General features: G+C 41.0%; 6 protein-coding genes and 1 non-coding gene across 7 annotated transcripts; 1 reads left to right on the forward strand and 6 right to left on the reverse strand.

Annotated features, from left to right (window-relative positions):
• Positions 1-1,345: 1,345 nt before the first annotated feature.
• sf3b4 (splicing factor 3b, subunit 4) lies at positions 1,346-5,547 on the reverse strand. The gene is made up of 6 exons (XM_085346540.1): positions 5,488-5,547; positions 4,516-4,644; positions 3,888-4,430; positions 2,600-2,767; positions 2,183-2,341; positions 1,346-1,616 (listed from the first exon to the last, which is right to left on the reverse strand). The coding sequence occupies exons 1-6, from the start codon at positions 5,519-5,521 to the stop codon at positions 1,444-1,446; spliced, it is 1,206 nt and encodes a 401-aa protein (XP_085202666.1). The 5' UTR covers positions 5,522-5,547; the 3' UTR covers positions 1,346-1,443.
• A 1,849-nt stretch (positions 5,548-7,396) lies between these two features.
• lix1l (limb and CNS expressed 1 like) lies at positions 7,397-17,079 on the reverse strand. Its single transcript, XM_085346837.1, has 6 exons — positions 16,550-17,079; positions 14,208-14,371; positions 12,502-12,642; positions 12,034-12,129; positions 11,730-11,807; positions 7,397-10,265 (listed from the first exon to the last, which is right to left on the reverse strand). Exons 1-6 carry the CDS (start codon positions 16,887-16,889, stop codon positions 10,014-10,016), a joined length of 1,071 nt encoding a protein of 356 aa, XP_085202963.1. The 5' UTR covers positions 16,890-17,079; the 3' UTR covers positions 7,397-10,013.
• A 7,890-nt stretch (positions 17,080-24,969) lies between these two features.
• LOC146609681 (type-4 ice-structuring protein-like) lies at positions 24,970-27,247 on the forward strand. Its single transcript, XM_085346838.1, has 4 exons — positions 24,970-25,047; positions 25,797-25,865; positions 25,968-26,091; positions 26,857-27,247. Exons 2-4 carry the CDS (start codon positions 25,817-25,819, stop codon positions 27,056-27,058), a joined length of 375 nt encoding a protein of 124 aa, XP_085202964.1. The 5' UTR covers positions 24,970-25,047; positions 25,797-25,816; the 3' UTR covers positions 27,059-27,247.
• Positions 27,248-27,272: 25 nt separating this feature from the next.
• On the reverse strand, positions 27,273-34,195 carry LOC146609682 (polyadenylate-binding protein 1). Its single transcript, XM_085346835.1, has 14 exons — positions 33,452-34,195; positions 31,870-32,063; positions 30,960-31,075; positions 30,576-30,715; positions 30,365-30,459; positions 30,133-30,270; positions 29,795-29,890; positions 29,309-29,675; positions 28,763-28,873; positions 28,501-28,646; positions 28,298-28,382; positions 28,039-28,169; positions 27,824-27,916; positions 27,273-27,695 (listed from the first exon to the last, which is right to left on the reverse strand). The coding sequence occupies exons 1-13, from the start codon at positions 33,642-33,644 to the stop codon at positions 27,824-27,826; spliced, it is 1,905 nt and encodes a 634-aa protein (XP_085202961.1). The 5' UTR covers positions 33,645-34,195; the 3' UTR covers positions 27,273-27,695.
• LOC146609683 (small nucleolar RNA SNORA5) lies at positions 29,963-30,099 on the reverse strand. The gene has a single exon (XR_014905098.1). It is a non-coding gene; the product is annotated as a small nucleolar RNA SNORA5 (small nucleolar RNA).
• Positions 34,196-37,460: 3,265 nt separating the features above from the next.
• On the reverse strand, positions 37,461-44,780 carry LOC146609684 (14-3-3 protein beta/alpha-A-like). The gene is made up of 6 exons (XM_085346590.1): positions 44,714-44,780; positions 42,534-42,865; positions 40,849-40,972; positions 40,045-40,208; positions 37,670-37,765; positions 37,461-37,571 (listed from the first exon to the last, which is right to left on the reverse strand). The coding sequence occupies exons 2-6, from the start codon at positions 42,861-42,863 to the stop codon at positions 37,494-37,496; spliced, it is 792 nt and encodes a 263-aa protein (XP_085202716.1). The 5' UTR covers positions 42,864-42,865; positions 44,714-44,780; the 3' UTR covers positions 37,461-37,493.
• A 4,624-nt stretch (positions 44,781-49,404) lies between these two features.
• Positions 49,405-52,017, reverse strand: znf706 (zinc finger protein 706). Its single transcript, XM_085346226.1, has 3 exons — positions 51,944-52,017; positions 50,247-50,382; positions 49,405-50,121 (listed from the first exon to the last, which is right to left on the reverse strand). The coding sequence occupies exons 2-3, from the start codon at positions 50,379-50,381 to the stop codon at positions 50,026-50,028; spliced, it is 231 nt and encodes a 76-aa protein (XP_085202352.1). The 5' UTR covers position 50,382; positions 51,944-52,017; the 3' UTR covers positions 49,405-50,025.
• Positions 52,018-52,803: the final 786 nt, after the last annotated feature.

A 52,803-nucleotide genomic window follows, 5' to 3' on the forward strand; every position in this document is an offset into this window, starting at 1 on the left:
TCTCAGGCTGAACTCAGGACACACACCCCGACACGCACGCACACATGCACACTGATACCACACTCCCTTCCCCGGATCCAGCGCCTTCTCCCATGCTTGCTCCCCCCTAACCAACCTTGTCACAAACTCGCAAGCTTTAATGTTACTTACAGGCGTTACCTTTCAGATAAACAAAAAAATCCCCATTTTATCCTAAATGAAATCATTATTAAGCACTTTACTCACTTACCTGGCTTACCGCTGACAGTTGTCTCTGTTCCACTGCGGGACAGCAGCAGAAAGGAAACTTAGGAAACTTAGGAATTTCCTCCGTTTTTTTTTTCTCTGTTCAACTCCAGTGGCCAATCGAAATGATTACAATCCAAAATGAGTAAAAATTATTCTTAGATGAAAATGTTAACTCTGGAAAAATCATTCTCGCCATTTTCCTGTGTACATAATCCCCACTAATGCTTAGTTAAGTGAGCCTTTTCAAATTGCACAGTGTTTTTGGTAGCAATCAGCAAACTTCTGGCATAATTCTAGCTCGATATTTGCTCATGCTTCTTGGCAGAATTGGTAGTTCATTTAAACTGGTAAGTTTCCTGGTACCGACCCAGCTTTAAATTGTAGCCCACAGATTTTCAGCAGGCTTGAGGTTGGGCTTTCCAGAAGGTTAGCCTGCTTTATCCATTCAAATCCAGTTTTGATGTGCGTGGAATCATTGTCCTGTTGGAACACGCAACTGTGTACAAGTTAAAAACATCTAGGACTTGGTTTGAAGTAATACGCCTTCTTCATTTTTCTATACACTTTGTGCAGTGTACCAGTACCACTGCTAGCAAAACAGCCACACAGCATGATGCTACCACCACCATGCTTGACAGCTGGTGCTGTTGTTAGGTGTGAAATCCTCACCTTTACTCAATTTTTGTCTCCTCTGATCATAAAACCTTCATCCAGGAGGAGTTTGGTTTATCCATGTGGGCAGCTGTAAATTTCATTCAAGCTTAAAGGACCCTCTCAGTGTATGTCTTCACTAGGCACAGTGACACTGTCATTCCAGCAGTTTCCAGTTCCTCCAGCTGTCCTGGGTACACCCCCCGGACCTCCTCCCATGCCCCCACAACAGCTCACCTAGGAGCAATAGTTTCAACAATTCTTCTATAAGATTTCTGAGCACACAGATGCTCCGGGAGGAATAAAACTATACTTTGAAAGCAACATCTGATCTGTGTCCCTTTTAGAGCCACAAGTCTGTTATTTGATGCTGTGTTTTGTTGTCAGAGTAAATAAAAACAGTAAAGAATTGTACTAAAATTTTTATTTGTTGTTCATCTGTACAATGACCAAAAAAACCCCAAAATACAAACAGGTGGTTAAATTACTCTCACGCTTACAAACTAAGCCTAAGGATGCGTTTTTTAAAAAAAAGCAAAATGACAGACAGTTATCTAACAGGAATTACGATGGCATCGGTGCTCTCAGAGGAGCCCGTGGGGGGACACCTGGGGGCCTCGGTGGCATCGGAGGTCCTCTCTGGAAGCCAAAGGGAGGTGGTCGAGGAGGACCGGCACCATAGCCAGGTGGAGGCATGGGAGGAGGAGGCCCTCTCATGCCTGGAGGGACAGGAGGGCCTGAGAGAGAGAGAACAAGTGGTCACAGTCTGATAAAACCGCTGTAAAACGCTACCAGGAGCCGGGGTTCACACCAGAAACCTTCTTGCCATGACGCAACAGTGCTAACTGCTGTCTTGCCATGCCGCCCAACATGATGTTACATCTTATTCAGCTTCCTTCCCATATCCTTTCTTCTGGGTATCAGAGCCCAGATTTTGTGCCACAGCTGGCTGGTGTAACAGCAATAATACATTTTTTAAGGCTTGGCTCACAAATTTTAGTAGGGTACCTTCACAGGCATCAGCATGAGTCAATGAACATTTGACTGCTTTCCAAATCATCTCACAGCTCAAATGTTTATTTTATATGCTAAATTATCAATGTGTTTCATCAACAACAGCGCAACCTGAGCGCAAGACAGCAAAACCATTTTCAATGCATAATATCAGTTGTGTTACGGAGAGAACCCTTCAATGATTCTTTTTACAGGGAAATGTTTCTTTGAAGGACTTTTCCTCTTATTTTGGTGCTCAGAGAAACTTTTATTAGACAACAAAGACTGAAGGAGATGCCACAGCGCTTACCTGTGGGAGGCCCATATGGCGCTCTGGGAGGCATGCCCATAGGTGGGGGTGGAGGCATGCTGGGGGGCGGCGGTGCCCGGGGGTTTGATCCTGGTGGAGCAGGAGGCGGAGGCACCATACCAGGAGGAGCAGGAGGAGGCATGGGCATCTGAGGCATACCTGCATGGCAGCAACAAAGCAAGCTCAAGCTTAACATTTGTCCACATGGACCAAACTGGTAAGAGTGAAACTCCAGGTATATTTAAATACGCCAAACACAGGTAATCTATAACTGATAACGTCATGCAGGCTCATATGTACAAGAACTACATAAAAAGCATGTAAATATACATATCTAAACTTTTATAACGTACTACTGCATTACTTTCCACAAGGAATGAATATGGAAACACATTGAAAGCATAAATGTAGCTTTACCTGGATGCATGCTGCCAGGAGGGAACGGTGGTGGTCCGGGTGGAGGTCCGCCACCACCCTGCGGGCCTGGTGTCACAGCTACTGGTGGTATAGCCATAGCAGGGGGCATTGATGGAGGTATCGATCCAGGTGGAGGAACAGGAGGGAAAGCACCAGGAGGTGGCATGCCTGCACGCAAACAGGTTGCATTTGCAAAGTGAGTCTCATATTTCACATTTGAGCAGAGCAATGTGACTTATAATGATCTACCCATGGTAGCTAATGTAATATCTATGAAGAACTTCATTAAAGGACCAATCTGTCAGCTGTCATGTTCACTTTACTCCACACACTGATCAAGATTAGTTAGATTAAAAATAATCTCTTTATCACCTACTGATAAAAGAGGCATCATCCAGAGCAGCACAGACACACTTCCTACATCATCTTAATGCTCATGATGGAAACTCATCTACTCCCATGACAGCCTGTAATCTATAACAATTAATCACATACTGCTGCTGTTTAGAGATTATCCCGAGAAGAACAAAAGGAAGCACAACAACATGACCGCATATCACCGGCATATCACCTGCTAATTACTCAGAATTTATTACTTCTTAGAATAAAATGATCACAATAACTGAGCGTACAGGAAGCATGAGCAGCAGGTATAACGTCCTGTCTATTTCCAAACAGGATCTGGTCAACAATTGGATTGTGTGTGTGCAAAAGAAGGCAAACTCACGCTTTCGTAAATTAAGTTTAACTGACGCCGTTTGTACTTTAATCGATAGTTTAACAGAGTAATATAATTAACTGCCATGAATAACGAGCCCAAGATGGGGCTGGCTGTTGAACAGCAATTCTAAGATAATCATTCAAGTACTGCATCGTTCTCTTAGACAGACAAAACTATTTAAAATATATCATCACAGCCCACTGGACAAACTCTGTGTAATAGATACTGCTCTTTTTATTTAATGTCCAACCATTCAGATGTAAAGTAAACTACAGGAAGTTCCATGTGAGCATAATGTAAAAAGAGATTAAAACGTATGAGGAACAACTTTTATTCTTAGACCACTCCAGTTTGATTACTTCTTTTTCCTGGAAGTAGGTCAAGTTGTACCAGAAACCCAAATTCATCTTGTAAGCTAATCACTTAAAATCGACACCTATTAACTTCTTATTAACGGAAACAAGATTTTTCCACATTACCTGATGAACGGTGCCTGAAATGTTGTGTAACACCCCACAGCAATGTTCAAATGCCCAAAATGCAATAAAACAACTTCCATTTGCTTACCTGGAATGGCCATCGCAGCTCCCAGCGTGGTCAGGACTGGCGTTGGAGCCGTTGGCGGTGGAGGAGCATCTGCAAACAGCTGGTGAGGCCTGTCTGCCTGGGAGAGAGGATTCTGAGCGGCCAGGAGTCGCTCTGCGGCCGAGCCGTGACGCTCTCCTTTGGAATCTTTCTTGAAGGCATACGACACTGTGATGGGCCTGTTGCAGAGGTACTGGCCGTTCATGGCCTCAATGGCGGCATCGGATGCATCGAAGCTGGCAAAATTGATGAAAGCATAACCCTTAGAGTTGCCGGTGTCTGGGTCTCTCATGATCTTTGGCGTCTGGAGGATCACACCAAAGGCACTGAACGTGTCGTAGAGCAGTTTCTCATCAATCTCTGGGTCCAGGTTACCGATGAAGATGTTAGCACCGACATCCAGGTTTTTGTTGTGTGCAGAAGCTTTATTAACCCTGATCGGTTTGCCATAGAGCTTTATCATATTCATGATTTTGATGGCATAGTCGGCATCCTCTTCACTGAGGAACTCCACAAAGCCATAGCCTGAGAAAGTAGCAAAAACTGTTAGATGAGCTTGTTTTTAGTGATCCTTCAAAACACGTACCAAAAAGGTGATCTGATTACTTACCTTGATGTTGGCCTGTGACTCTGTCTTTGGGCATGTGTGTGTTGACCACAGGACCAGCCTGCAGGAAAAGCTCCCATAGTAACGGCTCAGACACTTTCTCATCCAAACCACCAACATATACAGTAGCGTCTAAAACATGAAGAGAAAATAAACCTCATAATGATCAGTGCGTCATCACAGGTCGTCAATCTCTTTTTCAGTGGACACACGTGACATTAAAGTAAAAGTCGATGGAGAAACTTCAAGAATAGAAAAATAGCTAATATTTGGAAATAAATTAGTTAATCAGTGAGATCCAGTCGCTTGTGTCCTTTGGAAGGCCTGTTAATATAATTCAGCCAGAAGATGTGTACAGATAACTATGCGTTGTGACCGGATAAAAGATTTATAAATTATTTACTTGCTTCTTCTTAAAGTTGCTTTATTGCCTCTCACACTCTCCTCACATTTATTATACGTGTACAATATTTAATCAGGAAACTCACGTTTAGTGTTTACATCTAAAATACCTATATCTGTATACCCACATCAAGAAATAAAATAGCCCCGTATAAAATCAGCACGATACGAAACAAAGACGTTTAATATGTTTAACATGACCGCCGAGTCAAGCTATAAGCTATGTTGTTAGCTTCTTCGGCTACTTGTAGTTGTTGGACAACTAGACGTTAAGTCTGCTGCTAATTTGTTTGGAAGAGTCGCACTTTAAAACAACCAAAAACCATCGCTGAACTGGCTTCTATATAAGTAACAAGTAAAAGGATTAAAAAGTCTGTTTGCAAAGGAAAATCAGCGACATGCTAAGCTAGCGACAACTCAATGTTTCCATGTGATCTGCCATTTGTTTATCACAAACTGCTGTCTAAAGGAGGCAGTCGGTACGTAAAAATGAGCCGGTTCCGGTGAAATGTACCAGCACTTTTATGAATGAGAAGTGCAAAGAAACAAAACAGAGTTTAATGATGAGTTTACCTTGGTTTCTTTCTGAAATTGGTCCCGCTGCCATGTTGAATGACCAACGCAGGGGGAGCGCAGCACAATAAAACCCCGCCTCTTCCGATGTTGTGTACCGGAAGTATAAAACAAAAAAATAATTTAATTTAATTTAATTTAATTTAATTTAATTTAATTTAATTTAATTTAATTTAATTTAATTTTTTCTGGTATGATATTAAATGTCGGATTTTAAAGAACATTATGTGAAAAACGAGTTCATTTCAGCTAGAATTGAATTTAATTATTTTTTAATGCTTCTGGACACAATTTTCCAAAAAAAAAAAAGAAAAATTCCAAACAACTTATTATTAATTTATTTTAATTTAATAATAACAAACATAATTAATTAGTTTCACAAACACAGTCCAGGTACTGAGTAGCTTAGTTGTAGTTAGGTAGTCAGTGGGGTTGTAGTCTCATTTAGGATTCTAAAGGATTCAGGTTAAAAGCTCTCCCTCTTTCTTTCTGTCCTGCACACGGTAGGGTAGCATTTCGTTGATGGCAGTATGGACAACAGTCTGGATCCCATGCGATCATCTTGGCTGAATCATTTGATTTATATGTCACCCAGATTTAGGAGATTGAACTTAATGGTTCAATCTCCTAAATCTCCTAAAACGACCCCCATGAGAATCAAGTGATCCCGGTCAGGCGCAGCTCCCTATCCAGTTGGTGATGCTGCCATTCAAGATCCTGAGCAACCTGGACAGGGGTATCAAGTCCTTTGATTATCTGAGGTAATAGAGGAAATTAGTCTATTAAAGTTGTTTTTACTTTGATAACTCTTGTGGGCTCTGAAAGAGGAAAGATAAATGCACCAGTATTGCTCTGTAATGTTAATCGTGTTTGGTTTTGATGCCTACGATGCCTAACTAAGATTGTGGGTGGAAGGCTGTTATGCCTTCTGGTGGCATTTGCAAGTTATTGCATAATTTAAAAAAAATAAAGTGAATGAAATCAGTGCTTTTATACTCTAAAAATCTGGAATATGCATTTTTATTAATTTGGAATATTAAATTATTACCACTGTGTGTGTGTGTGTGTGGCCTTGATTTTCAGTCACTGAAAACAAGTGGCTCGACACAGTGCCATTTGTAACAGCAAATTTATTACATATACATATAAATCTACTAAAAGTATAAACATGGAATACAAAATGTTCATAGAAAATACAAACAGTAAGGACCTCGAGAAACACTCTTATAAAACAATACTGTATAGAATATGAAACATATAAAACCAGAACTTAATCAACACATCATGCATCAAAGCAAAAAAAACAAAAAAACAAAAACATGTAGAGCCAAAACTGTTTTTTTAGCAAACAAATGGCAAAAAACAAACATACGGTTCAAAAAAACTTCAATTATATTGATAACAAAGAAAGATCAAAGGCATTTTTACAGAAGGAGCCTTGAGATTAATGGCTTGTGGCTATAAAAACAAACAAACTATAAAAACCAAACAAACCAGAAGTTGAGCATCTAAATTGAAACAAACAGCCTCAGCCTCCTTCCCGTTAAGCAGTTCATTAAAACACTGCTTGAGATTTCCTCATTAATCACATTTACTTTTCTTAATTGAGTCAAAGAAGGATAAAATCCCTGAAAGTGTTTCTGCATATGAAATCCTGGCAATCTGTTTAGTACCAAGTTTAAAATTTACTGATTTGAAATTTACACATTTGAAAAAGTTGAAGATATTAACCAGGATATATAAAGATGACTTTTTCTGTCAATTATAAATTTGCATTATTAATTAAAGAGAACTGCAAAGTCAACATTTTTATATTTGCACCACACACATATGCTGCAAAGTGGGCACAAAAAAAGAAAACAGAAACAGAATCAGTATATAATGTTTATAAATTTATACCAAAGGTAATAATATTAAATACATCCTTCACAATCGCCATGTAGCATATTAAGGAAATTATTTGAATAAAACACTCTGCAGGTACTGGAAGTATTACCCAGCACAGATGCCACTTCAGACTGTAATTAAAAGACGGACGTAGCCACCATGTCATCACCCACTGGTTTGGAAGCCCTGCATTTGGCATTTTGGACTGTTTTGATACCAGACATAACAAACAAGTGGTGAGAAACTGGGACTGTTGTGGACGGCTGGATCAATAAGCTTATGAAGAGATAAAAATGAATACTGAGCAGAAAGTAGTTCAGCTTATTGATCCGGCCCTCCACAACAGTCCTGGTCTAGCACACACCGTATTTTATCATAGTCAACACCAGCTCATAATTTACCAACAGACATCATGCTGTGTGTTAAAAGGGACCACAATGACATAAGGAAAGTAGTGACTGGGGTCAGTCATTCCAGAGGAGTTGACAATTATAAAGAATGCAGGTTGAAGGCACTTCTGCACTGGCTTCACTTTTCAGACTACAGGGGCTTGTTTGCTGGAAAAAAAATTTTAAAAATCGCCATTCCTAACTTGAAATTTCAAGTTAAGTTGAAATTTAGCTAGCTCTGCCAATCAGAAAGCTCTGTGAAGGCAGATCATTTCCTTGTCATCAGCTGTCTAACACTTTGACATGAACACACCTTTATCCATTTCTGCAAAGAGCCATTCAACGTTTGCTATACATTGGTAGCTCACAAGCTTCTATATTAGCAGAGAAGCTATGTCCATCTTTTTTATACAGTCTGTGATTCAGACCAATGAAGTAACATTGGTCAGATTTTGTTACCTTTGGGGCCGAGTGTGGGAACTTGTTTACATCCGTTTTCAGTCTTTATGCTAATCTATGGCGAAGCGGCTTTATTTAGCTTCATATTAACCAGACCGCCCTTCGTGTAACGTCAATCAAATTCTTAGAGTAAATTTCCCCCAAATGTTTGAACTATTCTTTTAAAATTCTGTAACAGTAAGAAATTAACCGCATGTGTAAAGAGGACTGTTCAAACATTGCTAGCTACCATTTTCATAAAGGCACAAAGACTCCAGAGATGAGTTATAGAAACTTCCTGCACTTTTTCTTTGTTTGTTCTTTCTTTATATTTCGTATAATCGGGTTCTGCTCCTGCTAATAATCCAGCATTCAGCAGCAAGAACGAGCCCTCCTGTTGTCTGACTTTCATTACATCCAAAAGAACCATATCACATCAATTAAAACTTGTGTGGGGTCTTTTTAATGCTGCTTGTTAAAACGCCTTTATCCCTACAACATATAAAAATGCATTTTATAAAGACGAACAAATATAAAGTTATGACATTTACGGGAAAAAATGGTAATAAATGCCTGTTATATTACATTTTTTTGGCATGCAGACATTATAACACTGCCAAAACCCAATTCCTTCTTCCAGTATCTCAAAAAAAACTTAGACCACAGAAGCTGGCACTGTTCTGACTACAATGACTCAAAACTGATGGTTCAGCTTTTAAAAAAAAAAAAAAGAGAAAAAAAGCCCAACTCATTCTCTGGCCTCCATTTTTTAACTGCTGAGACCCTGACCTACATTTAAGTCCTAACAAACACTCACTTTGTTTGAACTCCACTAGCTGACCAACACAATCTGCATCACAAGAGCAGATTTTGCAGTTTTTGTAAGTCGTGTTGCTTTGCAGGTCCTTTTTGCTGATAACGCATTAAAAATGATACATTCGGCTAGTGTCATCGTCGCCAAGCAAGAGACGAAGCTTTAAAAAATGCCTTTGCAAGAAAAGCTGAAGTACAACGGCATAGTGGTGGTTTAATATTTGATCTTTTTTTTTAACCTGAGCTGCTGTCAGAGCATCAATTACCTGCTGACATGTTTCTTCTTTTGCAAATTACCCACAAATTATTATTACATGAGTCAATAAGCGTATTTCTGTGCTTACTGGAAGTCTAGTATTATTAGAGGCTGCTTCCCATAAAAAACCTGTAGGAGCAGGTTGCACATCCATTACAGAAAACCGGTGATATTAGCTGGGATCTTTTATTCCCTTCATTCATATCTTGCTGAGTGGGTGACCTCTGTTCCTGTGCTTTATTCATGAACAAACACAGGCTTCTTGCATCATCAATTTTGGCATCTTCCCATCCCAAATACTACAACCAACCAAAACAAACCAAAGCCGAGAAGAAACACAGGAGCTATACCTCATTAGGTTTTGGTCTGATGGGTCATTTTATGCCCCGTACATTCACTGATCCATAAAGGTTTTGTCTCCATAGGTCTACTTTGAGTAAGTACAGTATGAAATAATGAAAACAAAACATGTAAATCCCAGTCACATTGAATGCCGAGCACTTTTACAGGCATCTAGAAAAAAAGCACTGTCATCCTGTAATTACTAGGCACAAAGAGGTAACGGGCTATAGCGGCTAGTATTTGTTTTATGGACAAGATGTGCATACTGTAAGTCAAGGCTTGATTACCTGGTACACGAAACAAAACAAAACCTAAAACGTTCTGAGAAGTCACCTATGAAGTGATCAGTACTGTTACCAGGAATCCTACGGAGTGTGAAGGCATGTTTCCATACGGTTGGTTTAGTGTGATGGCAGAGTGGCGGTGTTGGCTGCACTGAGCTGACCCACAGCTAACATGAGGATGTCCTTCTTCTCTTTGTAAAAACGCAGTTCTCTGCCCGCCAGCCTGGCGTCCTCTAGTTCCCGCTCTGTCGTGGCCAGCTCCTGCGCGATGGTGCCCGCTACGCTCTGCTCTCGGTTCACCCAGTCGGCGGCCATCTGAGTGCGCATGTCATCATCCAGAGCCCGATGGGAGTAGTGAGCCAGCACCTCCTGCAAGTTCAGCCAGAAAGTCATTTAGAGTCAGAAGATGTGATAGTGGGAAACAGCATTCCCAATTAGATATTCCTCGAGTTATTCAGATTCTGATGCTGAACCTAATAAAACTTCATTTTAAATTTCATAAGACATGAAATTTCTTTATAATTTTTGGTGAAAATGTGAAATAAGCACAGTAAACATGCACAGAAATACAGTATATATAAGACAGAAACAGAGTTGTACAATCCTAACAAGGTTGAAAGTCAACATTTGGACCACCTTTATTCTTATTTGTCCTCTAGACTTCTTGAAAAACATGAAAAGCTCTATTTTGGATGTTCGCTATCTTTAGATGATCCCACACTGCTGCAGTAATGCTGAAATCCAGCCTGTGGGGAGGCCAATCCATGGCCCTGATAGTGCTCCGCTGTGTGTTTTTCTATGCAGGTATGCTTTCACTGCACTGGCAGTGTGTTTGTGATCACTGTCACACTGTCATGCATTCATAATTCCATCATTTTTGACAAGACCTCCATCACCACTGGCTGAAATGCTGCCCCAAAACCATGACAGAGCCTCCACCATATTTCACAGATGGCTGTAGGCACTCTCTGTTGTCTCTCAAGAGAGGTCAACGTATGTGCAGACAGTTTTTTCTACTCTTGGCTCTGTATGATGCCAAAAAAGGAGTTTTAAATTAGAAGAAAAATGCAAAGAATTCATTTTTATGATCATATCATGCACAAAGCTTCGACTACACCGCACCTCCTTTTAAAGCGGCTTCATGTGGCTGCCTTAAAAGGAGGGAGACCCTAACTGGCGCTACAACAACTTTCAGAGGATGGGCTAAGGGGCTGTACAAAAGCCCAATTTGAGATAAATGGGGATTATTTTGAAACACACATATTTTAGGAGGCACATGCTTTGTTTTTGCTCTTTTTTCACTCACTGCTCATGGTGAGAAAGATAACTACAAATTTATCTAGAACAGTCCTGTCACAGAGAAAAAGCCCTGCTAAACGCTGATCGGCCACAACATTAAAACCACCAGTCAGATTTTGTGTTGGTCACCAAAACAGCTGTGGCCCATCTGGGCGTGGACACAGGACCTCTTTGGGAGTGTTTTGGTGTCTGCCACTGGGACGCTGGATGCGGATCGTTTTGGATATGTGGGTTGCTGGGTGGGGCCTCGATTGATTGAATCTGTCCCGACTCTTACAAAGGGAAAAGAATAGGAATTTGGGCTTTTCATTGTGGTCCTTGAGCTGTTCCTGAGCAAGTTTTGCATTTTGGTGAGGAGCTAAGAAACAGCAGGACATTGCACTGTGGAGATAATCTCTTTTTTTTTCACTTCACCTCTCAGTAGGTTTAATTTTGTGACTGATTACTGGGAAATTTGTTCATTAAAAAAATAAAATAAAAGTAGCTGAAAACTGTTACTATTTTTGTATAATAGAAGGCATTTGTTGGCTTTACCTGTCGGGAACATTGTCGTTCTCTCATGGCTTTGAGGCTTCCGTTCCAGTGCAGCAGCTGGAACACAGTCATCAGCTCCTGGAAGACAAACACAGCCGAGACCAAGAATAAGAGACCAGTAATTCAACACTGTGGGGCCAAACTAACTACATATTATCACTTTTGGGCGAACATTTACACATAAAACTGCTACTTTTATGCATACGTGTTCTGTATGTAGCTACTCTCATACAGGCTCTGGGCCTACATTTATCATAAGTTTTCTTTTTGTTTGTTTTTTTAAAAAGCTACTTAAAACACGCACCTGAAACTCCAGCATGGACTTTCCTTTATTGGACTCGAGCATGAAGCGAAACGCCCCGATCCCTGTGTTGGGGTTGTCGGCCTCTTCTCTGTTTCCCTGTGAGCATAGACAAGCACTTAAAGTCAAGTCAGCCACAGGTTGAGCTTACATAGTAAATGCTACTTACTCATATCTCCCTACAGATATTTGGCACATATTTGTGTTGAGTTTGGGAGTCAGTCCAATGCAGTGTAATTTTCCTTCATTTAATTTTGAGAAGCATCAGCTATTTGTATCCATAGTATACACTTTCATAATATTTACTATGTGTAAAAAAACAAAACAATCCATGCGTATGATGCCAGCAACTGAGCAAAATTAACCTAATACATCATGTTTTTGGAAGCGCGTTCAAATCGACCATCCTACTTGACTGACAGTCGTACAAACACAACTTTGAGTTCTCTGCAGTTCTTTTTTTAAACTTACATTAAAGGAGGCCAACGCCTCATTCACGCTCTTCTCAATGAAGTCGTCTGTAATCCGACGCGAGGGATGTTCGTTAAAAACGGAGTTCATCAGGGCGATTTTGGCGGCGCTGCGTCTCGCCTCTGCCTTTGTGGGACAGAACTGTCAAACAGCAAAGAGAGCATGTATCAGTGGACAGATAAACAGTCAAAAGGCCAACGACAACCCGGCCGGTCTTTAAATGACTCTTTGTGGCTTTGAGCTTGCATCCATATTTGGTCTTGTGGTTTTAGGAATGCTTGCAACAGAATAACCAAACCACAACACATTCACTGACGTTCAACCAAAGACAATGGCGTGTTTTTACAGTAACGTGCAAAAAAAGTCTTGAGCCACTCCTCGTTTTTTTATATGTTGATGGGAAAGCGGGAAGGAAAATTAGAGTTAATGACCTCGAAAGTCAGTACTTGGTATGACTACCTTTATTCTTCAACACAGCCTGAGCTCGCTTTGGCAGCTTTCTTGTCATTTCTTTAAGTAGTTTCTTTGGATGTTGGCTGCCTTTTTGTTCGGTTTTATGTCAAGATGATCCCAATGATGTTGACGGCACCTGGGAGCCCAATCCATGACTGATAGTGGTCCATTGTGCGTGCTGAAAACTGAAGTTGTTGCGAATTGGATCCTTTTCAGAAGGTGTTGCATGTTGAATCAAAATCTAAGGGCACTTTTCTGCGTTCACAAGTCCGTCAGACTGAAATGGAACCTCAAACCATGACAGAGCCTCCACCTTGTTTTACACGTGACTGTAGACACTCATGTAATTTGGCATAACTCAGCCTTCCTTAAGAATGACTCCTTGACAGCCAGCCTTCCACAGGGACATTTATGATGAGGCTTCAATGAACATTAGATGGATCAGCTGAAGGTCCAGATGCATCTCTCAGGTCCTGTCAGGTCTTTTTTGGATTCCTTTCTATTTCTTACGTAAATAACTTTCCAATACCGTTCGTCTGATGTAGATAGTTTTTAGGCCACTTCTTTTGTCAAGGCATTATGCCAAGTTTTCAGCCAACAGATGTTTGGGAATCACCTCGTTAATATGAAAATATAACTTTATGCCTGTCAAACTATGTTATTGTTGGCATTTTTACAGACTCGGCTAAAGAAAATTGAACAAATGATGTGTTTTTGTGGCAGGATGAAAGCAACAAAGTAGTTAAAGATACACTTGGTTGGTTGGTTAACTGCCGAGTTGTCTGTTACGTGTAGACACAGCACTGGTTCATCCCTCCTGTCAGGTCTTTGAGAGTTTTTTTTAAGGACGTGACCTTCAGATACTGTTCATATGCTCTAGATAGTTTTTTAGGCTTCCTGCTTCTTTTTTGTCCTCCACTGCGCACCATCGAGACGTATACCAAGTTTTCCAGTAATAGCTCTTTGGAAATCACAAATATATACAATTTTATGCCTAAGCTTTCACATTTTTCATGCTCGACTAAAGAAATGTGTTCTTGTGACAGGCAGCAGTTTAAAATTGTAAGATGTCTGTTATGTGCAGACATGCATAAAAAAAAGTTCCTTTGAAACGGAGTAAAAAAGCAGCCAATGTCCAAACCCGCTTTAAAAATTCCAAGGAAGTCCGGCTCCTTTGGAAGCAAAGTATAAAGACTTTCATACAGTACTGCATATTTCATAATATTCACGCTAACAGAAAGCAGACACTGCACCTGGAAACTTCCAAAGCAGCTGCCGCCTGGAAGGCTAACATAGCAAACATAAGGAGGGCTGTTGGACGGGACCATTTCATAAACAACGAGGGCTCCGTTCCTCAGGTCGGCTCCTCTGGTCAGCTTCATCTGCCAAAATTCCTGCAAAGCCTCCACCACGTTCACTGCAGGACACACAGATAAAAGAAGAAGCCCTGTTACATCACACTAATACAAATCATTAGTGCAGTTTACATGTTTTGGTCTGTAGCCGTTAGGCGAGCTCTGCGACATCCTCTCTAAACAAAGATGGAAAGGTGCAGGGGAAGGTCGTCTCCAGGATGCCACAGGGTTTTCCGGAAAGATTTTAGGTGGCTGCCCAGAGGAAATTCTGCATCACCTCAGAGGAGAGGCTTGGAGAAAAACACTCGACTCTGGCCCTCACACGAGAGAACGGAGTTCATGTCATCCACAAGGAAACAAAAACAACAATGGAAAGCTGCAAACTCTGCAACTGAGTCATAAATGATTACTTGGGTTTGGGGTCTGTTGGGAAATATGTGTGCAGCCAACACGATTTGAACGAAGTTACCGCCTGAATCTTGCTCTGGAGGCCAGGCCACTTTGTCGAACATTAAAAACAAAAAATTAAAGCTTCTGTCAACAAACTACAAGCCATATTTTCCATACTATAGAGCCCTGAAGGACAATCCAAATCATTTTTTTAAACACACACGGCTCTCTTGCTTTTACTCTGTGACACAGTTTTTATCAAAAGTTTTAAAATGTTTTAGATACTTTAAATATTTTGGTTGCTTTCCATCAGGGAGGCGCCTGATCTCTCCTAAGCTCGCTCTGCAGGATGACAGATAATGCGTCCAAAGACACAGCCAGAGTTGTAAAGAACCATCTTCAGTGTCAACACGAACAAGGAGAGGCGCAACAGATGGTCAGGCCCCCACGGAGCCCTGATCTCAAAGTCAAGTCAGTCTGGGATTACATAAAGAGAGAGCCTAAAGAAACGGAAACAGCCTAAATCTGCTCATTAATGTGGGCAAGAGTTGGTGCTACTTTAAAGACAGTTTTTTTGTGTGTTTAATGCTTTTTACATAAAGTTTAAAAAAACTTATTTTACAAATACTGTTTTTTGTACTTCCACTGCAGCTTTTGTCCAGAATCTACTCTATTTTAAAGTCTGGAGGTATGACGAGATATTGGATTTGCATTGCAGGTCTGCAGCCTGTAGTGCAGCAACTGGGGCTAACAAACCAATTCAGGCTTGTGACAGTGGTTTATTAAGGCCTCTTGGTCTGTTTTTATCCAATTCGGAGGATTTCCTCCATAACAAAAGTGCAAAGAGACAGGAAACTCTCGGAGATATCGAAGGATGTAATGTGAAGCTGATCCAAACTACAGTCATAGAACATCCTGCAACTCCACTTGAAAGTCCAACGAAATCTTTTCCAAAGGTGTATTTGCACACATGCCCCCCCCCCCCTTTTTTTCTTATAGTACTCCTTTAAATACACTTAATAGGCCTTTTTGAAATTGCAACTTAATCGCTTGAAAACAAAAGTATAGGAAAGCCTAATTACATCACCTCGTGTGTGTGTTTTACTGCCAAAAGTCTTCAAAAAATGCTGCCAATAATTGTGTTAAGAAGCCTAACTGGCATGCAGGGGGAGAGGCTGTTAGTTAGGGACACATGGGGACCATCTTTTGGAAATAAATCCTATTAGCCTGGGACAGGCACACATGTTAACATTACTTAAGCTTTTGGTCTAATGATAGTTTTAGGAAAACTCTGATAGAAATCAGTCAAGTACTTTAAATTAAACTGGATTTTTCAAGTAATTATTACTAATGATGTGCATTTTGCACATCATGAAGTAATAATATAAAGTTTAATATAAAGTACATAAAGCCTTATAGGGGCACTGCTCTTTCATTTTTCAAGGTTATTATCGATTTCCACAGTGTCTATTCTTGTTATTTACCGTGTAACATGAGTGTAACGGCTAATTTACGAACAATAGTGTATTGTTCGTAAATGCAAACCCCTGCAGCCCCTGGATGTTAATCCTGTGATGGAGTGACTGGAGCGAATATCAAAGGAAACTTCACGGTAACATTGCATCAGGTGCAAATGACCACTGGTGTGTTTACACACCGGAGATAAAGGTGGAAATTACAGGAGTTTGTTCTAAGTGTGGTGGAGGTTTTTTGTGCCTTCCTTCCAAACAAATGGCGCAGCTGAAAGTGGTTTCCAGCTCTCCAAAAGTCCCCTCCCCAGCTACAGCCTGAAGCAGTATGACACGCGTTAACGCCGCTATTTCCAGGACAGTGTCAGCAGCGGACATTACCTCTGCCGTAACCCTGCGTGTGTTTGGCGAAGCTGCGAACCACAGCCTCCACCGCCTCCTTCAGCACGGCCGGGTTCCCCGGGTTACAGTGACCGCTAGCCCCCGGCCCCAGCCCCGCTCCCATTCCGCCGTACAGGCTGTGGAGCTGCAGCGGAGGCGGCGGGGGAGGAGGCCCGGAGGACGCCGCCAGAGAGGCCGGAGAGGACAGCAACGGTGCGATGGGGACCGTAACCCCGGGCCGGAGAGAGGAGCGGAGGGTCCCGGTCGCTCCCGAACTGAATCCGATGCCCGGCTGTAGCCGCTGATGGCGGACACTGTCCGGGATAACGTTGGATTCCATTGTCCCGACGTAACGTCTGCGGAGTCCCGGCTCTGGAGCAAATCTGTAGCGAGGAGCCCGACGGCTTGAGCTGAAAAAGTGAGCTTTAAGAGCTGAATGAGCGAAGTACGGCAGGGTTTTTCTCAGTCACAGCCTGTAAGCGCCGAGCCGACGTTGATTCGACACATAACGGAGCTGCTGAGTCCTCACTCCCTGGATTAGACTGCGGGACTGTCAGTCAAGTGCTGCCTTCAAGGACCCCTCGTATCCTGTTTCTTCTACACTGTGAAATGCATTTACAGTCAGGCTGTACACGTTTTCTAATGTGTGTTTGTAAGCTGGTATTCTTTTAATTTTATTGCACCTGTTCATTGTTACACGGACTGTGTTTTTAATGGGCTAATTTCCTCCCCCCCACCTGTGTTTGCTTGTTTTTGTGGAGTATTTCCTCATCCTAGCTGAGGATCCAAGGATGCAGGAAGCTTTACTTCCTGGGATAGTAATAACACACTGACCTTAAGTTGTTATAATATTATCTTTGCATTCAGATTGTAATACAAGCGCACAAAATATTCTACAGCTAGGAAACACCTTTTTTTTTTTTTTTTTGTTTAGCTCTGATTTAGCTTTATGATGAAATCCTACCAGAAATAATAAACCAGCTTCTAGGTTATTATAGCTAGTATGGTAAGCTAAACTAAAAAGTGAAGCTACATGTAAAAAAAAAAAAAAAAAAAAAAAAAAAAAAAAAAGTTAAATAAAAGGAAAAAAACTGGACATTTAAAGAAAAAAAATTAAAGCTAACTAAAGCGGTTTTGTAAACTTGAAAAGCCAACTAAAGTTGAATAAAAATAGAGAAAATGTTAGTAGTTCTTCTTTTTGTTAATTTGATCAAATTAAATTAAAGTAAAACAAAAAACGTAATAGATGTGGCTCAGGTGATCGAGCAGGTCGTCTACGGGTTTGTGGATCGACAGTATCCTTGGGCAACTGTCATGAGAATTCCAATGTTTTCTGGAGGACGTGAAGGCAACAGTGGAAAATCAGAAAATATCAAGCCAAGAAATCTGAGCCTCCTCTGTTCTCCTCTGGCTCCAACAGAGAACAACTACAGTGCGGGTTTACAGCTCCAACTCTGCTGAAGCATGTGATTAAAACTTGGATCAGACTAACTCAGTTTACTCGATAAGAGGTGGAAAAAAATGATGATCTTACTTTGAAATACTGAAACATAATGCAACTTTGTACTACCTTAACTCTGAGCTGGAGTGAGGGTGAGACCACCAACCTAGAGCAGAACAAAGACTTGAAGAGGAAATGGGACCTCCTCTTGTGCCTCCTAAATATTTTTTAGGACTTTGTGGGTCTTGTGTCATTTTTCATTCTTTCTGCGGTCTGCGATGAAGCCAGAGAAGTCCAAAGGAGGAACTAGTCCTCCCTCACTTTTTTTGTTAAACTGAATCTGCATTAAGTCAAAGATTGAACCTCATCTGTTTCCACTAAAAAGCCCATTTTAAACAAATTAGAGCCCAGTGAGAAACTGGAAATCGCACAAAGGACAAGAAAAACCGTCAGAAATAGTGTTTACTGCAGAGTCTGCAAACAGCTGAAGGATTTCTGCAGATGCGCACTTTATAACTGTGAATGAGTGTGTGCCTGACTAGTGCATGCTTTTATTTCCCGACCCCAGTTCATAACTTCAAGGTCCATGGCTTATGTTCACTTCCTCTGACATTTGTCTGTTGATCCTGTTCTCCAGTTTTCTAATGGGATCTTGTGTCAGCATGGACTGAACTCCACGATGGATACAACTTTGATGATGGAGGTTTCAAGATTAGGTCCAAGCAAAGCTGCTACGGGTGATCCTCTGACCTAAATACTGAGCATTCTCACTCTTTTTTTTCCTTCTTAAATATTCAGTTTGTCTCATTGTTTGCTATATTACAATTATTATCATTTACAGACATCTTGAACATGTGCTGTTCCCTCTAAAGAGACCTGTGAAATTTCTGGTTTTAGAAACACCGCAGACATGCAGGAAATTTAAGTAACTTCTGAAACAAGCTGTTTTAGCATCTCTCGCTTTCTTCTGATTGGCTGCCACTCATAAACAAAGGGTTTGAGCAGCAGGTTGGTGGGGCTTCTGTGCTTACAACTGTGCATCTGATGATTATAGACATCACACAGAGACAAGAATAAAAAAAGAAACTGGCAGAAAATGAGTGTTTACAGCTGTCAGAGCCAATCCCTGTAATGGACTGGCAACTTGTCTATTTCAGTATCTATCTGCACTTACATTTCAAGCCATTACACATTTAAATTTTTGTGATTACAGCTTGTAGTAGCTCATGAAAATACAAAATCTGGTAGCGCAAACTAGTAGAATAATTATTAGAATGTATTTAATTTTGTTTTGGGGGATGCAGTGCATCTAGAAAGTATTCACAGCACTTTTCTTGTTCCACATTTTGTCATGTTACAACTTTATTCCAATGTGCATTAAATTCATTTGTACCTCAAAATTCCATGAAAAACTTTGTTTAAAATTCTTGAAACTTTATTGAATATAAAGAACAAAAGTTTAACATGTACCTAAGTATTCACAGCCTTTGTCATGACACTCAGACTTGAAGTGAGGTGTATCCTGTTTCAACTTACAATCCGTCATTGTTCCTATAGCTTAACTGGAGTCCTGTGATGATTTCAGTTAATTGGATGTGATTTGGAAAGGCACACACTTGTATATACGAGGTCCCATAGTTGACAGTACAGGTCAGCGCACAAACCAAGCCATGAAGTCCAACAAATTGTTTTTAGATCTCGGAGACAGGATTGTACCGAGGCGCAGATCTGGGGAAGGGTACAAAAAAATTCTGCAGGATTGAAAGTCCCAATGAACACAGTGGCCTCCTCCATCACCCATAAATGGAAGAAATTTGGAGCCAACAGGTCTCTTCTTAGAGCTAGCCTTTAGTCAGGTGACCAAGAACTTGACGGTTACACTGACAGAGCTCCAGCTGCTCTCTGGTGAGATGCGAAGCATAGGGTCATCATTTCTCCAGCACTTCATTAATCAGGCCTGTATGGTAGAACAGCCAGGTGGAAGCCACTCCTCAGTAACAGGCCCATTACAGCCTCTCTGGAGTTTGTCATAAGACACCTGAAGGAATCTCAGACCACGAGAAATAAAACCCTCTGGTCTAATGAAACAAAGATTGAACTCTTTGGCCTGAATACCAAGGAAACCAGGCATCGCTCATCACCTGGCCAATACCATCCCTACAGTAAAGCATGGTGGTGGCACCATCATGCTGTGGGGACAGTTTTCAACAGGAGGGACTGGGAGACTAGTTAGGGTCAAGGGAAAGATGAATGCAGCTATGTAAATAGACATCCTTTATGATAAACTGCTGCACAGCACTCTGGACTTCAGACTGAGACGAAGGTTCATCTTCCAGCAGGACAATGACCCTAAGCACATAGCCAAGATAACAAAGGAGCGCCTTCAGGACCACTCTGCGAATGTCCTTGAGTATGCAAGCCAGATCCCACACTTGAACCCAATTGAACAGCTCAGTGCACAGATGTCTTCAGAAAAGGAGCTACAGCTGTTGTATTCCTAATATTAAGCTGCTCTTGAGCTAGAGACATAGTCAGAAGTGGGCAAAGAAGAAAAAGGAACTGGATTGTTGCTCATTGGTCCAAAGTTCTCTTCAGGTGAAAGTAAATTTTGCATTTCGTTTGGAAGTCAAAGTCCTGGAGTCTGGAAGGAGAGTGGAAAGCCACAGAATCCAATGTGTTTGAAGTCCAGGGTGAAGTTTCTGCAGGCTGTGATGAGTTGGCATGCCATGTCATCTGCTGCTGTTGGAGGTGGTTAGCCACTGTGTTTTATCAAGTCCAGAGTCAATGCAGCGTCCACTGAGAGATTTTAGAGCACTTCATGCTTCCATCTGTGGACAGGCTTTATGGAGGTGCAGGTTTCCTGTTCCAGGAGGAATAAGTACCAGCCCACGGTACCAAAACTAGCATGTTTTTCTCACCGTGTTATTACCGCCGGGTCGCCTAATCTGAACCTCACAGAGAGTCTGGGGGAAACATGAAAACAGCCTGGCCTCAGCAGCGCCAAAACCCGATCACCTCCGTGTTACACCACCCTGATGCAGTAATTCTTGCTAACAGAGCCACAGTCAAGTACTGAGTATATAAATTAACTGGATGAAATATTCTAACAATCTGAGACACTGGATTTCTGTTTTTCATGAGCTATAAGCCATAACCATCACAACTAAAACAAAAAACTTCATATGTTTCACTTTAGATATAATGACAATAACATAAATGAAAGTTTTCCTTTCAGGCATAACTTAACAGCATTAAGATGCTCTTGTATATAGCTCTTCCACAATCGGGTACAACATTTAAAAAGTTGATAGCAGTACATCAGTTTTGTCTATTTTAATATAAGAGGGCAGCTTAGTACATGATTCACTTCAGCAGCAGCTGCTTTACTGAATGTTATTACAGCTCTGAGTACGTTAGTGCTTCTTTCCCGCTGAGTTGAGCGCGTAATGCAATCAATCATTTTTATGGATGAGCGAGAGCCTCAGGGGGTCAAAGCTTAAAGGAAAGACAGAATCAGGACACTTTTTCTTTTTTCATGCTGACATCTTTTCGAGTAAATGCCCCCATTGTTCACGTCGTAGCTCTGCTGAACTACTTTATTCCTGCTGCACACACTTTAATGTCAAGTGATGCATCCTCACGTCGATTGCATACCACAAAGCAGATGGTTCTGTGTCTGGAGCACTTTTTAGAGACGCAAACAGCTTAAGCCAATAGGACAGTGCAGGCCTGGACACAGAGAATAAATGCTGGGTTGCAAACATGGTGCATGTTTCCACATCTGGTTTTGATCAAAGCTTTACGGTCATAATCTCATTTTTAAAACTCCACTGCAGACTTTTCCCACCAGATGAATAGAGGCTCACGATACATTTGTACAAGGTTTATTAAACAGCTCGTGTTGTTTATGCTCCCTGCTCACATATTTCTATCCAAACACATGTATGAGATTGTTTATTACTGGCTGGGGTGGGAAGCAGTCGGGAATTAATCATTTTACAGCAGCTATAAAGATAGATTGGAGGCAATAACACCCTGCTGGATGTAAGCCAAAGGTAGAAGGTTTACATTCACATGAATGAGTGTAATCCATGACAGTGCTTCCTAAAGAACAGCTGAATGAGGCAGCTTGAAATATTTTTTTTTCCCACTTAATAAAAAAAAATGTTCTGCTTAGTAATTAATTAGAGTAATTAAAGATGAACAAATTCAAAAAGGGTGATATTTTGTGTTATACAGCATGAAGTTAGCATGCTAACATTTGGTGTTATTTTATTTTGCAGGTACCGTTATGGTCAAAAGTTCTTACATCCACTCATCATGGTCATTTCAAATTTCATGGTAATTTTAGCTTTCAGTGATTTATTGAACTGTTCTTTATCCGGGGTGGAATGATTGTACAGCATAAATCTTTGATGACTTTAAAAGACAATGGCTGAGTGTTACTCACTTTGGATCTTCTCCAATCCACATGGGGTCGAAAGTATAAATACAGACTTATAAGTGTTTATAATCGGTTAGATGTCCCTCAGCACGATGCACGGCAGCCAGATAGTTTTGGTAGGCATGAGCAAGCCTCTGGTATAGTTCTGGCTGAATATTTGACCACTCTTCTTGGCAGAAAGTTAATTTCCTGGTATGAAACCAGCTCTGACGTGTAGTACACAAAGTTTCAATAGGGTTGAGGTTTATGCTTTGGGAAGACCATTCCTAAAGCTTAATGTTAGCCAGCTTTATCCATTCCCAAACCAATTTTGATGTGTTTGGGATCATTGCTCTGTTGTAAAAGCCAACCGTGTCCAGGTTTCAGGTGTTGATTTGAGGGGAAGTTGAAGAGTAGTCCTCCTCCATCGTTATTCTTTGCGCAATGTAACAGTACTGGTAACAAAACAACCCCAAAGCATGATGCTACCACCAAGCTGCTTGACAGCTTCTATAGTTTAGTGTTCTTAGGTTTCAAAGCTTTACATTTACTCTTCCAAACATACCTCTTGTCATTGTGGACAAATAGCACAATCTTTGTCTCATCTAACTATAAAGCTATCCTCCAGAAAGCATTTGGCTCGTCCATGTGGGCAGCAGCAAATTTTAGTTGAGGTTAAAGGTGTTGATTTTATGGCAACACTTCTTATTCGGTCAGCAATCTCTCAGTCCATGGAGACTTAAAACTGGCAGCAGTTCATGACAGGCTTGAGCCTTAGTAGTTCCTGGGTTGTTCCAGAACATCTTAACCAATTTCCTCTCATTTGAGGGTGACAGTATGAGTCTTCTCCAAACCTTGTAAGAGTGGTGCCACGTTCAAATAACTTGTATTTATGTTTAGAAATGGCTTGAAGAGACCTTCCCAACTAGTGTAAATCTACAATTCCCTTTCTTAGATCTTCACTGAGTTCCTGAAAACAGGAGCACAACACTGCCATCAAGCCTATGATAATCCATTGCCATATATGTTGATGTTAATGTCACCAAAAGTCTTCTCAGAGATGGCCTTGCTGTCGTAATGCTGACACTGTTAGTTATGATCAAGTGTTTTCTTCAATCAGCGTGATAAGATGCACAGTCATGTGTTTACTGAGTTCCTTGGACTTTCCCATTGTTCTGAGTATAGGTTTATCTAAAGACCTTGCAATAATTAAACGTTTTTATGATGTCAAAAAGAAACTACCAGTTGTTCTCTAATGAAAGGTTAAATGTAAAGTTAAAAGCCCCAAATTACAATAATGTCCATGCCTCTGATCAGTGGATCAGTGGATGTGAAGCCAAAAAGTAACTCAGACCTCCATTCTTCGTACTGGCCACCAGGGGGCGATAGCTGTGATGGCAAAAAAACAAACAAAAAAAGCCAAAAACAAATTCCAGTCCTGAAGACGTCTGAGAGAAACTAGCTCTCAAACATGATCTCCGTTAACATGTTGCTGTTGACTTTGTGGTTTCTGGGACTCATTTTATTATTATAAAATATTAGGACATTTAAAAAACAGAAACGAAGCTTTTTTCAGAGAGCAGAATTATTCAGACACAGTGACCTGCCCCTTGATCATTACATCCAGTTTTGAAACACCAATGACAAAAAGACTCATCATAAGGCTTCAAACCGGGACTAAATTAACTAATGGATGACATCACGACAGCTGCGTCCATCTTTTATACCACCTATGCTTCTTAAAAGGCAAAGCTATATTATTTCACCCATTGTTCGCTGGTTTCATGTCACCAGGTCGTCTCTAGTTGCTTCCTGTAACTGTTTTACTTTTCAAAGATGAACATAAAATAACAAAACCCGGGACGGTAGAAACTTGTGCTTCAGTATGTGGCTTACATATTACTACACCATGGATTTTCAATAGTTCTTCATCTGCTTTAGTTTGGTGCCACCCCAGTCCAAAAATCATAGAAAGGCTCCTGGCTTAGGGAACTATAGAAACAGAATATACAAATGGCAAGATTTTTGATTTAACCTCTGTGAACCACACATGGATTTATTGAATTTATCCAATAAGATGATTTGATCTGGACCAAAGTGGTCTTTCTTTAGAGAACTCCATAGTTTACCAAAGAGTCCAGTGCTTTGTACACACACTGAAGAACACATCAATAAACTAATCAGTCATAAGAACTCAGTTTACTCAATATACTCCTGAGCTTTCACAATGTGTGCACATCTTACTGAGAAATGAACACAGAAGCACAACACTGACATCAACCCTGATTTTATAATCACACGTATCACATCTGTTAAAGATGATGTCACCAAAAGTTCCCCCAACCTCACTGGCCTCACTGTGGTAACCTTGATACTGTTCTTGATGATTAAATATTTTTGCCTAATCATCATGATAAGAGCCACACTCATGTTGGCTGTTGGACTTTGCTTGGGTTTGCCCAGCTGGCAGACAGAGCAGCAAGGTTCAGCATCCAGTAATGTTTTTTTTCTTTCTTTCTTTGTCTCATCCAATCAGATCTCCGTCTGACAGGAATGCATCATCACCCTGGGCTATAAGAAGTGTAAGAGTCCTGAGTAAAGCCACCATCTGGTCCACATTCTCCTGCAGCACAGGTGAGTCTGATTTATTTTCTAATAGGTTTGAATTAAAACCTTTTCTCTCCTTTCCCCCAAAAAGCCTTAAATTGTTTATATTTTCTGAGACTTGCTGTAAAAGTGCACCTCGTAGTATGTGAAATGTCAGCATTTAACAGTGACGTGAGGCAGAGCTCAGAGGCAGCAAAAGTTTATTTAAAGACAGGCATTAAATAAGCCAACTCCTACAAACATTTACTATGCTACTTAAATGCAATAATAGAGCAGAACGTAATATAAATGCTGGAAATGTAAAGAAAATGACTTTTAAAAGTACTCTCATGTGTAGGATTGATCCTTAAAGTTATATTTTTACATAAAAATTCTGGAAGAGGCACTTTTTATGTGCTTTAAGTAAATTATAGCATTTCTTTTGCTAGTTAACAACCAAAGAAGCAAGAAGCTCATTAAAAATAAACAAAAAAAACCTCATTCCAGTTTCTACCCAGGTTGAGCTTCAAGGCTTAATTTTCTCTGTGATAAATTATTTCAAAGGTTTAGAGTATATAAGCTATAATCACTGACTGCTGAAGTTTGAAAAAATACACAAAACATTGATTCTGTTTCCATGTGACAACAAGTCAAACCAGGATTCCTAGACAATAACTTTGTCATTGACTCACCTGATTAAACATGGTGTGGATTTTGTGGGTGACTTCAGGCAAATACTGCTTTTTAACATCTAACGCCTCAAGCGCACTGCTCACCAAACGTTATGTGTTGTGCAGGTGTAATCCAGTCAGCAGTCATGAAATTCTCCCTCATTGTCGCCGTTGTCGTGCTCGCCCTGGCACAAGGTATGACCAGATTTTGACATTTTTGTTAAATATCTATCGGGGAAGGTGGGAAGTTTAAAAACAAACAAAACACTTTATTTCATTTCTGTTTTTTTCCAACAGGAAGCTTTGCACAGGAAGCCTTAAATCTTGACAACCTCAGTCAGTACTTTGAGGACCTGAAGAACAAAATGCCTCAAGACCTGAGTGAGATCATCCGCAACCCAGATCTGGTCAACCAGGCTCGGTGAGTAACCAACTATCTGCAAAACGTCTTCACACGCATGTAGACGTGTTCAGAATGATTAAAACTGGACTTTGTCCACTGTTAAATAACCAGCCAACAGCTCCTCTGTGCCTCTCAGTGATAACGTAATCATGCAAGGCAGACCAGACCCACACAGTAACCCTGAGCACTGCGTGTGTGATAGAGATGTTCTTATCTCTGTGTTTTTACTAGCTGCGATAAGTGCAGGGAAGCTTATTGTAATAATAGACTAGTTACTGTATTTATTTACAATTACTTGGCATTTTTTTTGCATATATATAAATGAAATAGTCATTAATATGTGATCATATAAACCAAGCAGTTTGTAATTATGATTATCAAGCACTTTTTAAATAAAATAAGATTTATTTATATATCGCCAAGATGCTTTATACTATAAGGTAAGGACCCTACAATAATAAAGAGAAAACCTCAACAATCAGATGATCCCTCTATGAGCAAGCACTTGGCAACAGTGGGAAGGAAAAACTCCCTTTTAATAGGAAGTAATCCCCAACAGAACCAGGCTCAGAGGGTCAGCCATCCTCCGTGACTACTGTGATTAATATGCAGTACATGTAGCTGAAATATGAGTATTTCTACCACTCATACTCTACATGTATTTATACCTAGATTGTCAATAAATGAGAGGTGTGAGCATGTAAAGAAGCCTGCCAGTAAACATGGCCAGTGGTGCGTTTCTGATTTCTAAATGTAACAGTGAGTCATTTTCTACCCTAACAGGACTTTCTTGGAGGAGAGGAAAGCCCAGCTGGAGCCTCTGGCCATTCAGATCCAGGAACAACTGAGGGCCGCTTCCACCAACGTGGAGGAGCAGCTCAAACCTCTGGCCACCCAGTTGCAGCCCATGTTTGAGAACCTCCAGAAGCAGGTGGAGGCTATGGTCCAGACAATGAGAGATCAGGCCGCTGCCATCGGCAACTAAATGAAAACGATCAGCTTCTCTAGCAGACGTGCCACCACATCACCATCTTTTGTCGTGGACTGAATTCATACAGCTGCTCGTGTTGGATGGCTGACTTGACATCAGGGAGCCTAAAAATGTGTTTCAGTGCTTGTTAATGTTTGACTGTTCCTCCTGTCACAAAAGCACAAATAAAGAAAAAGACTTGAAACACAACTTCTGTGGTGGTTTCATAATGTGAACTAGTGATGCCTCAGATCGAGCATGTAACAGATGTGTTTTATTATTCGTTTTATTCAAGCAAGCAAAGGTCAGGGGAAAATTGACAACAACAGGTCCAAACATTCAAAAAAGAAATTGATAAAATGGCAGAAAGGAATGCTTTCAATCTTTTGTTCCACAGAATTCTCCTTTAAAACCCCTCAAAACTGAGCATTTTTTATTTGAACTTTTTCCCTTTTTTTCCCCCCATCTTTCATTCAACAAACCAGACCTGATGTTTCTGTTCATTGTAGGCCGGGCTGGAGATTTGTTTTCATTGTTATTTTTTTTAATATATTATTTATTTTCTTTTTACTTTGTTTTGTGTGTTTTTCAACTTTTTCCACTGTGAAATTCTTTTGTCCATCGGTGAAGCTGGTCTCAAGGTTCCACACTCCTGCGGAAAAAAAAAAAAAAAAAAAAAAAAAAAAAAAAAAAAGATGTGACGTTTTCTATTTACAAGAGGCTCTAAATGAAATGAAAGCACTAGCCTCTCCTTGTTACAGCAGCTCTGAAAAGTCATACCTAAACACTTGGGACACCAGCTGAATTGGTCACTGTCTTCTGGGCGGCTTCCTTGGCCTGATGAGCCTGCAGTACAGCCACAGCCTCATCCACCTAAACACAGCAGGTCACCTAATGTTAGCAACAGCGAGCACTCTGCTCTCCTTTTTAAGAGGAAGACTCTTAAAATAATTAACGGCCTGACATTGTTGATAATAACTTGCATAAGTACTGACCTTTGAGCGGAGAGACTCTGGGGACTCCAGCATGTGGAGCAGCTCTGAGTTGTCGATCTCCAGCAGCATGCCTGTGATCTTGCCTGCCAGGCTGGGGTGCATGTTCTGGATCAGTGGAAACAGACGCTCACCTATTGGAGGGACACATAAGAGATTTAAAGACAGGATGAACAAAGAAAGGCCGTGCCTGTACTCAGTACTACTGCTATAGATAGGCTAAGGCTACATTTAGTCATGGAGAGCTGCTACTAAACCTTACCCAGCATCTGCTTCTGCTCCTGAGGAGGAGCAGCAGCCAGCATGGAGGCAGTCAGAGGCTCCTGTCCCTGGACGTGGACTGCAGGCTTTGGGAAGATTGGAAATTTAAAAAAAAAAAAAAAAAAAAATTTATGTACATCCCAGTTTTTCCTCAGTTGTAGGGCAGAAAAAAAGCCATTAGTTCTAGATAATGAGCATTCCTACCTGCTGCATGTTAACTTGTGGCTGAGTGTTCATGTGCTGTTGGGTATTGCGAACTCCTGCTGCATACTTGTACTGAGGTACTCCACGCACGGGGGTAGCTGCTGCGGCAGCTGCAGTGGCTGGTCGGGGGCCCATGGTCTGAGTGGCTGAAGGGGGGAAAAAAGAAAAAGAAAAAACAAAAAGGATGAGCATGAAATATAATAACTAACAAGCAGAAGAGTTACAGGACACAACTGTGTGTGGACAGTGTCAGTGGACTGACCGACTCGCTGGGTGGTCATCATGCGGGGCACCTGGGAGGAAGGCCGCACTGTGCTGAAGGTTTGAGGGCGAGGGCCTGAGGGACGTATTCCACCCGACATGTTCTGGAAGTCTATGGACAAATAAAATCAAACTGCTATTAATATCCCATTTATAGTTCATTAGTTAAATTCATTCAAGCCCAACACACACTCCAGAAGGTGCATTTGAATATTTTAGCAGCACAAACATCTCATTCTCATTTCAGCTCCTTTTCATACTTGTTCTGCTTTCTGACCAGATAAAGTGAAAAGTATGTAAATGAAAACAGCTTTATTGGGAATTTGACTATATTAAGAAACAGTGCTGTCTCTGAACATCTCTAAATGAGCCGTTCAACTGAAGTAGACTATGGACACAAAACGCAGGTGGTCTGCTGATTTTTGCATAATTGGTGAAAATAATAGACAATCTGTATTTTACAAAATAACATATCTTTCAAGTCTCTTTTAAAACAAGAATAAATATCAACACAAATATTACAAAAGGACAACCTCTGAATACTCACGCTGTGGTCGAACATTTTGGGTGGTCCAGCGTGGGCTCGGGCGGAGCTGGGCCATCTGGCCAGCAGCTGGGTAGTAAGCGGCACGGTTCTGGGCCTGGGGGATGGCTGCCATGAAGTAGCCGGACGGCGGGGCGGCCTGGTACGGGTTAATGACTGGATTTGGCACTGCGCGCACACTGGCCATGCGCTGCATGTACTGGTTGGTCAGGTGGGCTTGACGCTCCTCTTTCCTCTGGGCCAGGGCCACGTACAGCGGCTTGGTGGCTACGATACGTCCGTTCATTTCTGTCACAGCTTTGGTGGCCTCCTCTGGGGACGAGAAGCAGACAAAGCCAAAGCCTTTACTGCGCCCTCCTTCCATCATCACCTGAGAGAGAAGAGAAAAGGCATTTATAAATACTACATAGTCACCAACTGCCAGTATCATAATAGAGAGCATTAAAAGATCATTAGTGCCAGCTCATAAAATTCTATTATCGGTCATACCTTGGCACTGGTTATGGTGCCGAATGGCGAAAACTCCTTCCTCAGACGTTCGTCGTCTATTCCATCGTCAAGGTTCTTCACATACAAATTAACACCCTGCAAATAACCAAAAGTAATCTTGTAACTTCTTATAAACACTACATATACAAAGTGATCTCCAGCAGATGTTTTTGTCTGCAGCACATTTTTATCCCCAGGATCCACGGTGAAGGAAAGTGGGGCCCATGAACTACAGTGTCACTGTTGCAGCCATTTTGGCCAGTGCAGCCCACCAAAGAGGGAGCACTGAATTTGACAAAGCTGCGGTCTCTGGGCAGACTTGTCAAGAAGAAACGAACCTGGTAGCGAGTCATGCGGTCTTGCTTCATCTGCTCAAATTTGCGCTTCAGCTCAGTCTGTCGCTCCACCTTCTTCTGGGCGCGGCCGACATACATAAGCTTGCCGTTCATCTCCTTCCCGTTCATCTCATCCACCGCCTGAAGAAAGCATGAAATCGGGTCAAGTTTGTGAACATTTTCTGGCGGATACGATGTTTACTTTTTTTGTTGAAAGAAATTAAACGTGGCTCACCTTTTGGGCATCCTCGTGTCTTTCAAAGCTAACGAACCCAAACCCTCGAGACTTTCCATTTTCGTCCGTCATGACCCGGATACTCATGGCATTACCTAAGAAACAAAAAAACCTTATTGCCTTCCTTTTTTTTTTTTTTTTTTTTAAATACCTCTTTATGCCAACACTGGAGCAGCTGAAACCATTTTAAAGTTGGGACACGCCGACTTACCATATTTACTGAAGAGCTCCCTCAGCTTCTCATCGTCCATCTCATCGCCAAAGTTTTTAATGTAGACATTTGTAAACTCCTTGGCTCGGGCACCCAACTCAGCCTCGCGCTCTTTGCGAGATTTGAAGCGGCCCACAAACCTGCATTAAAAGGATATTTTAAAACTTACAAGCGCATTCATTATGGGGGACAGTAAAAATTAGTACAGTTTAATTACTGCATAACTGTTATGACTTATTTGTATATTACAGCTATACACTTTTATCACAAACAAACTTCATCAACATTGCACTGAAACATCCAACACTGTTGGTTAACATGACTCAGCAGCTTTCAGAAATTATACATCCAAACACCTGGAAGCCAGTGAATACATTCACTTACACTTTCCGGTCATTGAGCAGCATGCCATTCATTTTCTCAATGGCTCGTTCAGCCGCCTCCTGAGTCTCAAAATGCACAAACCCGTAGCCTTTAGAGCCATTCTCGTCACAAACCACCTTACAGGAAGAGAACACATGCAGCTTTTAAAAACACACACAGACACAAACATGCAGCAACAAGTATACTTAACCTGAACAGTCTGTAGGATCACACTCACATTAAAACATTGTTATTATTATATGGTCATGTTATTGTATATGAATGTTTATATTGTTTATATTGTTATTGGTTGTGTATATTTGTGTGGAAATATTCTATGTACATATATTGTTTAAAATTCAGATCAGATGCCTAACTGCATTTTATTATTTTGAGTTGTGCATTTTTCCAGCGATGATACGTTGAATCTAACCTGTCTCACTGTTACCTTTTCTAATATTTCTGGCTTTGCAGCCAGTTTTATCACGAAAAGTATACCCTGAAAAATAACCTGCATATTATGATTTGTAATAAACCAATTAGAAAATCTAAACACGGTCTAATGAATGAATGTAAATCTTTCTCTGGATCCAGTGTGTCACTTTACATCCAAACTGACTGGTTCAGGGATGCAAACCCTCTCCTCCTTATAATCTGTTTTTCTCTACATCTCCACATTACTATGTTGCAGCTACAGATCCAAATTGACGCGTTTTTCCATCTTTCGTGACGTGAGGAGTGAGTATTCCGGTGTCAGCAGAAAAGGTGAAAAAATGTGTTAATGGGAGAATGCTTTTCACAACTCTGTAGCACATAGTCTCTAGTAGAGCTCTTGCATGCGAATACAATCATACGACCTGCTGAGCCACCTCCACCTCTGCTTTCAGGTTACCTGTAACAAAAGGGAGAGAAAGGGGCAGAAAAGCTTTACCTTGCAGGACAGGATGTTGCCAAAAGCGGAGAAGGTGTCATAAAGAGCCTTGTTGTCAATGGACTTGTCAAGATTCTTGATGAAGATGTTTCCCACGCCGCTTTTTCTCAGTGATGGATCACGCTGCGACCACATGATGCGTACAGGCTGCCCCTTTATCACGTCAAAGTTCATGGTGTCCAGTGCACGCTCAGCTGAAGAGAGACGGAGAAGGGGGGGGGTTAAAAGAAATGATTAGGTCTGAGTCATCCATTGTGTTTGGGTGTGATAGCAACCAGCTGATATGCAGGTTAGTCTTGAGAGGGGGGGGGGGTTGTGAAAAGCTGTTTAGCAAACCAATGTGAGAAATCTTGATTTACAAGATTTTTTTCCCCTGAGCCATTTCAAAGAAATGAAAGCAGCATTAATTCTGTAAAGGTGTTAAGGCACATTAGCATGTGTTAGTCCTCCTTTCAGGTATCATCCCCCAGGGCAACTTCACAGTAGGTGCTTTAATCGACTTCCTTCAGTTCAAACTGGTCCTTCTGGTCACAAGTACATCAGCATATGTACATTAGTAACCTCTTGCGTTCTCCCCACTGAGAGCAGCACAGCAAATATTACATCCTGTGCATTAATTGGGGCTAACCTTAGTTCATCTGCACCTTAATCTCAATATTAAACCCCTCTGGTGAATCTAGATGCTGTCAAGCATCCCCACTAGTTTCCCCAAACTTAGACAAATAAACCTGAAGGCATTGCTGTACATATGCATTTCAACTGGCAACAACTTTAAAATCAGAAAACATCCTACAAATAAAGTGTGTGTGTGTGTGTGTGTGTGTGTGGGTGTGTGGGTGTGTGGGTGTGTGGGTGTGTGTGTGTGGGGGGGGGGGGGGGGGGGGGGGGGGGACACAAGTGGAGTCAAACCATTAGGTAAATATGAGATGATGGAACAACATCTGAACAAACTGAAACATGGTCAAAATTCTGGCCATCGCTGTTGAAGATTAGAAACATACTCAAGAGTCCCTTTTCTCTTTGCTCAAACAGTGTTAGGCAGAAAACGTTTATAGAGGTGGATGGAGGCAGATTTGTGGCCTCTAGACAGAAAAGCATTTTGCAAAAAAAATAAAAATAAAAACTTGTTTGAAAGTCAGCACTCTTATTTTTCCCTTCCTTTAAGCCTGAGATCTGTGGACTCATTGGTTTAATTTAGCACTTTGTGATTTTTGTCTTGAAAGGTTCTATACAAATAAAATTTTACTTACTTATTTTTCCCTGATGCTGATAAATGTTTACACCACCACTTCTAAACTGTTGTCTAATCGTTTTAAGGGTAAGAGTTGGGGTGTTGTCCGCACAGAAGGGAGATAAAAGTGGACCAAGTATTCGCTCGGCAGCCTGCAGCAATGCTACATTACTGGGGAGGGCTGGGCGGACTCGGTGCTGCTACGCCACTGCTGGGAGGTTCACATGAGGAGACCCTACCTACAACATGTCGGCCGCAGTCACGTGTAGTAGGAATAGGCTAGCTCTCACTTGTCACGGATTTCTTATAAAGCACATTTTCTCAAATGTTATATTTAAATAAATTACTTACCGTCCGCCGGTTGCTGGAAGTTTACATAGGCGTATCCCAAGGAACGCCGGGTGATCATGTCCCTACAGACCCGGATAGAGAGGATTGCTCCGGCTGGGCTGAATTTCTCGTACAGCATGGCCTCGGTCACATCTTGATGCAGATCTCCGACGTACAGGGAGGCCATGGGGTAACTGGGAGCACTGGGGTTCATTTTCCCGTGGCTGTGGAGGCTAGTAGAATAATCGTACGAAGCTATATGTTCTTAAAGAAAAAGTTTGCGACGATGAGCCAATACCTCGGTTGTCCAACGGTCGCTAGCGTCACGTCGGTTCGGGGCAGAACGTGATACAACCGTTGACTAGTCAAGTCAGTTGCAGTGTTTTCGGGTAAAAGAATTTATAAGACGGAGATGCTAAAATGGCAAAACGTCGACTTCTTATTGGCTTAAAACTGTCATTCAAACCTGACATGCAGAAATAAAAGCAAATATAGCGGTACTTGGCCTCGCTACGGAATCAGTAACACGTCGACTAAAAAAATTCGATACGTTAGGCAGCCCCTGCTTGTACGTTACCGTCCAGTCCTCGAATGTCTCCTCCAGCTTCACCGACTTGTTACAAAAAGAAAAGTAAACGGAAAAAAAAAAAGATTTTTTGGCGTTTTTTATGTTTTAAATTTTTTTTGTATTTTTATTTTTTTATAGAATGTGTGCCGAGCGAGCTCAGGAGCACACACGCACTCACACAGCACTGACAGCCGGGGTTGAGGGGGAGGAAGTCCTCGGGAAGTTGTCTGATATATACTACTGGGCGCGTCACCGAAATGGACCAATCATTGTTTGGCGAGAGAGAAAGAAAAAAAAAAGATAACAAAGGGGCGTTGACCACTACTCTACGCGTGATGATGAAATCATGAAAAACGTTTTGTTAAATCCTCAAAATGCCTGATTGTGCCCACCAGAAAGCTCTCTTGTTAAGTGATGATGCAGAAGAACGAGCTAAATTCGCGCTCTTTAGTATCAACTGGCGGGAAAGGCAATGCCCATATTCATATACATACATGCAACATTCCCAACTGCTAATCAGTTTTAACACTGAAACTGCGATAGGCATGGCTGAGACACCCCTCCCTCATTTGGCAAGAGTCTGAGGTTATTTAGGACTATATGTAAGGGTTTTAAGGAAGGATGCACACCCCTTTAACTCTACATTATTAAGCTTTCATACATATTTAGTGACTTAAGTCATTAAATGATACCTTTACAGAAATGAAAGAGAGCTTCAGTGACTGTCACTGATCAAAGGTGAACAGACCCACTGATCTGAAGTGGCCCACTGATCAAAAAAAAAATACCCACAGATATAAAGTGAATAAGTGAGAATATTTTCTCCCACATTCCACCTAAATGCATCACATGTGCCCTTTAATACATCACTATCTGCAGAGGGCAGTGTTTTCAGTCCAGGAAGCATCCATCTCTCGTCAGACCAGAATACAACTGTGTCTGATCTTTAGTGTTAATTTTGCACCTCAAACTGCTTTATAATTCTTCTACAGGCAGTGATATGATGAGAGTACAAGGTTTTATCCCATATAAAGGGTGAAATTTGACATGCCATTCAAATTTTATTCACTTCAGCCACCTAAAATCGCTTAAATCTTCCATAGGAATTAATTGGTCAAGTAGCAGCTATGGTGCAGATGATCAAATACACTCGAGTACGTGTGAGCGCTTCTATAAAAGCAGACATTTTGACATTCATGTGTGTGAACACAATGCCACAACCTTCCCAGTAGTGGACATCCCAGCCGGAACAAGGAACAAGTATGGCTTGTTTTAACGTTTACTTAGGAGAAACCCTCTTCTCTCTCTCAAAAGAACACGAGTACAGTAGGTCTTTGTTTAATTGAGTCGAAACAAGGATGGATGAGTTCTTGGACAATGTTCTTTGGACAGATGATTAAGATTACGCATGGCAGTGGAGGAGTCCTAAAATGGGCAAATTGCACTCACTCATCCTACTATGAACTCCTCTATATGCCAAAATGATTTGTCTGATAACTAAAGTTTGACCAAAACTGCGGTCATTGTCTTGCTGCAGACGCAAGCACAGCAGGAAATCTATAACAGAATGGTTGAAAAACAAAGGAATCAAGGTGTTACAATGGCTCAGTTATGTCCACACCTCAACCTCATTCAAATGCTGTGGTGGGACTTTCAACAGAGGTGTGAATTCCTGCAAATCTCCATGAACTGAAGCAACACCCTAACATTGTAAATAAAAGTGGGCCAAAATTCCTCCATAACAATGTGAGAGAGTGATAAAGTTCAAATTAACGTAGCCGAGGTCTGTTCTACAAGCTATTGAGTCATAGGATGTGCTTGACTTTTTCCCACATGACTGCTTGAAGCCCTGTGGAAACTTTTCACATGACTGTATGGAACAGCCCTCATTTCTTTGCTTTAAACATTATTTCATGCTTGGGCCATTTGTGGGTTTGTCTCAGTGAAATCTGTGAACCAACAATTCACATCACACATAAAGAACAGAGAAACCGAGCACACCATCTTAATTTGAATGTTTTAATTCCACTTACATGAAAGCACATAACCAAATAACATACCCAAGAGCATTACTCGCCAAATCCTGCATCCCAACTTTTTTTAAAACCAAGATACTGTACTTAGAAGAAACTGGCACTACTTTGTGATCACTAAATGACCTTAATGCAATTTCCTATCAACTTACCTAAAATTCTCATTTTTATATTTGCCATGGTTTGAAATTTTGCCTTTTCAAAATGTACTTTCAAGGAAGATAAATGTAACTGTATTCCACCTAATCCTAAGCAGAGATTGCCAGTTTTAAAAGCGATGCCTAACCCTCACACCAGACTACTGAGAACCACATACATTCCAGGAGTCAAATCAATACTCAATAAGGGAATAAAATAAACAAAAGAAAATACAAAAAACACCTGAATAGAAAAAGAGTAGAAAGCCACATAAAAGCACATGGCAAAAAGTATCCTCTGCACTGCTGAAGAGATAAAATATCAAAAGTTACAGTATCGAGCCATTTTATCAAGCTGTTAACTTTATCTTAGGCTGTCTATATAGCTTGTCACGTGGTATGCAAAACTGCAGGACATTACAGTCTACTCGTTTCACTGATGAGTGAAAAGATGTCAGTAAAATGGAATGTAACCCTCTCAACAAACCAAAAGTAAATTACAGCTTTTGTAAGTGGTCATTCATATAGAAAACCTTTCCTATGCCTGAAAGCACTGTAAAAACCCATTGAGCCATGACACATGTACCATCCATTTACACAAAAAAAAAAAAAAAAAAAAATCTCTACCTGCTACACTGGACACTGACAGGGCCGTATGGATACAAGCAATACCGTAATAGGTGAAACCTGCCAACAGTATGTGTGTACTGCTATTGTCAGATGAAGAAAAAAAAAAGTAATGAATTCAGACTACTGTGACCATTTTTTTCCCTTTTAACACGTGCCTCAAAGGAGTTTTGTGGACTAAAGTGTCACAAAGGTTGTAAATGTTCAGTTCAAGTAAAAACATACAAATTATTATCAAAGTTACACTTCGAGGTTGGTTGGTTTGCTTTCCTGCAACAGCAGCGGTTTGCTACAGTGAATAAGGTTCGAGAGAATGGGGCAGATTTGGATCCAAAGGAGGGATTTCATTTGGACTAAAAGAGACAAAATTATTTAAAGGAAAAGAATTCTAAAGGAAATGAACATCCACTGGGTCACACAATGAGTTATGTTAAAAAAATAAAATAAAAACAACCAATCTATTCCATTCTTTTCCCTGTGGAGGTGTTGATACACTTAACACATACACTTCAATGCTTCAATGTATCTGCACACACATACTGTACTTTACACACAGAGTGGAGTGTAAACATACATATTTGTGCATGTATGTGGACACACAACCACACACACACAACTTAGGCTGGTGAGAGGTTTTTTTAAAAAAAAAAAAAAAAAAAGGGAAAGAAAACTGCGGGGTTTCTTTTCTCGTCTGAAGTTCAGTTCTTGTCTTCAGCTGGCTGCTCCCCCTCTTCTACCTCAATCCCGCCCTCACCGCTTGGGTCCGACATCCACAGCTGCATTTAAAAAGTGCAAGATAATAAATTTAGCGCTCATGTATAAGCATAAGGGAAAACCAAATTTTAATATAGTTTCATCAAGAGGAGACACTCACAGTCAGGTTGTCACGGAGCAGCTGCATGATCAAGGTGCTGTCTTTGTAAGATTCAGTGTTGAGTGAGTCCAGCTTGGCGATGGCATCATCAAAGGCCTGGAAGACACACAGTGAAACAATCAGGACTTCCAAAACCCAGAGTACAGTCTTGAAAGTGCCTACAGTGAGCTTGTATTAGCAGGGCCAAAAACAATAAGCTAAACAGAAAGCAACAACAAGCAGCCATTTATAGATCTCTAGGATAAAAGGGTACATCTGTGTTGTGCCTGATACTGTAAACTACTTTGATTATATGGGGTGGTCTTTTAGAAACAAGTACAAGTGTTTGCACAAAACTGTGCTCTGGCAGACCATTTATTCACAAATCCATAAACACACTCAATTATTTTAGCCTTTTCCTAACTGTATCGAATGACAAAAAAAAAAAAAAAAAAAAAAGTGTCCCAAAGACGTCAACACAAGAAGTTATATAAAAATCTAGCGGCGAGCTGTTATGTGATGCCAGGAATGTCCAGACTACTGCGGTGTCCATCAAATTATTTATTTTTTCTTTCAATAGTATGTTCTCTCATAGTGTGATGAAAGGTATTGCAGTGAGGTTCAGCTTTACCTGTGGTTGCTAGGATATTTAAAAGTAGAACAGGAGGCAGAACCTTAAGCTTTCAGGCTCCTCTTCTGTGGAACCAGCTCCCAGTTTGGATTCGGGAGATAAACACCCTCTTTACTTTTATGATTAGGCTTAAAACTTCCCTTTTTGATAAAGCTTATAGTTGGGGCTGGATCAGGTGGTCACAAACGCTTCCATAGTTATGCTGCTGGGGAATTCCAATGGTGCACTGACTGTTGGTTGTTGGCTGCCCCTGCCAGAATTATCCATCTGTCCATTCGCTTCCGCTTATCATTTTCAGGGTCACGGGGGGAGCTGGAACCTATCCCAGCTGTCTTAGGGCGAGAGGCAGGGTACTCCCTGGACAGGTCGCCAGTCTGTCGCAGGGCTAACACTTAGACTGGAGACAAGCAATCGCATTCGCTCCCCCATTCACACCTATGGGCAATTTAGTGTTTCCAATTAACCTGTCCCCACTAACTGCATGTCTTTGGACTATATTCGCGTAGTTTCTCCCCGGGTACTCCCGCTGCCAGAATTATCTTCCTCTTGAATTCGTTTTTTTCCTTAAAGTGACCTTTGTTGTATTTATAAATAAATCTGAACTGAGCTGAAAATTGAATTCAAAATACGAGTCCGTTGCTTTATTGGAGGGTTTTAATCTTCTTGCCTGGGCACAGTAAATTTGTGGGATCCTGACATGTGGTTGCCATAGGTTAACATGGAAATTACAAGAAATTTCTAAATGATAATCATTAGCAGCTTTATTTTACTTTATAGCAGTGACTTTGGTTTAATAGTGTGTGGCGATACTAACAGATTCCATCTAAACCTAAATCTCACTTTGATTTGATTGGTCACCGTGAAATAAAAGTCTGAATGAATTATATCACTATTTTAAAAAAAATTCAAAGCTTTATCCCACACCCGACAGTTACACTGTTACCCCTATCTTTAGTCTTTGAGTGACACGGACAACAGAAGACCCAACGGCCAACCAGTCACTCCTGTTATACCCGTTTTACTTCTCTGAAGTGTGCTGGCTGTAACACATTCATAGTTCGTACATTACAGTGCACTAACTAAGCATGGTCACAAAAAAACAAGAATACAGGCAGGCACAAAGACACCCATTCGAGCACTTACTGTCCGATCATTTGGACACAAGTGGACCCTAACAGAGTCGTGGAAGTGGAAAGGCTTAATGTTGTCTTTGGTATCAATTACATTAATCAAGGGTCTGTACTATTATCAGCAATTCCTCAGAATGTTGTGAAAAAGAAACGCTGCCTTTACTCCCCCATTTTTCAAGGTCTCCTTTAACAAAATCCTAAAGTATAAAGAGTACTGTAAGCAGAAAATTTTAAAAGACTCATCATCCTTTCCGCTGACAAACTAACAGTGTAGTTTCAAGCATAACCTTATTTCCACCAAAGGGTTAGGGTCATACCAATCAGAGTCAAGTCAGAGACATGGAGATTAGCAGCAGTGCGAGGACCGGAGATAGCAGAATATCAATTTAATCTTCAGACTCATGGCAATGATAGGCACAGAAACCACTGAGTGACACTCAGCTACGAGAGAGTGCACGCGTGCTACTAAGTGTATTTATTATTTTTATGTATCCATAAGGTGATATGCATGACATTAATAATGGCCTCAAAATCAGTACCTGTACACCTCTGGTGGAAAAGTGGTACTAACATCATTTTCATGATGCTTCAGTGCTTTTTAAAGAGAGGGACAACAAACAGAGGACCCTTCTTACCGTCTTGGCCAGTTTGCAAGCCTCCTCAGGCAGGTTTGCAATCTCGTAGTAGAAGACGGAGAAGTTCAGCGCAAGGCCCAGGCGGATGGGATGTGTAGCCTCCATTTCCTTTAGGCTGATGTCATAGGCATCCTGGTAGCCACCTTGTGAGTTCTTAACAATTTCTGCACAAGCAAAAAAGCAGATATGGTTTCAAATGGGAAAAATTATTTCTTGGAAACCACACACTGAATTTTTAGAAGTTAGACAACAACAAAAATACATTAAACAAAAAGTAAAATCATCTGATTAATATTTCTATTCAGCTCCACTGTCAAGTACAGGTCCTCAGAACCAAAAAGATGAAGTATCCAATCATTTGAAAGCGGATTTGATGGATATTTTATGGAATATGTAACAAAAGAACAATCTTTTACAAAACCACCCAAAATTAACAAAAGAAAAGTAATCTAAAATGCCTTCTGGCAACTAGAAGCAGCCAACACCCTGCTGCTGCTGCAGTTGCCATGACAACCTCGCAGCAGCACTTGCCAGCATTTTGGCGGACAGTTGTAGGTCAAGGACGAGAAGCGCGTTAGCATTCTGGCTAAAAACAACACCTGAACCAGTCCTAGGGTCTCCTACCCTAAAAAGGATGTTCAGGACGCCCAGTCAGCACACGTTCATCCCACCGACCGGCAGCTGCGTGACACACCACCGCATGGTTTTCATAAACCCTGAACATAAGCACTCACTATCACTACCTTGAGTGACTGCACGACAGGATAAGAAGAAGGGGCGGTGTATGATGTCTGTTTTATTTACCGTTCCTCTCGTCTCCGGTAGCCACCTCAGCCAGGTAGCGGAAGTAGTCTCCCTTCATCTTCAGGTAGAAGACTTTGCCCTCTGCGCCTGATGCTTTGGGGATCAGATATTTGTCGAGCAGGTCCTGCGAAAAGAAATGTGGAAGTTTAACTCTAAAGAACACGTGCAACACACACAAACCCCAGCAGTTATAAGTGAGCCAGTGACATTTTTAACTCCTTTTCCCTAATGGCTGCCTCACTGGGCCAGGGTGCTGTTATGGAGGTGCTCAGTATCATTCAGTTACTTCATCCAGAGGGGATTTGCTCACATGGTTGAATGTATTCCAAATCCACCACCATACACTGGAAGTCGCAACAGCAGTTCTCATGCTTTTGAGATCAACAGCGATCACGTATCTGCAGCAGGTGGAGAAGTGCTCCACATGCTGCTATGTAGATCTCACCCAGGCTGCACTGCAGAACAAGACCTACTGTTTGCTGCAGTCCAACCGAGCTTTGCTATTTTTTCTTTACAAAGTATACTTGGTAAATAATTTAAATATCTTTTTATAAGTTTGTAAGAGTGAATGTGTCTCCCTTTATATGTGCATTTCCCCATTTCCACCACAATTAACATGAAATATGTAGAAATCACTCGACAGGTATGTTAAGAGTACACACCTGTCCAGTGAAACTATGAGCAGGGAATATTCCTCTTCCTTTAACGTAGCTGCCAATCATATTCTAGGCCTTAAAATTCTAGGCTACACCCATCTGATTCATCATGTGGACTTCGGCAGGAAGTGCTGAACTTTTTAGTCCTATTTCATGCGCTGCAATTTTAATGCGTACTGGACGCTTCCTGTGTATAAGTTAATATAAAACATCAAAGACAGTTTCATTTGAGTAAAATATACTAATCTACTATATCTACTTATAGTAGAGCTAGATATGCTTTACAACATGCAAACTTTCGTCTATGGAGTTGAATCAGTGTAGTGGGCCTATATGTTTAAGTTTCCTTTTAAAGGTCACAAGGTCACAGGGCTGTGAATCCGCAAATACAGGATGTATCCAAACTACCCAAATACTGAAGTTTATCTGTGTGATATTCAAACAACTGCTAGGAAGAGTGCCTTCATTTGCCTACTTGGTGCTTTGTGTTCATAGTTCCAACTGTGTAAGATGGGCCTAAATACTACAGCTAAGATATTCAGAGGTGAACAGCGACGTAAGTAAAGCCATATTAACCTAGACAAGTGCTTGTATGCTGAGAACTATGACTAATATTTAAATCCTGTTAGCTGCAGGTTTATATTGTCCCTCTTTAGATCCCTACCACATAAACACAAGCACCACAACATACCTGTAGGTGTCACTAATGTGTAAAAAGCATGGTTCTACTACTACTTTTTGTAAGGGATGTGTGTTTGCTTCCATTCATAAGGAAGCTGTTCTTTTTCTTTTTAAACTGCTGTCGATGTTGGCTTTTGCAGCTTGATTATTTAAATTAAATAAATAAATACACACACACACACACACACACACACACACACACACACACACACACACACACTAGACAGAGGTGACCAAGACCGGCCACTATCTGAATACAGGTTGGACTAATACAAAGAGGAGCAGCTGCTGTGCATTTATATTTTCTTGCAACAAGCATTTAGCTTCAACACCTCTGCTCCTCCTTACCCGAACTTCCTGGCAGATCTGTTTGAGCTCCCCCTCGATCTTCTCTCTGTACTCCTTGACCAGCGTGGCCTTCTTTTCGCTTTCAGGCGTCTTTTCGGCTTCAGCCTTCTTTTCGGCTTCAGCCTTCTGCTCGATGCTGGAGATCACCCTCCAGGAGGACCTTCGAGCTCCGACCACATTCTTGTAGGCAACAGAGAGCAGATTGCGCTCCTCGTTGTTGAGCTCCTGGTTCAGCTCTGTGACAGCCTTCATGGCTGCAGCCATGTCCTCGTAGCGCTCAGCCTGCTCGGCCAGTTTGGCCTTCTGTACCAGCTCCTCTCTGTCTGCCATGACTGTCATGTGGGGGTGGAGGAAGGAGAGAGGAAAGGGAGTCAGGAAGGACAAAACAAACAGGACAGGAGTTAAGGACGGTGTGTTAAGGGAGGCCAAGCAAAGAAATTGTAGAGAGAGAAAAAGTAGATTTCATTACTATATGTGAATAATGGAGGACTACTGTGCAAGTAAATGTGCTGTTATTCCAGCATAACCTCATTTCTCAGGTATGTGTTAAACATTTTGACTGTGAAGACATCCCCATTTTTAACAAAAAAAAATATATTATATATTACAGTTAGTTAACTGTGAGAAAATAGAACATTTATAACCTTGAAGCATATTACATAATCAAAAACTCTGACAGGACTGTAGCTAAAACAACAGTGTGTCGGCTGTTAAGAATTCATGGGAACACTGGGTGTGTCCACACCAGCAAAGCACCTTTTTTTTTCTTAAATACAAATCAATCTGCTTGTCTCGTCTTCACTCGATCGGGCACAGACTTGATTTAAAGTGGTGACTAAATCATTTGGACTCTAAGTCTTTAGAAATACAAAGGGGGAAAGTGCCTATAATCACGACTTGTACAGCAGATACAGTTTTAGGCTTCTTCTGACTCACTATCCTGAAGACAAGAATAGGCAAAATGTCATAATAGATCACAGGAAAAGTGTAGCCGGCATGTAAAAATAATTATAAGTGGTTATGAAATTCCAGAAAATTTACATTAGATGATGGACATTTCCCCAGAAATCAGTGGTCATCAGTGGTTATTTTTTTATTAGTCTACAGACTATTTTATATCATTTAGTTCTTCCATCAAAATGTCCCACAGCATAAGTTGTCAACATTGTCCGTTTTCCTCTACAGCCAGTTAACACGCATGCCACAGTGCTGAGCTAATCTCAGACTAGTTGCATATTAACTTCGGTCAGTCAACGATCTGTTTTAGTTTTAACTTAAATGATTGTAAATCGGCTCATAGCACAGGACAGGAAGTCTAATTTACTGTAGTAGAATACAGACAGTAACCTATGCTGAGGAACTCGTTTCCTTTTTAAAAAAAATATGTAGACCCCTTCACAGGTAAGATGCTGCAGTATAAAAGGACTACGTGTGCGAATAAATGTGCAGCCTGTTTACAAAGCAAAATATATAAAAGAAAAAAAAATCCCAAACCTATGAATTCATTTCAAAAGCCACAAAATGGGTGAGAAAATTTTCCCTGCACGCTGCCACCTGCACCCCTTAGAGGAATGTCGGCCACCCAGTTTCACGTCACACTCATTCACACACCTGCCCACCCAGCGCGTACCATGTAAGGCACGAATGCAGACCGAACAAAAAAAAAAATCATTTTCAAGAGCTTAATAAACGATATGGATTACACAGTCTCTGCGTTTAATTTGGGGAAAGCTTCCTAACGCTGCAGGCGGCTATAGGATAATAAGTGTGTCACTGAGTCGGTTAGAGGAATGAAAGGAGCCTCGCTTCGTTCAGTCCTCAGTGAACGCCCTTTTTCGCTTCCCGGAAAGCAAACCAGACCGCTTCTTCTAGCCACAGTTATTCTCACATTTTAGACTGCTTCATTCACAAAAAAATGCCGCTTAGCAGGGCCGAGAGGCGTCCTCTAAAAACAGCGAGCGAACAAAAATAGATGGGTTAACGTTGCCGTAAGTAACGCTTCCCTGTCAGGCGAGCACCGAACAATGACTGAGCAGCGCGGAGTATCAACGATTTCCACTTACAGCCGCTAGATGCGGCGATTAATGCAGGGTTTAAAAAGATACCTTACCAGAAGCACAAGCAGGGACTCTTTGGATAAAAACACCACCGAGCAAGAGCAGTAAATAGATGTAACTAACCTGCGAGTGTCGTTAGACGGTGTTGTTCCTGATTCCCGGCCGCACAGCTGATGATCTCTCCCGCTCATCCACGGGGTTTCCCTCCAATCAAAGACACGGCAGCAGGGTCGAGCCCGGATGGGTGACGTAAGAAGGGAGTTGCTATGGTAGCCAAATCTAAGGGCAATTTTTTTTAAGACTGCGCCGAATGAGCAAAAAACAAATAAACGAATCTCACAGAAAATTAACAAAAATATGATTATGATAATGTAAAACATTATGTAAAAAATCTTCTAAATATAGATTTAATTTTTTTTTTATATTTACGTACAAACGGCATAAACGCTTGGTTTGTCCGGTACGCCCGCAAGGATGCTTGGGAGATGTAGTTTATAGTTATTATAAATCAAATGAAACTTTTCAGGAGAATTTATACTTATATCTACCATACTTATATCTATCAAGACACTGGAAGGAAAAACGTTTGTGTTTTAAAAAAAATAAATCCTTTGTGAGTGTGTGTGTGTTTGTGTGTGTGAAAGGTCATTATGCAAGAAGATAGAAGCCAGGAGGAGGAACCCGGAAGTGGGGCAGGATTGACATAAAGTGGTTTTGTCTACCTTATTATATTTTCAAACGAGCATATTATTGGCCCGTGGCATAGATATTAATGTAATTTCAGTTTCACTCTCATAATTTGCCGTTTAATAGAATAGAATGACTTTATTGTCACTATACAGTTGTACAATGAGATACAGAGCATCTCCTACTCAGTGTAAACATGCTGGGGGGGTGGTACAGTTCTGCAGCGCTATGTACTCTGCCTTTACGGCCGTTTGTGTTAGCTGTGCACACCTGCCCACAAAGAATACGCATTTTTACTGAGACTGAAAACGTGATAAAAACGATTATGATAACGTGTGCTCTCTATATATGTCATTACTTTTAGAAACAAACACTAAAATCGCAAAATGGCATTTAATTTTTTTTTTAATCCAGAAAAAGCTGCAAATAGCGGTGTCTTTGTACACCTTTATCATGTAAAACTATACCCATCAGAGCTTTCTACAAGGAGTGGTCTAACATGTATAGAGAGGAACTGATAAAATGAGGAAATTATGCAAAATTATGTTGGTGTCAGGCTAATATTATGTATACTGAAACTGTTTTATCTAATGCCTATATAAATACTGAGGTACTGTGGCTCTTCTCAGTAGAAAGGCTTCTTCATTCAAATGCCTTGACCCATTGAGTAGTCCAGACATCAGTCATGTTTTTCTAGTTATTCTAGTTTTACAAATTTCAGGTTTAGGTCTATTGTGATGGATCACTTCCCCTGACCTTGTAAAACTGGTTGAAAGTAGCAGCGATCCAAGCAAGTCTGTTATCAGGGTTGGGGATGGACGAAGACACCAATCAGACCCTGCAGTACTTTCTTAGAGACATAAATCATGCACAGAAGTTTTAGAATTAGAGGTGTGCTAATCAGTGGCCAAGCAGAACTAGAGTAAGGTAGATAAGCAGTGTTTGACAAATACAAATAAATATTCCCAACCTCCTGCTGGACATGTTGATCACTAGCTATTATTACACCACACATAAACTAAATGAATGAAAATATTGTTCCACAGAAACACCGAAACAACACAGCAGGTGCCACAATGCCCAGACACTGGAGTTGAGCTGGTGCTTCAGTGTTTCTTTCTCACTAGTGCGATGAGAGCTGAAAATAGATGATCTATAGCCACAGGGAAATTCTTAACCTAATTAAGTTGTAACGAGTTTGTACGAGTGCTCTCATTTTTTTCCTGTGACTCTTGCATGTTGAGATCAAAGACAGGCTGTAGAAAAAAAAATCTTACATAATGTGTATGTGTTTATATGAATGAACATGTGTTGTGTTTTTGATTCACAAGTTTACAGATGGGAAGGCAGGATGTGGATTATGTGTGAGGAGGCTGGGGAACAATGTGGGTTGTGAGTCATTTGGCCGAGCTGCTCAAACAACTAAAACAACAGGCAGCGTCTCACTGACCGTGGTGTGTGTGTGTGTGTGTGTGTGTTTGTTACTTCTGAGTAGTCAGAATTAAAGGAAGTCAAGCCACATTTCCCCCTAAATGATTTAATTATGACAAAGAAGACAGATGGTGTGGTCTTTATGGTTTGAGTGACTTCACACATGAAGTGCAATGGTGTGGTTGTAGCCATGTCTGCATGGTTGGCTTACACACTATATTCTTGCAGTTATTGTGTTTCAGCTGAAGTGAAGCGTTTGTCATTACTGGACATGTTAAAGACCTCTTTATGCAGACCGAGTTGCATAATGGTTTAGAGGTTTTTGATTGTTAACTGCTGCACATTGAGCCATTTCAGCTGATCCAAGGTAACAGATGCACAATTTGAACTTGTTTTTGATATTTGGTACCGATTCTGTCACTTCCTGTACATATTTGTGTTTAAACCGGTGAGTAAAGCTCTGTGTAGCTGGGAGAGGAGATTAATTTATTCAGTTAAAAATGTCAGAACCTCCTGGGATGATGTTCATGTCAGCTGCCAGTTACTCTCTGTGAGTCATCCTGCCATCCCTACAGTTAAAGCTCTGTATCCAGATACATTCAGTTCTTGGTGGGTGAGAGCTGATGACACATAAATGACATTCATTTACATAAAAGTTTTATGATTTTCCTCATTTTCTGTCGCACAGTAAATACTATTAAAGTGGTGGATGCTTATAATAAACCGGGCCAGCCTACATGTGAGTAAGCCGTAAGCCAAAAACTCAGGCTTCACACATTTTATTCTACTCCCGGGGTGTGTCCGGTATTACTCACTCAGCCTATGCAGCACACCCAAAGCGTCCCACACTGCCTCACAAAAAGGAGTGTAAAACCAGTGGTCATTATCCAAGCACGGTATGCTGTCATGCAATGAACTGAAGTAAAAAAGACAGCCTTACAGTCACGAGACTAAAAATGTAATAACTGTGTAACTACCAGTATTTATTTATCCAGCCTGTTTTCATCTGTTTTGCTCGACAGTTACTATGTAACTAACAGCACAGAGAAAATGACGTGATCAGTGATCACTGTACACTCACTGGCTATTTTATTAGGTACACCTGATGGTTAAAGAGGTATCACAGAATTAAAAAAGGTGCTGGAAATATTCCTCAGAGATTAATGATAGCATCACAGTTACTGCAGATTTGTCAATAGAGCATCCCAACAATGCTCTATTGGTTTGAAATCTGGTGACTATGGAAGCCATTTGAGTACACTGATCTTATTGTGATGTTCAACAAAAGTTTGACATTATTTGAGCTTTGTGATATGATATAATCACGTATCAGATGGGTACACTGGTTATAAAGGGAGCCATAATACTCAGGTAGGCTGTGGGGTTTAAACCATATGCAGCCTGAACTATTGATACAAGGCATGATAGGTCTATACCTTCACATTATTGACACCAAGTTCTGATTCTACCATCCTAATGTCACAAAGGAATTTGAGACCGAACGATTGCCCAGTCTTCTTCCAGTTTTGGTGAGCTTGTGTGAATTGTAGCCTCAGTTTCCTATTCCTACCTGACAGGAGCGGCGCCCTGTGTGGTCTTCTGCTGCTGTAGCTCATCTGCTTTTAGGCTCAATGTTTGCATTCAGAGATGCTCTTTTGCATGTCTTTATTATAGTGAATGGTTACTTGAGTTGCTGTTGCCTTCCTATTAGCTTGAAGCAGTCTGGCCATTCTCCTCTGAACTGTGACATCAAAAAGCAGATTTCACACAGAGACATTTCACTGGACATAGCCATCTGTCAAAAAGAGGAAATGTGGGAAAATCCCAGTAGATCAGCAGTTTCTGAAATACTCAAGAGTAGCCCGTCTAATACCAATCACCATAAACCGGTTAAATCACATTTTCTCCCCATTCTGATGCTCAGTTTGAACTTCAGCAAGTTATCTTAACCATGTCTAAATGACTAAGACATGAGAAGCAGCAAATCAGAGAAAGTCAGATTAAAGTTGAAGGAGCGCACAGAGCTTGTTTTACACAGGATGCACTGAGCTGTACAGAGGCTCAATATAAGATGCATAAGAAAGAATTTGAACTGAATCTAGCAGAGTGCAAAAAATAAAAACATGGCACTGGAAATGATCTCCAGAGATCCACTTTAAAGCCGTTTTCAGGAATGGAATCGAGGCTCACGCCTGGACTTGTTCAAGGTTGTCCTTTCCTCACTTATAGCCCAAAACAGTAGATAATCCCATCTCATTATTGGGAATACTCAGTTTGGTTTAAGAAAAGGCGGTGCCTGGAAAGAGTGGAGCTGGACGCCCACTCGCTCGCTGTAAATCCACGGTAATTGCCCAAGCTAGTCTCACAATCGGACATCGCACAGACTTTGTTCTGCCCAGATTCTGAGTCAAAGACCATTAATCCCGAAGGGCAAACAGGTTCTCACATGCAGCCTCGCTGAGTAATAAGAAAAGAAACAGTCAGGTTTAGAAGGCAGGAGAAAGTAAAAAAGAGACTTTGGAAGGAAGACAATAAATTACTCGGCACAAAATTAAACAACCGACACACAAGCAGAGTGAAGGAACACAGGGACTGTTTGTGATAACATTACCTGCTTAAACACATAATGTATCAGTGAAATTCATCCTTGCCAGAAAACATTATCACACAAAGCAGAGCTACAACAAAGTGAACCTTTAATAAAATGACTTAACAATTCATCATTGGAGCATACATTCATTGGTTTACAATTCATCCAGCAGCTTGGAAATGGCTATCAAAATGTCACTTTTTTTTTACTGAAACAATTACGAAATTATGATGAATTAAAATGAGAATATGCAGTAATAACCAGGCAGACACGACCGAGGACGATTTACGCTCTGAGCACTTATGGATAAAGATTCACAGTCCCCGTTTCCATTCAGCGCTCAAAGCACTAATTAAGAAGACGAGGTCAGTTTTGTCACCGCTGTAACTTCAGCAAACACTGTGCATTTATCTCGAGCGATCAATCCACCAAAGCTAAAGCGTAAAGAGACAAGAGCGGGCAGCAAGAAATACTCCAATACGCCAGTTTGTTCAGGGAAGCTGAATAAGAAGCCATCTCCTTTTACAACTTTTCATCGTTCACAGGTCGTACAGGTCTGCTGTGACATGTATTCGAAGACGAGCACACCGGACTCGACCCGGCCTGTTAAAGAATTAATAGACAAGTGCTTCATGTTGGTCACGTGAAATCATCCGTTGCTGTCAGACTGAGACGAGAGCAGAGCCGGCACAGGGTTGAAGAGTTTAGTATCCATGTCGACGACCACCTACGCCTCCACTCCCTCTAACTCAGGGGGCAGAGGGGATTTTGGGTGTTTGCTCTCAAAGTGCTGCTTGAAGGTTTTGGGGTCCGGCATCTGAGACTGTGAGAAGAAATGAAACATCCAACAGTTGTTAAAGGAAAGGAGGATTTGGAGGAAAAGGCACTGCATTTGGTTTCAAATATGACTCCCACCCTCATTTGGGAGTTCTGAGGGGTCATACTTACTCTGCACACAGCGCAGGTGAATACGAGCGCTGCCTTGGCCGCCGTCTTTTGATCGTGACCTTTGGCCTTCTTCATCTCCGCCTGCTTCTTGGCGTTTTTCTGCTGGGACTGAATCTTCTGATGCCCTCGTGCCATGCTGGGAATGCAGAGAGAGGAAGATGTAAGGACAGAATACTTATGCATGAGCAATCAGTAAGTAAACAACTAATTACGGTTATTTTTGTGTGTAAGGAGCAGCTTAATAATACCATGTTTGCTCATAAACAATTAGAAAACAGTGATCAATCAAGGACTTCCTTAAATGCAGTTTAGGGTTTAATGCAGCAGTGTCAAACATAAGGCCTGGGGGTCAAAAGAGGCCTGGCACAGACTCAAACGAGCCCACTGAATGGCTTTGGAAAATGTGAAGTATGGCATAAATTTTGGACTTTTAACTGTATTTTAAGTTTCAGTTTTACAGCATTACCTTCACTGATAAACATCACCCTAATGGTCATATTACACCAAATTAAGTTATAGATAAACAATCACATGACATTTTTACGGTCTACTATAGATAGTAAGTAGTTAAACTTCTTTATGCTGACAGAAACACTGATTTCACTGCTTCGGCCCACTTAAGATCAACACGAGCTTTATGTGGCCCACAATGTAAAATAAGTTTGACAGTATTAGTGCACTAAACATTACAAACACTTACCATTGTGATTTTCTCATTTCAAAGAGAAAGTAACTTTCCCCCTTTTTGGGGGACCAGGACCAGGTTTGTCAGCTTTATGCTACAAGGTAATTACATTTTGGCATTTTTACAAGCTTTACAACCAAAGGAACAAGTTTTCTCATGCTCTTACAGGCTTTTAAATGTTGATCTTAGCTTTAATTGACTAGTTTAGCCTGTTCTCTGCAGATCAGATTGTCAGTGAGTGAGAACCTTGCTTGATAACGGTTTGGGTGGATACCAGTAAAGGTTTGGTTATGTAACCAAGATGTCTGTCGAGGCTCATAACTACAGGACAAACAGTCACTGAGTGTGTGGTACCTTTAACCCATAGACCAAAAATAAGGTTCTGCTGAACAACAACACAATGCTGGGCCACAAAAAAAAAGCAACAGATTTTATCATTTAGATTGCTTTTAGGGGGCAGAAATACACCCCCCACACACACACACACACACACACACACACACACACACACACACTGTGACTGACAGACTGCACTGTGGGGGTCCAGGGACTTGGTAATGTGGCCTTGCTCACTAGACGCTTCCATAAATAGCCCTCTGTTGGTCAGCAATGTTGTGAAGTGTTGTAAAACCACGTTAACGCCATTTTTTTAAACAAGCTGCTCTTTAAAAACTAAGTAGCTCCACTGGTTCCTGTTAGTTAGTCATTAAAAATGGCTAATGTCGGTGATATATTTACTCAGCTCTTACTGCTTTTTGAGGTTTCGTCGTTTGTCTGCTGCTCTCCTCTGTTTTACAACACAATTTGCAAGTTAACGTCACTTTGTCTTCACTAATCCAGCTGCTAGCTGACAGTTGGTAGCGTTTACACTGTACGTGCTATTCGTGTTAGCTTCGCCGACCGGTTTAACCATATGAAGATTTCACTGCTCGCCGGGAGTAGCATTCTTACAGACAAGCTATATACTCTTATATTATAGCGAATAAATGTTTACAGAGATAAGAGCCCTTACCTTTTAAAAATGGGAGTACGTGTCGTTTGCTAGGTGCCTGCACACTCAAATGTGACAGCTGCACAGTTCACACTAACAGGTGAACGTCACGCTCTGTTCATTGACCATGACAAGAGTCGGTAATTATATACTTTCACTGATTTTAGCGACTAAAAATGTTTACTTAAGAGACTGTATTTGGACAAAAATTATAAAAACAAAATACAAGATAAAACATTTTCTCATCGTATATAAAACTGCATTGCGAATTACAGGATAAGGTAATAATCAGTCATTAAAGATATCAGAAGTGCACCTGTGCTCGTTTGTTCATTAAGTATCATTGTAACATAATATACCATAAAAGTCCTCTTCGTGGTCAGCCAAAATTCTTTTTCTGAGATGCAGAAAGTAAAGGAACAGCATACGAGGTTAACCAAATCTAAATAAAAGGTGAGCTGATATGTACAAATATTGAAGGGATCCCTGAATGCACCGTTGTTCAAATCGACGTGCTGAAGACACAGAATGTTGCCACTGTCGTCCCCTAGTGTCTGAATTACAGAGGTACAAGTGTTTAGATCAGTCACTGTAGTTTCATGTACAGGATTCCACACCAACACTGACTGAGAAATCAAGTCAAGCTTTTTGATTTAAACATAATATGATGGGCCTTGAGTTAAAATTCATTGTGTACCCAGTTTTGTATCATTAATACTGATCTTTAGAGCACAAAAGTGCAAATATTACGCTTGGGTTTTCATCTTCATTCATTTATTTTGTGAAAATAAATTTTGTGAAAATGTAAAAGTAATCGTTTCACATAATTGGACTTATTTTATTACCATTAATTAAAATTGGACATTAGTCAAAATTGGACA

This window comes from Diplotaxodon limnothrissa, linkage group LG22 (genome assembly GCF_057381915.1).
Source record: "Diplotaxodon limnothrissa isolate DT_005_m linkage group LG22, D_limnothrissa_male_GT1.1, whole genome shotgun sequence".
Lineage (NCBI taxonomy): Eukaryota > Metazoa > Chordata > Actinopteri > Cichliformes > Cichlidae > Diplotaxodon > Diplotaxodon limnothrissa.

Coding starts and splice junctions, on each gene's coding strand:
- LOC146609681 (XM_085346838.1), top strand. CDS start 25,817: ATGAAATTCTCCCTCATTGTCGCCGTTGTCGTGCTCGCCCTGGCACAA. Junction 25,866..25,967: donor CGTGCTCGCCCTGGCACAAG/GTATGACCAGAT, acceptor TTTTTCCAACAG/GAAGCTTTGCACAGGAAGCC. Junction 26,092..26,856: donor GATCTGGTCAACCAGGCTCG/GTGAGTAACCAA, acceptor CTACCCTAACAG/GACTTTCTTGGAGGAGAGGA.
- lix1l (XM_085346837.1), bottom strand. CDS start 16,889: ATGGAATCCAACGTTATCCCGGACAGTGTCCGCCATCAGCGGCTACAG. Junction 11,808..12,033: donor AGTCCATGCTGGAGTTTCAG/GTGCGTGTTTTA, acceptor TTTGTCTTCCAG/GAGCTGATGACTGTGTTCCA. Junction 10,266..11,729: donor AACGACAATGTTCCCGACAG/GTAAAGCCAACA, acceptor CTGAACTTGCAG/GAGGTGCTGGCTCACTACTC.
- znf706 (XM_085346226.1), bottom strand. CDS start 50,381: ATGGCACGAGGGCATCAGAAGATTCAGTCCCAGCAGAAAAACGCCAAG. Junction 50,122..50,246: donor TCACCTGCGCTGTGTGCAGA/GTAAGTATGACC, acceptor TTCTTCTCACAG/TCTCAGATGCCGGACCCCAA.
- sf3b4 (XM_085346540.1), bottom strand. CDS start 5,521: ATGGCAGCGGGACCAATTTCAGAAAGAAACCAAG. Junction 4,431..4,515: donor AGTCACAGGCCAACATCAAG/GTAAGTAATCAG, acceptor CTACTTTCTCAG/GCTATGGCTTTGTGGAGTTC. Junction 1,617..2,182: donor GCCATATGGGCCTCCCACAG/GTAAGCGCTGTG, acceptor TCTCTCTCTCAG/GCCCTCCTGTCCCTCCAGGC.
- LOC146609682 (XM_085346835.1), bottom strand. CDS start 33,644: ATGAACCCCAGTGCTCCCAGTTACCCCATGGCCTCCCTGTACGTCGGA. Junction 31,076..31,869: donor GCAACATCCTGTCCTGCAAG/GTAAAGCTTTTC, acceptor TCTTCCTGTAAG/GTGGTTTGTGACGAGAATGG. Junction 30,716..30,959: donor CTGCTCAATGACCGGAAAGT/GTAAGTGAATGT, acceptor CTTTTAATGCAG/GTTTGTGGGCCGCTTCAAAT.
- LOC146609684 (XM_085346590.1), bottom strand. CDS start 42,863: ATGGCAGACAGAGAGGAGCTGGTACAGAAGGCCAAACTGGCCGAGCAG. Junction 40,973..42,533: donor AGATCTGCCAGGAAGTTCGG/GTAAGGAGGAGC, acceptor TTCTTTTCGCAG/GACCTGCTCGACAAATATCT. Junction 40,209..40,848: donor TACCGGAGACGAGAGGAACG/GTAAATAAAACA, acceptor TTGCTTGTGCAG/AAATTGTTAAGAACTCACAA.